This window comes from Arachis hypogaea, chromosome 2 (genome assembly GCF_003086295.3).
Source record: "Arachis hypogaea cultivar Tifrunner chromosome 2, arahy.Tifrunner.gnm2.J5K5, whole genome shotgun sequence".
Taxonomy (NCBI): domain Eukaryota; kingdom Viridiplantae; phylum Streptophyta; class Magnoliopsida; order Fabales; family Fabaceae; genus Arachis; species Arachis hypogaea.
This window is the reverse complement of record NC_092037.1, coordinates 16,541,757-16,613,845: the sequence shown is the minus strand read 5'-3', so window position 1 is coordinate 16,613,845 and position 72,089 is coordinate 16,541,757. Positions and strand designations below refer to the sequence as shown.

Here is a 72,089-nt window from a genome sequence, read left to right as displayed (position 1 = left end):
TACTTCAATCGAGATAATGAAAAATGATTTCGTCTTTTTAGTTAGAGCAATTACTTAGAAATACATTTTTTGAAATATCCATTCCTATCTAACAGAAAAGGATCCCATGATTTGAACTGATCTTACCTGAGATTGCAAATTCCAAGTTTGTCTATGAAGAGCAGATCTAATTATATTAGTGTCTATAATGAATTGCTTTTGTATAATACTAATCGATAGGGTCTCATTGGTAATTGCTACAAGATCTCGTACATTAGAATCCATAGTTATGGTTATGTATCCGAGTCCATGTATGGAACATTCTCCTTTTCAAGTGAAATCCCCTAGTATATGAAAGAGTGAAAAAGTGCTTTCGTTGTTGTAGAATAAGAAGCCTTCGTATCTTAATGCATGTATTTAATTTATTCGGAGCTATTAGAGCAGGATCTACTTTTTGGGGAATATGAGTTGAAACAATAATAAGAATATTTTTAGTGGAACATCTTTCATAATTGCTGGAGAGATAATTCACTAATAGACCGAGAGATAAGTAATTCGACTCATTCATATCCATTGGATAATGGAGATGGAATAGCCGTCGGTTGGTTAGGACATCCTAACTTTAGAGATAAAGAGGAGCGTAAACTTTTGTACGGCGTATGCTTACTTTAATTTTTTTGATGCATTTTTAGTTGTTTTGATAGACGGAGACAGAATTATTAGAGCCGATATTCCTTTTCGAAGTATAATATCGAACAGTGTAATTGCTTCTGCAGAATAAATGTAAAAATTGAAAAAAATAATCAATTCAATAAAACGTAAATTACAGTATCATAACAATTTCTTTATCCACACTCATAAATTTATTTAATTTCTATTCATATTTTGTGTTGTGAACAGACATTTTTATTTATATAAATTTTATTTTTTATGTTTTTAATATATAAATATTATAATTGATCGAATTTGTTTGACTTAAAAATGATTTTATTTTTTACTTTAAAATTTTTTATGATGTTAAAATTATTATTTATTAGATATTAAATAAGTTCATTAAACAAGTACATTTTACATATTTTATCCAATACTTAATAAAATAAATTAATTAACAAAAAATAAAAAATAGATATTTTTATATCTTATAAGAATAAAGATAACTTCTTTATTTGACAAGAATTTATTAATTTTTTAAATTAAAAAAATTAATCAAATATATAATATTATATTTAATTATAAAAAATTTTAATTTTTGATTTCTTTTTTACTAAAATTCTAGATTCATCCTGTTCAAAATTTTTTTATAGATAAATTGTGATTAGTGACTGGATACTAAATTTATCATAAAGATCCATAAACAGTACCAAAATTTAATAACCCAAATTATGCTAAACAATCACCAAAATTTAGTAAGGAATGACATAGCCACTAAACCATAGTAGTAGATTCTCATTATTTAGTATATTTATGTAAGAAAATAAGTATATATAATGATTCTTACCGAATTAATTAGGGATGTCAAAAATCCCCAGGAAGCAGGGATCCCCGCAGGGACCGTCCCAAATGGGGCTCCGACGGCGAAAAATTTTTCCTGTGGGGACGGAGATGGAGACAAAATTCTCCCGAAGCAGATGCGGGGACCCGAGCGGGAATCCCCGTCCCCGTCTTCGTATTCCCCACAATCCCCGAATATATTAAATTACTTAAATATCCTTATGAATTTAATTTTTATTTTGGTTTTTAAGTAATTTCACTTTGCATATATATATAGAAAATTAACCCTAACTCCTCTTCCTAGTTCCAACTTCCCACTTCCAACATAGAGCACCACATTTGTTGTTCAACAGTGCTCCTCTCCTCACGAAATCCTTCGTCTCTCTCTGCACCCTTCCTCTGCATTCTCTCCGTCTTCCCAGCCAGCAACCTCCGACCACCATCGTCACGGCCTCGTCACTGTCCGTTTCAGCCGGCCCACACTGCATCATCACCGCACCGCCCCGTGCACCCTGTTCCGTTTGCTCTCTTCCCGTCGTTCGCCGCTCTTCTCTTCACCGGCGTTTCTGACCTCTTCAGCCATTTCTCTCTTATCCCTAGTAAGATTCACTACTCTCTCCTTTTCTTCTTGTATTTTGGGATTTTAGTTTAGGTTTTTGCTTTTTTTTTCATGAATTTGATGGTGATTTTGATTTTTTGAAGTTGGTGGCTATTGTTTTTGTTAATGGATGTTTTGTTCTATGAATTTCTGATAATTGGTGGCTGTTTTTTTCATTTTTTTCATACTTTAATTTTTTTTATTTTCCATTAATTCTGAATTCTGATTTTATTAGTTGTTGCTTGTTGATGAGTTTATGCTATGGTATTCTGTATTAATAATTTATATGTTGTAGAATGAAAAATTCTGATTTGCTGCACCATTTATATATTGAATTATAACCCAAAACGGTGATACATGAATCGACTAAACATAAAGCTGATTCACCTTCTTATTGTGCTTAATTTATTGGTTGAGCAACTTTAGTACAAGGATTAAGTCTGTTTCAGGCCTCAAGTTTCAGGTTCTCTGTTTGTTGTAGTAAGTGTTAGTTATGAGTTTTGATTGCAGTTAGGATTCACTAAGTGGAATCTAGGGCCTTTTACAAACGTTTGGAAGGATATAAGGAGTTTGAGGTTGTTGCAGGTTTAGAAGATGAATGGTTCTACTTCAGTTTTGGATTTTCTATTGAAAACTAGCTTAATTTTGCAGACTAGTAATTTTCCTTGCAGTGCAAAATGTGATTGATTGCATGTGGTTGGAAGAAAGTAATACATAAGTTTCAATCCTTGAGAGTGATGTAATTAGTAATTTGAAATTATGTTTTAATCCAAGTTAGAGCACAGATCTTTTTTTTTTTTGGCGTTTGTTCTTTAATTATTTTCTCTATAGGTTTTTTTTCTTGTAATTCTGAAATTGGAATATATTGTTCCCAATGGTTCCTCAAAATTAAGCTATCTTGGCATTTAGAAATCATTAAAGATCATACTATTTTCCTGAAATTTTTTTTCTGAGCCACAAATTAGTAGTATGCTGTTTCCTGGTGCGGGTAATTATATTGAATTAGAAAAGTACAATAACGAAAAAGGCACTTAATAATTTGTTTCCTTAATAATTTGTCGCCGCTGCCTTTCACCCCCTGGTCTCTCAGCGCCGACTCCCACCCCAGACTCAGCAACGTCATCGTCTTTTTCTGGTCGTGGTCGTCATCTTCTCCTGTTCGTGTTGCCGGTCTTCGTTGGACGCTAGTCTTGCTTCCCCTTTTCTCCATCAGGTTCAGGTAAGTCAGTCCTGGTCTTCGCTGGTCTTCTATCCCCTTTTCTGAATTTAGATTTCTAAATTAGGGTAACGAATTTGGGTGTTCTGAATTAATGAGATTCCTATTAATCTGAATTTTTGTGTTTTGATTTTCTGGATTCTTGAGATTTGAGTTGCTGAATTTCTGATTAGGTTACTGAATTTCTAAATTTCTGATTAGGTTAATGAATTTCTGATTTGGTTAACGAATATCTGAAACAAATTTCTGAATTTCTGATTTGGTTAACGAATTTCTGAATTTCTGATTAGGTTAATGATTTTCTGACTATGAATTTCTGGATTCTGGTTGTGTAATTTATATTTCTGAGTTAGGTTGATATGAATTTGATTTCTGATTCTGATTAATATTTCTGAGTTAATATTGAGTTAATCTAAAGTTAGGTTAATCTGATTCCGATTATGAATTTCTGGTTGTGTAATTTATATTCCTAAGTTAATATTCTGAATTGGACTAATTTTTTGGGTCGTCCTAATTTTCAAAACTATGCCTTTATCGGTGCCTGTGTTTGTTTCTGGATAAATGTTTATTATGCTAAGTCCAAATGGTTTCATTCTTTTTAAAAGTCATTGCAAAACAATTTGATAAACAATATTTGCATTTTTATTCTAGTGAAGAGTTGTTCCTATTTAAATATTTGATTACATTAGATATGATATTGAGTGGTGATTACTGTCTTGGCAGTTAAGTCTGAATGAATTAGGCCAAATAAATATATAAGAGCGAGGCACATAATACAATTATATATATATAGCTTAGAAGAAGGATAAAAACAGAATATAACCGAATCGGTTAATGATTTAGACTCTAATTTACTACCCTGCTTCCAGTTCCTTTATTCTTTGATCTGTTTCACTAGACCAAACAGTTTTAACTAATATCATATTCATATCTAAGTAGTGTTATTTGAATAGTTTGGAGAGCTCAATTTTAATTTATAATTTATGCTTACGAGGAGGAAGAAGAGGGCATTGGTGTCATTTCACAACAAAACTAGGGTTTAGAGAAACAGAAACGGATCCCCTTAAAATACCCTTCATTCCAAATAACTAGTTCGTTTGATACTGCAGCTGCTATGAGTTGGAGCTTCCATTGTCTCCAAATCTCTCAAGAGCGCAAATCTGCACCGCAACCATGGCCACTTCCGCCGCCACCGCCACAACTGACACAATGCCACGCCAGCTGTCACAGAAGGAGCAGGACATCCAGATGATGCTTGCTGCTGAGGTCCACCTCGGAACCAAAAATTGTGACTTCCAGATGGAATGCTACGTCTTCAAACGCCGAAATGATGGTCAGTCTTCGTGATCTTTTTCGTTTTTTCTTTTGGATTTTGAGTCTGAATATTATTGAAGAGTGTGTCGATTATGGCGAGTTTGAAAGGTATTTTGCAAAATGTTATATCTTTTCAATCTCAAATTGTTTATTCTGATATGGATTTTTTCATATTTACTCAAACTGTAGTGAGTAGTTCAGTTCTTGAAATCTAATGGAAACAACACAGATGTGCGTAGTTTTTTTTGTAATATATTCCTTGCTCTTTTGTGAATTTTGTATTCGGTTTTTTTACATTTATCTTTTCCTGTATCTAGGGTTCCTTTTTTGATATATACTTTTTATAAATTTGTTATAATCTAGTGGTTTGTCAATTTTTCTTTATTTGTTTCGTGTTTTCTATTCAAAGAGTCAATTTAATTATCAGGATTTTGATACGGGTAAGTGTATTTTGTATTACCACCTTTGTGTTCAAAACAGCTTATTATCATAATTTTATGATAGAGCTTATGAAAGCATTTTTATGTTTGGTTGATTTTTCGTATTCCTTGTTCCCAGTTATTTACATAATTAACCTTGGTAAGACATGGGAGAAGCTCCAACTTGTTGCTAGGATTATTGTTGCTATCGAGAACCCGCAGGACATCATTGTTCAGTCTGCTAGGCCATATGGTCAGAGAATTGTCCTTAAGTTTGCACAATACACTGGTGCGAATGCAATTGCTGGAAGGCACACTCCTGGAACATTCACTAATCAAAAGCAAACATCCTATAACGAGCCTCGTCTACTCATTCTGACTGATCCAAGGACTGATCATCAGGTGCAACTTATGTTATTCACTTGTTTCACTATTAACTGTCAATATATTTTTTGTGGGAGTTTGAAATTCTGTTATTAATTGATCTCATCTTGGGTTTGTTTTTCTATTTTTTCAAAAAAATATGTGTAGCCCATTAAGGAAGGTGCTCTTGGAAATATTCCGACCATTGCCTTCTGTGATACCGATTCTCCGATGTGCTATGTTGATGTTGGCATTCCTGCCAATAACAAGGGGAAGCACAGTATTGGTTGTCTGTTTTGGTTATTAGCAAGGATGGTTCTGCAGATGAAGGGTACTATTCGTCCGGGCTTAAGTGGGACGTGATGGTAAACTAATTTTTGCTCTTAACGGATTGAACTATTATTATTTTGTAGCACTTTTAGATTTATTGTGTTTTCCAATGTCTGCATTGTAAGTGTCTGATCTCGTATGCACTTATTTAGAACAATCTTTCTTGCTATACATACAGGTGTAAAAAATTTCATATTTTAACAAAAGATAGTAGTCTTATTATGTGGTTTCCTTTGAACCTTAGCTAAATTTGTCAACTTTTCATGTGTAGATGGATTTATTCTTCTATAGAGAACCTGAAGAGGCCAAGCAACAAGAGGAGGAGGAATTACCAGCTACCCCAAAATATGCCATTCAAGATTTTGGTGCTGCTGCTTCCCCGCAGCTGATGGGGAATGGGGGCTGTTACAGCTGAACAATCCTGAACTGAACCAGTTCTTCAGCAACCCATTGCAGCTGCTCCTACTAACTGGGCCCCAGACGCCGGTAAGAATAATTATTTCCACTCTGGATCTGTTAAATTTGATGCAACATAATTGTCGTATTTGCTTCTAATATGTTCTAGTCAAATAATTCTGGGTTGTTGTGTTGAATCATTCTCCCTCGATATGCAAGAAAATCTGTGCGCCTTAACATAGTTCTGTCGAAAACTGTGATGGCAGTTTATTTGACCCAAGTTCTTTTGTATCCGCAGCTGCAGGTGATTGGGAGCCAGTTCCAGCCCCACAGGCATCCGTTCATGAACCTGGAGGTGTTGCTCCCACTGGCTGGGACTAGGCATCGAGTTTAGAATTTTGTTTCTATGTTTTCTTTGCTTCCTGAGCAATTTTTCTTCTGGGATTATTTCTTTGGGAAACATACATATTTAGTATTTTGTAGTCTTGGTATTGAGTTTTAAAATTTTGTTGACGTATCGATGGAAGCTTGTTTAGTTTCAACAATTTAAGAGGATTCGTAATGGAAGTTTGAGCAGTTAATTGACAACGACATGCTACTTTTTGCATGGCAAATTTGTTCTTGGTGATTGTTCTTCAGTTTGATTAGTATTGAAAAATATAGATAACCTCAGTATATATGCAAAAGTACAATAAAATAAACTTAGGTATTTTCTTAAAATATATGAAGATCTGCCATTATAACCAAGGCAATACCTTTCACTTGTTTCTTTGGTTCACCAAGAATATCTTGATCATATTCGGTTGAGGGCTTATCCTTGTATTGTGATTTACCCTTTGATATTGAAATCCGTATCCTTTCGAGTAGATCCATTATCTCTTCATGATGTGGTGACTCTATTTTCTCAGCCTTGAATGATTTAGATCTATTGTCTTCAATTTTTCTACTTGTTTGAATTTTCTCGATGTCTCCTTTAGATCTTATAATCTTTGAATTGGTAAATGGAGAGACAGCCATTTTGAACGCAAAGGGTGAAGGTTGAACTTGAACCTCTGCCACATTTTAACAAGGTGCATCATAGTATTATCCTCAGAACTTAGTCCGCACAATATCAGGGAATATTATCAATATATCACTACCCCAAATTGCATCAAGTTATGTATTGAAGAACAAATAAGATGAAAATTTTGCTCATTATGTCGCAGAAAGCCATACGAAATTATTCTTCCCAAAAATTTGTTGTGAAGTGAACTCTTCTACCAATTTATAAGTGCCATTTAAGAATGAAGTTAAGCTACCAAGAGGTTGATGATTTGTTGGACTAATATTAAAAGCATAAGAAATCAGAAAAGGTGAATGAATGAAATGAATCCAAGAAAAACAGCAATCAAATAAGATTTTTAGAAATCTTTATTACCTCACTCTCTCAGAACAGAACAAGAAAAGGAAGTTGAAGTACCAGCTAAATAGCAGTGTTTGCTCAAAGAGAAACTCGTGAAGAAAGAGAAGCCAAGAACGCTATAGAAATGAAAAGCAACCACATCCATCTTCCCCAGAAAAAGAAAAAAATAATTGGAAAAAATCAATTCTCAAACACATCTGGTATTAAATCACAGTTCACAGACCCCCACTCCATTTCTTAAATGAACATACATATATTATACTTTATACTCTTTTTATTTATTTATTTACTTATTCTTTCCCACGGGTAAAATAGCTGGTCCACAATTTTCTGTGATCTGTAACGCGTGCAAGCAAGCGCAGACTCTGTGGCTAAAAATCGCAACACCTTTCTTCTTATAGGCTTTGCAACTTGCAAGAGGGTATTATCTGTTCATAACAAGCGAATGCACCATTGAGAGTTTGAGACCAAATAAGATCATTCTACATGGCTAAACTATTTCAAAAGTAAAATAAAAATGGACCCAACAATCATAATCATGGAATAAACACATAGGAAAGTGCAAAGTTCTAACAAAGCTGCGTGCAGATCACGTGCAGTGACCAATCCACTCCACTGACTATTCCTCCTTCCTTGCAAATCAAGCACCTTAATTGGACAAAGCCGCATTTATAACTAACAGCAGTCAATAGGAATATCTTGGCCGTGTCTTTTCCATCACTATTTCATCAAATTATTCTTTATGCTCTCTCTCTCTCCCATGCATAAAGATCACACTATACACATTGTATTCTTTTGCTATCTATCTTGATCACTATGTTAAGCAACTTGCAGTGTTGGATAGTTATTACATTATACTATTTGAAACCTTAAGATATTAAGCTTGACTAATAATATTATTTTATCAGAATTCCAATCTAATTTGGAACAAGAATCGATGTTCAAGTTCATTTAAATGAAAGTAGGAGAGACAGCTTATATCCAACCGTCCAAGACAGTATAGCACAGAACATGAAATTGGACCAAAGCCAGATATTATGGTTCTCCACTCAACAAATTATGTACACCAACCATCATCAACATGGGGCTGCTGTCCCTTTCTGCAAGTCTAGATAAAGAATGTTTTTCCTCAAGTTGTGTGTGCCCACAAATAATAGCACCACTATTTTGCCCAATTGTTGCAGAACCTGAAATCAATGTCACAACTGCCAGAGCTATCTTGCTCCAAAAATGAACAATAGCGATATGTCAAACAAAAGCCATAGAAGAGAGTTTCAAGACAACTGAAACTATATTCTATCATGGCCTCAAATTCAAATACAAGGTATCTTAAAAGTACACAAACATATGAGGGATTCCGGAAAACTCTGTTTGAGCTAATTGGGATGCAAATAAACACAATATGTAGCAAATAAAAAGGTATAAATCTACTGCAATAATAATACAAAGACCAAACAAATTAAACCATCAATTACGAAATTAAGCAGAAGCTGCTGGTATAGATAACAAGTGTGAAAAATAAATGCTTGATATTGTACAAGTAAAAGAGAAAGCTTTAAGAATTAAGATGCCACATGCACCACCTACAATCTTTTACAGCATAAATAGCTAAATATATGAAAATAATTTTTAGTTGTGGTGTTATGCTAATGTTATGTTATTTTGCTTCAGGTATGATCCTTCTACTGGGATCTACGGCATGGATTTCTTTGTCGCCTTAGAGCGTGCTGGATACCGTGTGGGTAGGCGGAGGAGACGAAAGTCCCATGTTGGAATTCAACACAGGGTCACCAAAGAAGATGCAATGAAGTGGTTTCAAGTTAAGTACGAAAGAGTTATTCTTAACAAGTCCCAACAAATTGTATCCTAGACAGCACTATTTTAGTTTTTTTTTTGGAATGGTAGTCAGCAACATGCAACTATTTCATTTGGTTTTCTTCAAGTTTTGATGGGATTTTGCCCAATTTTATGAAGCAAGATATTTGTTTCATTTTGAGTTAATACAATGTCGGTATTGTTTTTATTTAATTTAGGGTGTCATTTTCGGAAGGGACTTAATTTTGTTAATGTTGTTATATCTGTTACCGCTTGTTATAGCTACAAAAGCATTGTGTTTGAACCGTTCTATGACTTCTAGCGGTTCAGCATACCATGTTGATTTGCATAAAATCTATGAAATCTGAGTTTCATATAATCCATAGTTCCATACATTTGTACAATTTGATGGTAGTTAGAGTCATCACAAGGAAAACTAGGATTAGGTCTAGGATCCAAGTACTTTGATAAGTTCGATCTTCTTAAGCTTAGAGGAACCTTTTATTCCCCTTGACTTGGCCAGTTTTTTCAACTCGGCAAGTTTCATTTCTTCCAGGGTTTCTTGCGCTGGTTGAACCGTTGTTTCCAACGAAATGTTTGATGATTCATAGTTAGTGTGCTCAATAGTGTTGCTTCTTGGGGTTGATAGAGGAGATGGAATAGGGGATTTCTTTGCAAAGTTTTAAGGTAGCCTAGTCAACTTAAACCCTGATACATGTGGGTTCCCCTCTGCTCCTTTCTCATTCCTTGCCGCCGATATTTTCTCCGACAAATCCTTCTGTTTTGCCTTGTTTGAGATATTACCTGCTATAAATAGAATCAAATGAGAATTAGAAATGAAAAATCATAACATGTATCTAAAGTTAATTATTAATTTATTATAAGTCATTTTGTAAACAAGAAATTTTCATAATGTTTACGGGCATAGTTTTGACATGGGTTTTTTTAATTAAATAAAATAATCATAATTCACAAGTCATACTAAATATTTATTATTCTAAGGATAAATTTAAATTGGTGTTCAAAAAATTTTAGGTTGAGTACTTTGATCTCAAGTGAATTCGTCTTTAGAGATTCTCGAAATTTAATTATAGAGTAATTATCCAAATTAGTTCCCAAGAATTTTAAAATTGGACATTTTAGCCCCCAAAAAAATTAATATACAGAATTAATTCTCAAGGTTTGTAAATTTTAAAAACAGACATTTTAGTCTCCAAAAATAAATAATGTACAAGTCAATTCTCAACGTTTCTCTTCGACATAACAGTCTTTTTCCAAAAATAAAATAAAATAAAATAATTATTATTATTAATTACATAATAATACTGTACTACATTTTTTTTGTAAAAATAATAATAAATTTATTCATTAGATTTATATATATATATATTGAGTTCTACCCAACCCCCTCTAAATCAACATGTAAATTAACCCGTGACGTGGCACATTTTAATTGGATGTTTAGTTTTAGTTTGAATTAATTTAACTCAATAAGAGTTAATATCTTAACTAAAGTAGGATAATTTTATAATTAAAGCCCCACAGATAAACTCGCCTTGATGAATTCTTAACCGTCACTAATGGCTGTACTCCGTCATCTTCTTTCTAATGCTCAAACGATGCTGAAATTTCCTTCTTAAGGATCAACATTTGCAAGAAGTCTTCACGATCTTGGGATTCATCAATTGAAAAGCAAGGATTCATTTTTTGGGAGCATGATTTCAAGAAGAAACAAAAATTGGGTTTTTAATATTTTAGTAAATTATACAATTACCTACTTTGGACTATAATTTAATTACCAATAGTTTAACCATAATTAACATAACCACCAATTATAGAATGACATGTTACAGAGAATAATATACATGTTATTATAGGAAGGATAGAGTAGAATTTACCTATATATATATATATATATATATATATATATATATATATATAGTCACTCAATAATAATAATAATAATAATAATAATAATAATAATAATAATAATAATCAATAAAATTATTAGAGATTATTTTACAAAAAAATTCAAGGTTAAAATCATTTGATATTTTTGTATTTAATATAATCAAAAGATATTCTATGTAAAAAAAATATGTATTAAAAGAAAATATTTTAATTTGAATTTATATTAAATACATATTTTTTTAATACAAACATATTTTTTAAAATAGTATATTTTTTTATTATATTAAATACAAAAATATTAAATAGTTTTAAATTTAAATTTTTTGTAGAATAATCTCTAATAATTTTATTGATTATTATTATTATTATTATTATTATTATTATTATTATTATTATTATTATTATTATTATTATTATTATTATTATTATTATTTAACTGCTTTTTTATTTTAAGTTGGTTTGCGTTAAGAAGTTTCGCTATTTTGTTGAAGAAGACACCATAACTTGGCTATCTTTTAATGAAAATTTATTTTTATTTTCAGTTGTATTGACTACCGAACTTTTAAACTTCTTTAATTGTCGTATTTGAATTCCTTTTATCGTTAAATTTCATTGGATCAAGACTTTGTTAGCTATTGTGTATTTGTGCTTGCCGATTTCAATGTTATGACTTTGTGAAATAGTATGGTAGTATATTTTTTGAATCGATTGAAAAAACCGAACAAATCGAACCAAACCAAATCGATTTTAATTAGTTTGGTTTGATTCGGATGACCTCGATAAAAAACCGAACCAAACCGAACCGCAAACACCCCTAGCGCCCAACTCCACTAAAATTCCAAGTAATGGGCGCTAAAACTCCAATTGCACTTTTCACTCCCAACAATCCAAAGAGTTTCAAAGCCCATCGCTAAGTACACCAAGCCCACCGCCAAATGCCTAACCAACTCCTAGGAAGTTTCAATTTAAGTCAAGATTCAAGATTTAAATGATTAGTTAGCAACAACCTCTTCTAGAAAGATACGATTTGGTTGTTAGGATTTAGATTAGATTAAATTTAAATTTAAATAAGTTATATTTCTCTTTAAAAGATAATATTAGTTTTTAAATTTCAGTTAGGTAGGAAGTTAGATATAAATAAATAAACAAGGTTCACAAAATAGAGATCATCTTTGACCAAATATCTCCTTCTTTAATTTTAGTTATTTTCTTTTCTATCATGAGTAACTAAACCTCTCTTGTTAAATGTTAGGAGCTCTATTTTATTTTCATAGATTAGTAATTCAAGTGTCTTCTTTATTTTGATTCATGTTTTTCTACTTTTTCAGGATTAAGTTTTGTTCTTCATATTTAATTGTTAGAAGTATTAGAAAATATTCTAATTTTGTCTTGGATTCCATTATTACTTTAGAAAATTTAATATTGAAATTAGCTCTAAACTCTTTGTCATGATTTTTAACTTGACTAGGAATAGTATTTTGAAAATTGTGTGGCTTTAAATAAAAAACGTTCTTCATCTTTTCTCTTAATTAATTGACCAAGAAGTTGGCGATTAATTAAGTTAAGAAAAATTAAATTGTCAAGGAATTAGAATTTGATTATAAATAATTTGTTGTGAAAAGATTTTTATTTGAGTCAAAATAAGGAAACACAAGCATCGGGCAGGTCGGCCAGGTCTTTCCTTGTTGTTCTGTTTCCGCCACGAGAAAGACGCACAGAAGAGGTATGCCCAGCATGCGAAGGATCCATAGTGTGTCTGTTGTCTTGGTAAGGAACTTTATGAGATTTCCCCTATTGTATTGAATCAACAAAAAAAACTGGTAAGTATTTTCTAAGAATATAACATCTCCGAAACCTTTAACATTCCCTATCCTTAATTACTTCCTAATTCTCTAAGGTAGTATTTGGTAGAGAGATAGAGATTGAAAAACTGAGATTGAGAGACTGAAATAAATCTCAGTATTCTATTTGGTACAAAGTGGGAGATAGAAATTGAAACAAGAATGAAACTCTAATTTAATTTGTACAAAGGGTAAAATTGAAATTAATTAATTGAAATGAGGATATTTTAGGTATAAAATGTTATTAAAATTTTAGTCTCCGTCTCTAAAAATTCCAGTCTCCTGTGTCCCCACTTTTTAGAGGTACTGAAATTTTGAGGACAGAGACAGAAATTTCAGTACTAGTCTCTGAGTCAAGAAACATGATACAGGGTCTCCGTCTCTCAGTCTCTATTCCAGTACCTCAAAACAAATGCTACCTAAGCCTTCTCTCGTTCTCTCAATTCTCCTCTTCACTGTTCTTGCTTCTAATTCAAGATCCACAACCCTCTTGCCAATGTTTGATTGACCTAATTAGAGATTTAATTAGATATTGCTTGCTTTAATCCGTTAATCATCGTTAGGGGTGGCAAAACGGGATGAACCCATCGGGCTAGGATTTGGAGCCCGCCAAATTAAAAAAATTCGCCAAACCCGCACCGCCAAATTGGCGCGTTTTAGCGGGACGGGGCAGGCCGGTCCGCCGGTCCGAATATTTTTATTTTTCTTTTTTTTATTAAATAAAAAGTGATTACTATTATAAAATTAATAATTATACAATTTTCAAACACTTTTTTTTGTTTTTGTTTTTATTCTTCTTTTAGTTATTAACTTTATTTATCTTATTTTACAATTTTGCATATTTGTTCAAATTATGTGACTTATTTTTCAAAATAAAGATAGTTCTATTGACAAATATTATTTTGAACAATTTTATTGAAGTTAAAAATTAAAAAAAAAAGATAGTGAAAAAAATTATATTATAATTTGACTATTTTTTATTTTTATTTGATTTTTTAATTACTATATTTTAGTTCATTTTAATGAGTGTTATTTAAAAAAAAAAGTCAAGCGGGCTAACTCACCGACCCACCAATCCGCCATAAAGTGGGGGCAGGCTAGCATTTTGAACCCATTTTAGTTGGCGGGACGGGTCGGCCCGCCCCGTTTATGGAACGGCCTAGGCGGGGCGAGGCGAGTTGGGGCAAACTTGCCACCCGTAATCATCGTGAGAACGACATTCACTCACCGTAGTATTACTTGATGTAATTTGGTCAACTTGTCAATAATACAAGCATATCAATTTTGGTTCAATAGTGTACTTTACATAAAAGTGTATTTGAAACTATTTTTAAAATCAATTTCATTTCGTTCGAAATGAAATGAACTAAAATGAAGTATATTTAAATTTATGTAAAATAAAAAATAAGTTGATTTAAATATTTATATAATAATTTAATTTTTATTTATCCCATAGTTTTTCATCACCACTAATAAACACCCCAAAACTGCTACCTCAAACTTGATCTTAATTGTAAATTTCATATATTTAAAAATCAAATCAATTCTTAAATTTTATCTATTCCAAATATAAGATTTGATTTACAAATTAAATTATTTCCAGTTATTTGAATTTTCAAAGACACCTTAAAGAAATACAAGAAATACTTTAGTAAAGAAAATTGATCATCAATGTAATATCAGAGAGAGCTGATGTAAACAGTATGTTCAATTATGTCCATGCTACTTTAAAGGTTATGTTGATTAGAACGAAGAATGTCGGATATTGATCACTAATTTTCTCAATATATTGAGTATCTATGAAGGATTAAACAAATAAGAATATAAAACAAAATGTACTCTCTAAAATAACAGTTTTGTTAAAAATCGTGTCAATATACATCACTAAAGGAAGAGAAAATTCTTCAGAACAGTTTTGATGAGTTGTGCTTAAATCTTAAGAGTGCTTATTCCCAGCTAGTGGGGGCAACACCTATGGATGCAGGAACGGAAGCCTGTGGAGCTGGAACTGGCTTCCAATCACCTGCAGCTGCGGATACAAAAGAACTTAGGTCAAATATATTGCCATCACAGCTTCCGACAGAACTATGGTAAGGCATACCGATTTTCTTGCATATTGAGGGAGAACGATTCAACACAACAACAATCCAGAATTATTTGACTAGAACATATTAGAAGTAAATGTGACAATTATGTTGCATCAAATATAACAGACTAATGGGAGAACAAATACAAAGACTTGATAGATAGAAAATTTCAATAGATAAAATTGAACTTAAATCACGCATGTGACTAACAGATCCAGAGTGGAAACAATTATTCTTACCGGCGTCTGGGGCCAAGTTAGCAGGTGCAGCTGCAATGGGTTGTTGAGGAACTGGTTCAGTCCAGGATTGTTCAGCTGTAACAGCCCCCCATTCCCCATCAGCTGCAGGGAAGCCGACAATGCCAGTAGCACCAAAATCTTGAATGGCATATACTGGGGCAGCTGGTAATTCCTCCTCCTCTTGTTGCTTGGCCTCTTCAGATTCTCTATTGAAGAATAAATCCACCTACACATGAAAAGTCGACATAATTTAGCTAAAGTTCAAAGGAAACAACATAATAAGACTACTATCTTTTGATAAAATATGAATTTTTTTGGGTAATTCAGATGAATAAATAGTTTGGGGTTCAAATTATGCAGATGTTCTAAACTAATTTTTGCTACACGCCTGTCCTAAACACCTTTTAGATTGTTTAGGACAAGCGTGTAACAAAATTGGTTTAGAATATCTGTATAATTTTGAATCCCAAACTATTTTATCATGTGAATTACCCAAATTTTTTACACCTGTATGTACTGCGAGAAAGATTGTTCTAAAAAAGTGCATACCAGATGAGACATTTGCAATGCAGACATTGAGAAGCACACAATAAATCTAAAAGAGCTACAAAATAATAATAGTTCAACCCGTTAAGAGCAAAATTAGTTTACCATCACATCCCACTTAAGCCCTGGATGAATAGTACCCCTCATCTGCAGAACCATCCTTGCTAATAACCAAAACAGACAACCAATACTGTGCTTCTCCTTGTTATTGGCAGGAATGCCAACATCAACATAGCGCATCGGAGAATCAGTGTCGCAGAAGGCAATCGTTGGAATATTTCCAAGAGCACCTTCCTTAATGGGCTGCACATATTTTAAAAAATAAAAAAATAGAAAAGCAAACTCAAAATGAGATAAACTAATAACAGAATTTCAAACTCCCATAAAAACATATTGACAGTTAATTGTGAAACAACATACACCACTACACTCAACACAAGTGAAAAAAATAAGTTTCAAACATCTAAAAAAAGTGGCACCTGATGATCAGTCATTGGATCAGTCAGAATAAGTAGGCGAGACTCGTTATAGGATGTCTGCATCTGATTAGTGAATGTTCCAGGAGTGTGCCTTCCAGCAATTGCATTCGCACCCGTGTATTGGGCAAACTTCAAGACTGCCCTCTGACCATATGGCCTAGCAGACTGAACAATGATGTCGTGAGGGTTCTCGATGGCAACAATAATCCTAGTAGCAAGTTGGAGGTTCTCCCATGTCTTGCCAAGGTTAATTATGTAAATACCTGTGGACAAGGAATACGAAAAATCAACCAAGCCATAAAAATATTTTCCTATTGCAAAGGGAAGCATCGGAAAGATTAAAGGCGTGTATATGTTTCATAAATTTTGGGACAGAAGTTGCTTTTTCATCAGAAACTCATTGGTAAAATTATGATAATAAGCTGTTTTGAAAACAATGTGATAATGCAAGTACACATATTCATGTCAAAATCCTTATTAATAATTAAATTGACCCTTTCAATCAATAGCACAAACTAAATCGAGAACAGTTGACAAACACTAGTCTATAACAAACTAATAAAAATGTCTCCCAAAAAAAGAACCCTACACACGAAAAGATAAATAGAAGAAAAAATGATAAACCCATTGAAGAGCAAGGAGTATCTAGACCCCAAAGAAACTACACAAATATGTGTTCTTCATTAGATTTCAAGAACTAAACTAGTAGTATAACCCCAAAGAAAATATCAAAAGAAGCGTGGGTTACAATCATTGCAGCGCTTGAAAACGTAGCGTTCCATCTGGAAGTCACAGTTTTTGCCTTCGAGATGAACCTCAGCTACGAGCATCATTTGGATGTCTTGCTCCTTCCGCGAGAGCTGGTGCGACACTTCAGCGGTTGTGGCGGCGGAAATGGCCATCGTTGGGGAGGAAAGTTGGTCTCTTGAGAGATTCGTAGCAATACCCTAGAACCCTAAACCCTAGAACCCAAAGACTCTAGAACCCTAAGACCCTAGAATCCCTAAGACCCTAGAACCCCTAAGACCCTAGAACCTTAAACCCTAAACCCTAAACCCTAACCCCTAAACCATAACCCCTAACCCCAAACCCCTAAACCCTAAACTCTAAACCCCTAAACCCTAACCCCTAAACATAACCCCTAAACCCCAAACCATAACCCCCAAATCCCTAAACCCTAAACCCTAAACCCCAAACCCCTAACCCCTAAACCCTAACCCCTAAGCCCTAAACCCTAACCCCTAACCCCTAAACCCTAAGCTATAAGCCCTAAGCTCTAAGCCCTACACCCTACACCCTACACCCCAAACCCCAAATCCCAAACCCCCAACCCCCAACCCCTAACCCCAAGCCCCAAGCCCCAAGCCCCAACCCCCAACCTCTAAGCCCTAATCCCTAAGCTCTAAGCCCTAAACCTTACACCCTACACCCTACACCTTACACCCTACACCCTAAATCATAACCCCTAACCCCTAAACCCTAACCCCTAAACCCCTAACCCTTAACCCCTAACCCCTAACCCCTAACCCCTAAGCCGTAAGCCCTAACCCTTAACCCTTAACCCCTAAGCCCAAAGCCCAAAGCCCTAAGCCCTACACCCTAACCCTACACCCCAAACTCCAAACTCCAAATCCCAAACCCTCAACCCTCAACCCCCAACCCTTAACCCCCAACCCCCAACCCCAAGCCCCAAGCCCCAAGCCCCAAGCCCCAACCCCAAGCCCCAAATCTGAACCTCCAACCCCCAACCCCTAAGCCCTAAGCCCTACACCCTACACACTACACCCTACACCCTAACCCATAAACCCCTAACCCCTAACCCCTAAACCCCTAACCCCTCACCCCTAACCCCTAACCCCTAACCCCTCACCCCTAACCCCTAACCACTAAGCCATAAGCCCTAAGCCCTACGCCCTACACCATACACCCTAAACCCTACACCTCAAACCCCAAACCCCAAACCTCAAACCCTCAACCCCCAAACCCCAACCCCAAGCCCCAACCCCCAAGCCCCAAACCCCAACCCCCAACCCTTAACCTCCAAGCCCAAGCCCCGAGCCCCAACCCCAACCCCTAACCCCTAAGTCCTAAGCCCTACACCCTACACCCTAACCCCTAACCCCTAAGCCCTACGCCCTACACCCTACCCCCTACACCTCAAACCCCAAACCCTAAACCCCAAACCCTTAACCCCCGACCCCCAACCCCAACCCCAAGCCCTAACCCCCAAGCCCCAACACCCATCCCTTAAGCCCTAAGCCCTAAGCCCTACACACTACACCCTACACCCCAAACCATAAATCCCGAACCTCAACCCTCAACCCTAACCCCGAAACCCCAACCCCCAACCCCTAAGCCCTAAGCCCTAAGCCCTAAGCCCTAAGCCCTAAGCCCTACACCCTACACCCTAAACCCTAACCCCTAACCCCTAAGTCCTAAGCCCTAAACCCTAACCCCTAAGCCCTAAACCCTAAGTCCTAAGCCCTAAGCCCTACACCCTACACCCTACACCCTACACCCCAAACAACAAACCCCAAATCCCAAACCCTCAACCCTTAACCCCCAACCCCAAGCCCCAACCCCCAACTCCCAACCTCCAACCCCTAAGCCCTAACCCCTAAGCCCTAAGCCCAACACCCTACATCCTACACCCTAAACCTTAACCCCTAACCCGTAACCCCTAAACCCATAAATCCCTAAACCCTAAACCCCAAACCCCTCACCCCTAAGTCCTAACCCCTAACCCTTAAACCCTAAGCCCTAAACCCTAAGCCCTAACCCCTAACCCTTAAACCCTAAGTCCTTTAACAACAATTTATAAAAAAAAATATTTATGATACACTTATTTATAAAAAAAATTTATTATTAAAAAGTTGATATCCATATTTGAAATTAAATTTATGCATAAATTTTAATTTGATGCTTTTTTTATCTATTTTTTAATTCAACAAGTGATTAAAAATAAAACAATAAACTTATAATTATTATAACATAATATTAAAATTAATTTAAAACATATATATCTTTTTTAGTTCTCTTAGGATACAGATGGATCAAGTGAAGCCGAATTCTCCTTGACTTGGACCTAGTCTGAAATAATGACCGGGTCTATTTTTGAGATCTTTATCCGATTTTAAACCCAGTAAAATCACAATAAATTAGTCCCTAAAATATTCAAGATCGGATCAGGTCTTTGGATTGGACCGGACTATGTACATCCCTATTTCTCACAATCAATCAGTTGAGATTTGAAAAGTATAGATGTTATTCCAAAATGGTTAAAAATCTTAAAGAGAATAAAACCACTAAAATTACTTAAAATTATCAAATATTTTAAACAAAATTACCTTTGAAATTTGTTAATGATAAGGATATTTTTAATTATTCTAAAATATGATAGAAATAATAAAATATAAAATGCTATTTTTTATAAGTGACAAATAATATTTATATTTGATTAAGTTACTTGTATATTTAATTTGAAATTCTGCGAGAATATTTAAATAATTAATTAAAAAATATATTTACTAACCAAAATTCGATCTCTAGAGTTTTTGGATTTTAAAAAAAAAATTAGCATTGACAAAAGAATAAAAAAGATATTCACTTATCATAAAATTATCAAATTTTAAAGATAAAAATATCTTATTTTTTAATTGTTTCGCATTATGTTTTGTTTGACCTCGATACAAGATATCGATCAAACTTGTATCAATAATCTCAATTCGAAAAGCAGATAAGATTCCTCTAAAAAGAGTTCAACCCAAAATTTATCGACTAAGTGTCGAAATTAACTTTGCAAGTAGTCGAATGAAAATTATAACCAATGTATTATTAATTAATAATATAGTATAAACAGATATTTAACACGAATAAAATAAAAATAGAATTAAACATAAATTTAAAATTAAAATAATAAGAAAAAAGAGAAGAAAATATTGGAATACTAACTAAAACTGAAAACTAAAGAACAAAGCTTGAAATTGAACAAACAGAAGTGAACTAAAGTAAAATTGGAAATAAAATACATAAATCAAATAAATTGACTCACATATACTTGCATTCCATAATTTTTCACATATACTTGCATTCCATAATTTTTCATAGTATTAATGTGATTGAGAATTTATAGAGCTTTTAGTGTGATTTTGTGTTGTTTAATAGAAATCCCCCTAAGAACCTTAGACTTCTATACACTCATTTCTTAGTCATTAAGTAGTTATCCCACACCTATCTTTGTATCTTGTCTTTCAAAAATTTCAACCAGGTTCTACTCCTATCTGGTGTAAATCATTACAAGTTCATGGAAGTTATTAAATAAGATCAAATTTACTATTTAAACATGTTTTAATTGTGACCCTCAGATTAAATTTTTGACCGTCTTCACTTTTACTCTATTTCTAAAAAATTGTGTGTAACTAATTTGAGCATTACTTTTATGACGTAAAATTTCAAACCAAATCTTATTATTTCTATTATTATTAGCTAGTATCATTTAAGCCTTTTAACTCTTAACTTTCTCATATTTAAATTCAAAAATAATCACTATCATTTTTATTATATTATCTTAAATCATATTATATCAATTTAGCTAATATACGATGATTACTAATACATAAATGATAATATTAAAAATGTATAATTAATATTAAATAAATTCTACTCTATTCTTTCTATAATAACATATATATTACTCTATGAGACATGTCATGTTTTAATTGGTTATTATGTTAACTATAGTTAAATTATTGATAAATTAAATTATAACCCAAAATAAATAATTATATAATTTACTCAAATATTAAAAATTCAGTCTTTGAGTATTCTCCAAATCATGCTCCCACAAAATTAACCCTAATCTTCTTTATTTCCTCCTCCGTTCTGGCACCGTCGCCGCCACCGAGCATAACCGCCTAATTGGGTGCCCCCATTCTCTCCGTCTGTCGTGCCATCTCCGTGCTCGAAAGCATCGCCGCCGCCGTCGTCACAAGCAGCGCCGCCTTCCTCACGGTATCCTTCCCTCTCACAGTCTCATGAAATTGCGTTGCAGAATCCCTTATCCACTCTGCAATAACCACCAAGTGTGATGAACATGAATCAAATTGCTTTTTTTAGTTGTTCATCATCTTCATCATTCTCAACAAAGCTTCCTCTTCATTCCTCAACACCTCTAAAAAGATCAAGAAGAAGAAGCAACCACGATTTTCTAAGAATGGTGACTCGTTCCTGTCTCGATGACAGTTCCGCACTTCTCCGAGCAGCTCAATACACTGTATGCCTATGAAACTCGAATTCCCAGTTCTGCATTTTTCAAAGTTTGCAACTTTGCAATTTACTATGTGTGATCAATGTATGGTTTTTCATCCATGCCAATTCAGAATTCACTAGCTTTGTTATCATAATCCCTAGTTTCATGTTTTACTTAGCAATGTTTGTCAAAAATCCTTTCTCTTTTTGTTGGGTTGCTTTCTGTGAATTAGTTGATACAGTATTGCATTCTTGTTGTTGATGCCTAGTGTTGTAATGTATGCAGCTTTTTGTTGTCCAGATTTTAGGGTTACTAGGCTTATGTTGGGATTAAAACTCCTTTTTTATGCATAGTGATTTTCCATATTGTTGGAAGATGAATGATTTTGTAGATATGCTGTTTGATAGGTAGACACATATGTGAAAAGTGGAATGGTTGTAGGATTGGGGTCTGGTCATGCTTCTGGTATGGCAATCCAGCATTTGGGTCGCCAGCTTCGTACCGGTAATTTGAAGGACATAGTAGGGATTCCCATGTGAGTTCTTCCTCTTTGGCACTTTACATTTCTTCTTCCCTTCCTTTTTTATATTATCAGTCATTACTATGCTGTTTTAATGATGTTAGCTATTTGAATTAGCCATATTCTGAATTTTGGTCACTTTCTGCAATGGAAATATCTTTATACAATGGGAATTTCAATCAAACCAATGAACCGTTGAACCTTAATGCATCGGTTGTTCCAAGTCTGTTGCAAGTGCAAGCGAGGCAGCAAAGTTTGGGATACCATTGGATACCTACCAAAACAGTAGTCAAGTGTGCATAAAAATAATTAGCTTCTACATTTTCCTTTAATGTTGAGTGTTTCTTGTTTTAGAGGATCTTGGTTGCTTGAAACTTAAATTTAAGTAAAAGGTGGAAATGTGTAAAGTAAAGTGGATTTTTTTTTCTTCTTTTCATTCTATTGCTCTAATACTTGAAATCTTAGTTCATAATCATTAGCAACTGCTCCATTGTAGATTCATTTTTGCCATTGATGATGCTGATGCTATAGAAGAAGGGACACGTGTTGCTATCATTGGGCGGCGTCGTCACAAGCAGTGCCGCCTTCCTCACGGTATCCTTCCCTCTCACCCAATATTATTATTATCAAGATCGGTATATGGAAGGATAGACTATAAGCATAATTCCTTTGTATTTTTGGGGTACAAATTCTTTTATAGATTCCAATTCAGATGACGTAAATGCTTTGATCTCATTAGTTTTTTTGAAGGACTTGCAAGTTGTCCACCAACAAGTACGAGATTCTGGATATGGAGATTTATTGCCGATGAATCTTTAGCTATTGCTGCTTCAAGTATCCTTCCTCGTTGGAATTACTTTCGTTTTCTCAGATTCTTAGGTCTCCCCTCCCCCCCCCCCAAAAAAAAAACACCAAAGAAAAGGGAAAAATCATATATGTTTTGTTAACTATGTTATTCTTTGTAAGCAAGAGTAAGAAACAGAGGTTGGTTCCTTGACTAGTCTTACTTGTTCATTCTTTTATGTTATTAGCTCAGGCAATCACTCTATCAACCTGTATAGTTGCTCACAACAATGCATTGTTCGCTTTGCTGGTGTCAAATAATTTTGCTCAGATAAAAAGCAATGTGTATAAGCAATACAGCAGGGACAATGTATACAGTTTGGTTTACTTTGGTAAGTTATTGTGCTTGCTAGAGTTTATTTTCCTTTGATTTCTGCTTATTTGGTATATTGATGATTAGTTCCTATGCTAAATAGAAAATTATGCAAACCCTTTTACAATATGATGAATAAAAGTCACTTTTTAAGCAAAATGAAAGTTAGATACGGTGTTGAAGTCCATGATTAGTGCATCCCTTTGATTTAAATTCTAATTTTGTTAGGACTTAATGGGTTGCATTGGTTAAAGACTAATAAATATTTTATGTATGCGTTTTGATCTTTTAAGGAAATATGATATGAATATGATAAGGGTATTATGGGCAATTAGGAGGTACATTGTTAGTGAGTGAGAATTATGGGAATATGTATGCAAACTGATAATTGATATCATCAAGCATTCATTCATTGCTAAATTCAATGACATGAAACCCATTACATACTCTGAGTTCCTTGAAGACCTCTGTAAACCGGTGATCCTTTCATCTGATTTTATGTGCATTTCATCCATGCACTATTATTGGTTGTTTATTCTGATTAAAAAGGCATTAAACAGCTGGTTGTGCATGGTTAATTTGCATATGTTTCAAATCCTCACGGGGTATCTTGAATTTGAGTGGCTTTATGAGCAATAATACATTGAAAATACCACAGCCTTCCATAATTCAATTTCCAAATTCCTTTTGTGATTATCTGTTGTAAACTTGTAATATGTTTTTCTTTACTGCGATATTGAATCCAATATGGTTTTATATGCCTTTTGTATTCCTTTATAGCAATATGGTTCAATATCTCTAAATAACTTGGTCATTTTTCTTCTCAATTGATTGTGTCCCTTTGATTTATAGTTTAATTCCAGTGAGTTTAGTTTATAAGTGAAGACTTTTACCATATTTCACCAAAAAGCAAGAAAAGAAAAAGAGAACGAGAATACTTTTACCATATGAAAGGGGTTTTTTAATATAAATAGGCATTTGCACATGGTGTATCCTGTTGGAAAGCAAGAATATGCTATTTAGTTGACACTTGAAAAAGCCAACTATTACTGCATAAAGAATGATGTATAATTATGCAACTTTAAATAAAATTCCAAGAGCTGCCGAAATTAGGAGAATTGTAATGTTTTAGTGATATTCCAAGAAATGAATATGCAAAACTAGTTCTTTTTTTTTTCCTTAAGAGAGATATATTAGAGCTATGGGGTGCTGACGTGCTGTAGGGCATGGCAATTTAAGGTTTCTGCATATTTCAGTGGCAAATTAAATTATTGAAGGACAAGTCATGTGTGTCTGATCGAGCATGCTATTGACTTGGTTTTCTTTCTTATTCAGAAAAATGTCAGGTGTATATCATTGACTTTGGTATTGCTAAGAAATACAGGGACATTTCTACACATCAGCATATTCCTTACAGGTCTCCTTTTTTTACAATCATTCTTACTTTTTATTTATTTTATTTGATTTTATGCACCATGGTTAGAAGGTTCAACATGAAATTATTTTGGATTTTTGGAATTCTAGAATGATCTTTTACTATGGGAAAACCGATATCTGAAATGTTAAGATATTGCTGCTCGTGATAGACTGACTATTTAATTGTTGAGATTTATGGTAAAAGAGTAGCACATAAATCTATAAATAAATTTGTGGCTGTTTGCTGTCAACATTCTTGTGTGGTTTCTATGAATTTGACTTGCTTATTTGCTCTGCAGAGAGAATGAGAATTTGACAAGAACGGCTAGGTATGCTACAATGGTCAATGGTGCCTCTCATGGCTGGTTCTTTGGATGCTGCAATCAACACCTTCGAGCAAGAAGGCCAAGTTGGTATGGTATTCGAAATGTATAAAAACTCTGCTGGCCTCTTCTAGCAGTTAGAAACCTCCATTGAATTAACTTTGGAAGAAAGTGATATGGAGAAAAGAGAAAACGGGAAGATCCTTGAAATGAAGGTGGCAATGAAATTGGGAAGAAGCATATCACAGCTGAGGGAATCACAGTTGATGAATTTGCCAGCAAGTTATGAGAGGCTAACATATATAATGAGCTCTATATTTTGTATTATATACACATCTATACATATATAATTATTTTAATACAAGAGAAGAAAAGCTCGAGCCAACTTTTGAGCTTTTAGTAAGTCGAAGTTAAATTTGGTTTGATGTGATCAAGATCTAGAATACAAGCAAATACAATTTGTGAGGAATTACTTAGTTTTGGTGAATGTCATTATAACTTTCCAGTTACTTATGTTTGAACTTGCACCAATACAAGAAACTCCCGAAAAATACTTAATAACTATGATTCAGAATATACAAAGTACAAACCATTATGTTAATATTTGACAAGCTTCCATCGGGAAGTGGCTCAAGCTAATTCTTCAACAAAATTAGTACTCCATGGTCCAAAAACTCTAATTGGAGCTGTTTCGAGCTGTTTCCTGCAAAATAGACAAATAGTTGGTGAAAATTACCAAAGAAAATATGCACAAGTAAGATAGAGTATTAAGGAAAACACCAGAGCACACTTGATATGACAGAAAATCAACAGCTTACTTCGAGAGGATTTCTGTTGTTAGCATACTCATACAAACGGCCAAGGCTGGAGAAGACAACAAGAGCGACTTCAGCATCACAAAGCACAGACAGTTCATATTAGAATTATCTTTATAATTTTTTATTTTATCTAAATTTAATTTTTTACATTTTTAGATTTAATTTAAAAAATTTGTGTTAATGTTAGAATAAAAATGGAAGGCAACAAGAAATGGTGTTGGAAAGTCCAAGTAAAAGTAGAGGCTCAACAAAATCAGACAGCGGAATAGAAATAGAAGTTAAACATATTCAAGGAAGGAAGAAGAAAAAACCGAAATAGTGATGAGCAAGAGCAACAATGAATCAACAAACAAGAATACCAACAATAAAGTAAACAATACCAACAAACAGCAACAATGAATCAATGATTATTGAACAAAAATGAGTGAAATTACATAGTAACTCATCAGTATTACTAACAAAATTTCAAAACAAGCAAAATAAGTGCAGCAAACCAAAAATCAATTCAGAATCACATAATCACAGAATCAGAATCACAGAATCAGAGAATCATAGAATTTGAACCCAGCAACTCAGAAGTACAGAATCAAAGTTATTAACAAGAAAGTAACAAAACCCTAAACAAATCCAGCAACTCATAAACACAGAAATAATAATTAACAAAATCAAGCCCTAACTATTTCATAATTATAAACCCAAGTTATCAACAATAAACTGAACAATAAATTGAGGTGGAGGTGGCGACCTGCTGTGTTGATCGTGGGTGGCCAGAACCCAGAAACGCTGCTGAGTGGAGGTGGCGAGGTGCTTTGTTGATCGTGGCCTCGTGGGTGCTGTCTGCTGTGCTGCCCTGTTGGGTCAGTTGGTGGTGGCGAGGTGCTGTGTTGATCTGGGTCTTCGCGTTCGTGGTGCAGCGGCGGTGGGGAATCTCTGCTCTGTTCTGCGGTGGGGAATCGCTGCTCTGTTCGGGGAATACGTATGCATTATTGGCCTGTCATCAAAGAAAACATCTGAATCAGACTGTGTTCTACCAAAGAGTTAAATGAATAGATTAGAAAACAAATCACATAATGAAACATCATAACTAAAGTCAATCTGACCTTGAAACAGACCACATAGGTTTCCAACTTTCAGGATGAACTGCAGGAGCAGGAGCAGCAAAACACAGAAATATTAAATAAAAATCAGTATCTCATAATATTGACTGACTTGTGCTATACCAGATAAAAGAAATTAGAATCACTGAACCAGCAATAAAACAACAACCAGCAACAATGAAATCAATGATCAGTGACAAGTAAAATAATAAAACAAATATAACAAGTTAACAAAAACCAGCAACAATGAATCAATGACAGTAAACCAGCAATCAGAAGAAATTTCAAGCAAATTCAAGCAAGCTCGTATAAAACTAAACTAGAATAAACAAAACTAATCAAATCAGGAAGCTAATACTATTTAAAAGGTAAAAAAAAAAAAATAGCCAAACAAAACAAGGCATGTCACAGCATCACAAATTCACAATCCAAGAGAGACACAAACAAAGACAACCATAGCTAAAACCAGAATAAAAAAACATAATTATACAATTAACAGATTCACAAATTACACAGAACTTCCTGGAAATTTTGTTATACAATCTAAACAAAATATAGTGATTAAACATGGCATAATCCCACGTATAATTAGCATCGATATATAATAAACAACCAATTGAACAATTATTTTATCAGAAAAAAATTATTGAAAGCCAAATTACATTATTTCTTCAACGCAACATGAATCAAATCGTCCAATTCTATGTGTGATAAACCCTAGGATTTGATATTAGAAGAGAATGCTGAAAGGGACAAAGAAAGAAAACTAGGTGGAACGTTACCTGGTTGAAGATTAGGGTTTATGAAGGGTGAATTGAATGGAATCAAATGTTGGTGACTCCTCTCAAGTTCTGGAAGAAACGAAGAATGCTGTTCGTAGAGGACGACGCAGCTCCTGGTGCGTGGAGGAGACGGCGGCTGCAGCGCGTGGATGACGACGAGGAAGGGAGGGAGAGACAGAGCCCCGCCGAGGAGAGGGAAGCACGATGAGGAAGGTCGAAAGAGAAAGGACCGCGCCGAGAAACGAGAAGAGGGAAGCGTGACGACTGACGAGGAAGGGCTGCCAAGAGGGTGCCATTTGACGATGTCAGTGGCTGAGAGGTCGACGGCTCTATGGAGGATGGAAGGAGGAGTTTTTGGTGCTGTGGAGTGGTTGAGGACTCAAGGGGAGATAGAGAGTGGAGAGAGTTGGGGAGTGGGGACTAGGGTTGCTGAATGCTGAGTGTGGGAGTGGCGACTACTTGGGTAAGTTGGGGGTTGGGGGGTTTGAATTTTAGGGTTTTTTTAAGTAACCGGTTCGGTTCGGTTCGGTTAGGATTTTACAATTAAAATCGAAAACCGAACCGAACCGCAAAAAATCAAAATATCATTTTTCGGTTTTTTCGGTTTTCGATTTATTCGATTTTCGGTTTGTTTGGTTCGATTGGTCAGTTTTGTCGGTTTAAATCGGTTTTGAACACCCCTATCAGCAACGCAACCATTAGTAGAAGCAGCCAAGGAACAGAGTTCCTGACGAGAAGATGGGTTTAGATAAGGATATACGATGGGTTTAGGGAACAAAAGCTCAGCAAAACAGAGATTTTGGTGTGAAGCATAGACGATGGAATTAGGAAAGGATTGAGAAGAATGTTTTGGTTTGAGCGGGTTTAGGTTTTTCTTTTGCGCCAAAATTGGGGAAAAATTGAAAGAGGCGACTATTTACCCAAGATTAAAAATTTTTAAAGGGGGTTTATAAAACTCCTGTAAACTAAAAATAAAAAATCATGTAAATTGAATTCCGAAAAATGAACAGGAAAAAAAGGAAGTCTTTTATCAATATTGCATGAATTTATAAAAACTCATGGTAAATAATATTGGTAAAATAAAATATTTTTTGTAAAGCACAATAATTTTAAATTGGATGGAACACTACTTAACTCTAGGGTACTAACCTACTTAATTATTATATTAGCAGTTTAATATATTTAGTAACTCTTTATAAGACTAACTTTTCTAATTTTAATTTTAACCTTATTAATTGGATATAATAATTTAAACATTAAAGATAAAAACATTAAAAAAACCTATCCAAGTTTTTTCAATTTATATTATATAAAATTTATAAATTTAAATTAAATAAGATATTAAACAAATTTATTATGTTGTTATTATGTATAACAAAATTCAATTAAAGATTTATAAACATTATAAATAATTAACTATTTATAAACGTTATTAACTTTACTTATCTATTTTTAATAGTATCTAATTTGAAGTAGAGATAAAAATTCATATTCTAAATACCCTTTATATTCATATATATTATCAATTGGTAAAAAATATTTTTAAATTTTATATTTAATTTTTTAAATTATCTTTATTTTTTATTTTTATAAAACATTAATATACATTTTTGTAATATCCCTTCATCATATTAAACAATATTCTTTCTCTTACTGTATACTGATCTCTGTACACATACATATTATTGACTATTAAATTACATTGGCCATCTTTCTTATTTTTTTCTTATCCTGCTACCTTCTCTTCGCACGATCGTTATGAATTATCACCAGGTATTATCATCGCAACTTTTACCATTGTCTATCACTATAATCTAAAACCATATATGCTATAAACTTTTATGAGTTGTTGAAGGTTTGTTGAAAAAATTAAGACACAAAGCATTTATAATTTTTGGCCAAATTATCAAAATTTGATGTCAGTAACCCTATAAAATGATATCAAAATTTATTATTTCGAACTAAGTTAGTAAAAAACAGCACATAAATGTAAGTTTTTTAATTAAAGACTTGTATATTTAAATCGCAGTGTAATATAGTACATTGAGACAAAATACAGCCATTGCAATTCCACGTGTGGCTGCTACTATATACAATTAACATTTATTTCAACATACACATTAAGTAAACTATACATTATTGCTTGGTTTTACATTTTTAGAAAAAATGATATCATATCTTCAGGATGAGATTGATTTTCATAATCGAATGTGAATCTTCTTATTAGTATTATCGTCATTTGATTACTATCCAGAAACAACAGTTATTTTAAGTTGAGAATGTTATTAGATAACTATATAATAAGTAACTTTTAAATTATATAATGCATAAAAGTTATATCTTTGGATTTATCTTGAAATCAAAAGATTAAAGTTAAATGATATTAGCTCTCTTATTAAGCATAGAAATAAACATCAAATGACTCAACAATAGATTCGATAAGAGAACAAAATATCCTATAACCAAAGAATCACTTAAACTAAAAAATGCATAATAAAATATGATGTGTCTCGGAAAAAATAAAATGCGATGGAAAAAAAAACTACATATCCTTTTGTAGTCGTGACTATTTTTGTAGTATATTTTTCATATATGCATGTGCCTTATCCATAACTTCTGACTTCTGACTTCTTCATATTGAATTCCTTGCTAACCAAGTCGATTGCTAGCATCATCCTATCACTGTCAGAGACCTAATAATTTTAAAAAGTACGGAACAATTAGAATAATATATATATATATATATATATATATATATATATATATACACTTAGATACATATTACATTTTTTTCTAATAATAATAAAAAATTTATTAATTGAATAAATTTGATTACCGTGATGCCAAAATCATCAGTCCACCCGCACTCTTTCATCCATTGAGCAACCCAGATACCGCAATCATTACTGAAAAGTTAAATGTGTGATTTGTACTACTTAATCAGTTTAACCGAACACATGATTCGTACATAACAAACTCGATAGACATGAAAGTAAAAAAAAATTTAAAATAATATTACTTACGAGCCTTTCCTCTGTTGTGGCAGGTCAGACGGTTCCACGATACGAAACTTAGAAATCCGAGGTACAGTAATTTCATTAGAATTGTAGAAAGATTTGTGTTTTAACATTCGTTCGATGAATATAGCCTGTGTGACATAAAATATAATGTGATACTGTGTAGTGCAAGCAATGTAACGGGTTAATTTTTATTACCTGTCTAAAATGGATAGATTATAAAAAATTTAAAAATTATTAATTCGATATTAGTGTTAACAAATGAACCTTAATTTCAAATTAAACAAACTATTAAATCACTTACAAACCGAATATAGCAATGATCTTAAAATACAAATTTCAATTGTAATTTCAAACGATGTCGTGTTTTTTTTATTATATACAAAACATTCATAATAGTAAAGAGAATAAAAGTTGAAAAACTAAATTTACTTTCAAACAAAATCAAACTGGACCACTTACCATGGTTTTAACTGATAATAGCCTACCATAATTTCTGTCTGGTATTTTACAAGAATCAAGCACAACGATCTTTTCTTTTTTTATGTCTAAGATTATCAGGAACCAATGCTCATTGAGGTCGTTGATGGGGACAAAAATATACTTATTTACAAAATAAGGAGGATTGTGAGTCTATGCTATTAAGATAACCATACAATTTGTATGAAATAAATCATATTTTATTTACTAAAAATTAAAGGACTTACCTTTGATAAGTACTCAATCTTATACATATAGTTATCTGCATATTGTTCCCTTAGTTGATTGGGTGGTCTGAACCATGTAAGTGCTAATTGCTGATTATATTGTCATAAAAAAATATGACATCAAATTATTCATATGCTGCTTGAAACTTAATCCAAACAAAATATTAAATACAAATTTATCCACAGTATTTTTGTACTAAAACTTACCGAAAAAGTTGTTGGCAGAAACCATACGGAGGGCAACTTGTTAAGCTTTTTATGCTATTGTGTGAGAATGCAAGCAAGGAAATCTATAACCTACAAATAAATACATTTGTATATTTTTAATTTTACGATACATAACATTAACATTTTATACTTTTTTAATGTTAAATAATAAAAAATAAATATTTACATCTTGGATGACTTGTTCTCCTGGAATTAACGTGGCTAAACTTTCTCTATTTGCATATGCGGTACGAGTTGACACCAATACTTCATCCCTTTACGAATGCACATGCAAATATTCAATTCAGAAAATTGTTGTTACGAAAGTATAAAGTAGACTTGCATCAAATCGAATAGTCTTATAAGGTGTTACCGATTAACTTGAAACTTTAAATCCGGACCAAAAATATATACGGCACAAGCAAGTTCATCCGTCGTTAGAATCATATCCTCCGGTGGTCTAAAACTAATGGGCATCCACTGCAAACACGCAGCCATAATCATGTGTAATTAAACAATAAAATTAAAAACATTAATACTAAACAAAGTCATCACAATACAATTTCATGTTTTTATACACATACCTGTGGAATTTTCGGGCCACATGAACGCCGTGGCAGCACAAACGATGAGGTACCCTTTTATCAATATATATTCCCGTATTTGAATTCCAATCTAATTCAGAAGATCTTCGTGGGGAGACATTTGGTTTGAAGAGCTCCTTGAGAGTAACGTCGTTTGCGTGGTTATCAGAATTATTGCTAGGGGAGAATTTGTGTAGGATGGGTTGTACAACTGTTTTTAGACATTCTTGGGATCGAATGAATTTGCTCATTATTTTATCTATGTCAACTTTGTTATCAGTTTTTGAATTATTAATATTCGTCGTATTATTAATAGCTAAATTTTCTATGTACGGATTGTCCGATCTAGATCTATTAACGACGTACAATGGATAAGCCACTTGGTTTTGTTTTTCGAGGATTTTCGTCAAAGAGGTTATGGCTGTTGTCATCTTATCAACTGCATTAGTAAAAATAATTTTACGCTGGTGGTGGTACTGGTTGTAGTTGGGTGGTGAGTGAGCTTCAACGTGTTGAGAATGGTTCCTGTTAAGGGGTGAGTTCACCTCCTTCTGTTTCTTGTTACCCGTATTTAAACTTCCATAAAAACTATATTTTAAATGTTGCACATAACACACAAATTACGAACACATATTTAAAGCATCTACAGATACTAAATAATTAATAAAAGTTAATATTGTATTATAAATATTACATAAAATTTAATAAAAAATTAATTCCTATGAAAAAATTATCACAAAGAATGTAGCTTTTTGAAGTTGAAAAAATGATTACATCGTTGTTCACTATATATACGCTGTATGGTTACTATGGTAAATTATATATTATTTCGAAGCCCCGGATGTTAGCTTTCCAACGCAACTAGAACTGCCTCATTTGGACCCATGTAGCTCAAGTTATGATTGTTTTAGTGTGAGAAGGTCAGGCTGTACAGCTCAACAATTCCTTCAATTTCTTGAATTCCTTCCACTTTTGCATGCTTCCTTTCCGTTCTCCAATCCATTCCTGCTCTGTAATCCCTGTAATCACTTAACGCACATATCACGGCATCTAATGATAATAAGAGAGGATTAATATTAGCAAATATAAGGTCAAAGAAGCATGTTTTCAATTATAGCACAAAATTAGGAAGGAGAATGTAAAGCCATGCATTTTGTATGAACAAGTGTATGAAAAATTGATAAAATCCACTTAATTGAGCATAAGATAAACCGTAAAATAGCGGTTTATCACTTACCTAAAGCTTTTATTTAGACTTGTTAATTTTGTATTAATTATAATTTTAATCCAGTTTTTTCATATAATTATAACTTTATCTCTAAGACCACAGTTATTAACCTAGCTTGTGTTAGTTATATTTTTAACCCCTTTTTTATACAAGTGGCCTAAATACCCCTAGTGATGCACCATGCATTTTTCAGAGGACTTTAAAGTAGATTTTTTTACACCCTTTTGTGGATGATTTTCTTAGGGTTTTTTTTTATGATTTCCACCACTTTTTAGTGACTTTTGAGGTTTGAAACTTAAACGTCAAGTGCTGCAAATTTTCGGCTCTTAAATATAAGAAACATGGTCATAAAAAAATTATATTTCACATATATATCAAGTCAAAATAACTGTGCATCATACAATTTTCAGAATTAGGTTTTATGCACAAAATTATCATAAAATAGTTCTCATATGAACACCAATTAAGTATGAGGATAATCTAACTAATCCTAATCCTTACCTCTTGTTCAAATAAGTTCTTACACATTTTACACACCAAAAATTACCTAAACAAAAGTAAGAAGACAATTAATAAAAATTGAGTCCTCTTGGTTGAATTATGGTGCTGGAAAAAGGAATGAATTTCATCCACTTTGAACTTGAATTTTTTAGTTCTTTTGGCATGCTCCTTTAAGGCCTTCAATAATAATTTTCTAGACATAGAAGAGAGAAACATGACCCTTAGTTTTAGGTTGAAAACCAAAAAAGAAAAGGTGAATAATGATGGTTATCTTTGCTAGAATTTGTATGATGAAACAAGAAAAGCAAGGGAGAACAAGAATTTGGACTTAGAATGCTTGAATCCTTGAAAAACCATCCAAGAACAATAGATGAACACTATGAATATGTGTTGGAAAAATGTTCAACTTAGCTGAAGATGTGCTCTTCTCTCTCTCTCTCTTTAAAGCTCGGTTCTCTTTCTTTTTATTTTCACTTATTTTTTTTAGCTTTAACTTAGTGTTTTTTGTTTCTACTTAAATAAAGGCTGAAGTAAAACATGTATTAATAGTGATAAAAAGTGCTAAAATCCAGTGGTCAAGGGGATAAAGAATGAAAAAGGAAGGGGTGTGAAAATTATGAAGCTTGGTCAACGCTTTTGTATCGAATTTATTCGCAGTTTGTTGCTCGAGTTAAAAACACTACGAAAAAGATAAAAGAGAGAGAGAATTTGGCCACTCTAGGGATAGAGGGGACCGTGTTACTTGAGAGAGAAGAAAGAGAATTCAGTGTCTCTAGGAGATGTACGCTGAGTATTAGGCTGAGGTCTGTCTCGGATTAAGTTTTACCTTGTGGTAAAACAATGAACAGCTGATGTTTATTCTTAAAAGAATAACAACAAGAATGAGTAGCTGAGATTAATCCTAAAAGGATAATTACAAAGGTGATAATTATATTATTACTGATTTTACAGTCTTTGGTATGTTGCTATTTTTTCAACTAGAGCAAAATCATCATAAAAAGCAAATCTCAACTCAAAAAATTTCTAGTGAGAAAAAGCAGACCAAAACCAAGTATAAACAGGTCTCTACATAATCAAGAGAATATTTACCTTTATAAAGGTAGAATTTTTTTACTTATTTATTAATATTTTTCTTTAATTTTCTTTTTTTTTTAAATCTGGATCGCCTCACTGATTCATGATGAGCCATGGTTATAAATTTTACGAAATAAATCGTTGAATTGTCGAAAATTCGGTTTACTAAAAATCGGGTCCTTACAAAAACTCTTGTAATTATCGACAAATTTCACAATTAACATTTAATACTTCTATAATATAGTGATAACACTTCCATCATCTTTAGGACGTTTAAGTAACACTCTCTTCCTTTAACTTATAAAACATACACTCCATTCCCTTAGTAAAAAAAACACTCTTTAGTCTATTTGATCAAATTATCTTTTAATAATTATTATAATTATATATAAATTAGTGATAATATAATTTTGTGTAAATAATCTCATTATAGACATGATTTATAGACATGATTTATGATAGATTTCAATGACATCAACTAATCCATATAGTCGATCTAACCTAAAGGGTTAAAGTTTTGTTGTTGTTTGTTGTTGTAGTGATAAAATAATTATTTGGTTTATTCAATATTATTATTGTAATAAAATTTATTTTTTTATATTTTATCACATAATATAAAATATTTTAACATCTTACAAAATATTTAATCTCAATATTTTTTCATATTTGATGATTAATGATAAAATATTAAAATTACATAATTTTTTATTAAAAATATTTATTTTATATTGTTATTATTATTATAAACCAAACAATTATTATTAATTTTTATATATAATTATAATAATTATTAAAAAATATTTTAGTTAAATAAACTAAAAAATGTGTTTTGTTTTTGGTGTAAAAAAAAAGTAAACATATATTTTATAAATAAAAGAGAAAATAGTTTTATTTAGACAGAAGAAAAAAATTGTCATTTTCTCAAACAATAAATAGCATGAATATGTGTAACACCCTAACTTTCAGCACGTCATGATCGTACCAAAAGCAAGGCGTTACTGACCTGTTTTCCATACTTACTATTTAATATTGAGCCTTTAATTCGATACCGCGTTTCAATTTTTAAGAAAATGCAGGAAAATATTATTTCTCATTAATCAAAATCATTCATAAAAAAACACACAGGTAATAATAATCACTTAATTACTAATAATGATAAATATTATACAAAAGAATTCAAAAGAAACTCATAATCGCTCGCAGCTTCACACTCAGTCCTAGAACCTGTGTCACTGAAAGGGGTGGAAGATTTTGGGGTGAGAACAAAGCCACACGTTCTCAGTAGGGAACGTGAACGCCATAAAAAAAAAAAACAGAGTAAATACAAATAGCTAGTTCATATCACAAAAACAATTTCACTTAAAACTGTTTTAAATTCCTTTCTTTAAATCACGTTACTTAAACAAAATCCCAGTCACATTAACAATTCCTTATCCATAAACAACATTCCTAAATACATTATCAAGACTACAACACAAGTAAAATATCCATAAAGCACACCAGTACATCACCAAAACAACCGCACAATCACAAATAAATAAAAATAAAGCAAACACAATCAAATATAAATGTGCAAACAAGATGATGCATACCTGTTCCTAGCGCAGGCCATGAGCTCATGCGTCGGTTGTCTACCCGCAACCCGACGTTACTCGGAGTGAACCCCGAATATGGTCCCTTTACTATGTCAATTAGACACCTTGGCATCACGGTTACCCGTGTCAATTAGACCTCATATAATAACATTTCAATGTGTATCACAGTAAGGAACAGTGCTATCAATTAGGCAAACATTCCCGCATTAGCAATCTCAGGCTATCCATTAGGCAGGCACTTTCGCATTAGCAGTTCGGCACAAAGGCCCATTTAAACATACAATATGATATCAGTTAGGCGGACACTTCCGCATTAGCACTCGGTCTCAACTTTTATTTCATTCCTTATTCCTCTTTTTTCTTTCTTCACTATATCTCTCACTATCATTGTCCTTAACTTTAACCTTTCTTAGGGACAACTTACATTCCTTTTCATTTCCTAAGTTTGTCTAATTCAAAACAATGTTGGTAAGGTAACTCTAGAGATCTTAATCTTTAATTTAAGTTAGGTTTTACTGAATTTGGATTAGAATTGAATTTTGTACAAGCTTTAAAATTCTGCTATTGCATTTACAAAAATTCAAAAAATAGACAGCAGCCATGTTTTTTATAAATTCCATAATAATTTCAATTCTAATTCGTTACTTCTAAATTTTGGTGAGATTACAGTCAACATCCCTAAGTTTTAGAATCCACAAATTTCAGGTTCATATCATTTCATTTGATTAATTAATTATCAATTGGAAGTGGAGCTTTGTTTTCATAAACCAGTTCAGAGTTTCCAGCAAACAACCGACCTTCCAAGTGACTTATCTAAGTCTACAAAATAGATATGAACATGAAACTTGTACTCACTTAAAATAGACTGATAAATCTTTAAAATCCTTTTAAAATCAACTCAAAATTCTGTTTAAATTAAAAGTTATAGCGTCTGGAAGTTGGTACTGCAGAACCAGAAAACCAGAAAAATCTGCAGCAACCACTAAATTTCAAAAAATCGTATCTTCCAAACCACTTCGCCAAACTCCATGAATTTTATTATGGAATATTCAAGACACACTAAAGTTTTACAGAAAAATAATTTCATCTAAAAATTAAGTCTGGACCCCTCCTAAAAAGTCTTTGTTCTGCTGCCAATTATGCAGATTTCTGCAGAAATTCTGTACAAAGTATTTCCAACAACCTCACATACCAAATCCTATATTCAAGCCTAGGATTCATCTAAAACCACATTTCTAACTTTTTTTTGACTAACCAAAGTTGCCCAAGAACTCTTAATTCAATATATCACAATTTCATATCATAAGTGCAACGTAACAATATTATCACAGTATCCATTCTTCAGCACCTCATCTATAACAACATATCTCAAGTTCTGATTCATCAAATCAATTTCCAGCAGCCACAGCAACATTCCATACACAAGATCAACATCAACAAGTACTAGCAGCAAGTATAACTTCAAAATACACAACATCGTCATTAATTACAACATTAAATCATTAACCAATCACCAACTACAACCATGATTCAACTCAATTCCAACAATTATTCACACAAAGCAACCATAAACCATTTGCAGTTACTCATTTAATTTTATTGGCATTCATAACTTAAAACATTTATTGTAAAACAAATCCCCTACCTCAATGTCGCAATAGCAGGTTTTGACGCAGGTATCCCCTTTATCCCCAATTCGTGGCAGCAGCAGCGATTCTAGTATTATTCTCGCAGCAGAAACATTCAATAGCTCTAGACAAGGGTGGCAACGCCGAATAATGACAATAATGACTCTGAAAAACTAAATGAATCAGAAACAATTGCGGAGCAAGGTGATACAGGGCAGAGACAGAGCAATTTCTTCATAAGCTTACCAAAACGGAAGGTAAGAGAAACAATGTCTCCAATTTAGTCATAGCTTGGTGGCTGGCGGGCGATGGAGGAATGCCTCCTTCCGCCTCTGGTTCGTGATTCCAGTGACGATGAGGGACATGGGCAGAATCCAAATCAGCAATGTCATCTCCTCCTCTCACATGCAACGGCGACGATAGGGGCTCCGGTGACTAGGGCTCCAGTCGGAGGCAGCAGTGGTGGCCGGACACCGCGGTGGTGAAACCCTTTTCCCTTCCCTTCGTCGATCGTGTCTTCCCTCTCTCACGCGCCTCTGGTTCTCGCGGCTGAGTCTTTCTCAGCTTCTCTCTCTCACCCACACGACGGCAGCGGCGGTGGCTGAACGGAACGGACGCGGTCTGGGGGCGATGGCGCGGCGTAGGATGCGATGGAGCTAGCAGCGGCCGAGCACGATGGCTCCTCTCCTTCCTCGCGTCGTCCCTGGCTCGCAGCACTCTCTCTTCTCTTCTCTCCGTGTATATGTCTGTGTATGCGCTTGTTTATTTGTTTTGTGTGTGGTGTGTGTTCTGTTTATGAGTGAATGAGTGGTGAGGGAGGGTTAGCGTGGCTCACTGAGAAACAAACGGGTGGAGAGGGGCACGTGTATGTGAATTGAATGAGAGAGGTTAGGGTTAGTGAAATTAGGGTTTGAAATTGAAAATTTTGGATATTTTAGTAATTTTAATAAAATTAAAGGTAATAGAGTAATAATTTGAAATCAAATTTAATCAAATAATAATATCTATGAAAATATTATTTAATTATCAACTTATAATTTATTTTTTAAATAAAGACTCTAATTCAATAATTAGAGATATTTAAATTAATTTTCTTTAAAATTATAAAATAAAGTTCAAAATCTAGTTATTCAAATTAACGCATATAAATTCTCATTGTTTTTAAATCACTAAAGTTTTAAATCAATAATTAAAAGTACTCAATTAATACAAAAATTTCTGAAAATATGCTTTTGAATAAATAAAATAAATTATAAATAATTTATTATTTAATTTTCAAAATTTGGGGTCTTACAATATGCATTAACCCGTTATTATTGTACGCACAAACTAATTAAATCCCTGTTATACTATTGGTGCTCTGATCTGTTCCTTACGACATAGATTTAAGGTATTAGCAAATTTTGTTGTATTATTATTCTGAGAATTGGATTGATCAGATTAATTAGGAATTATTTATCAAACAAGTTCAATTCAAGATAAAAATTGATTAGTAATGAATTAATTAAAAATAAAAAAATAATTAAATAATAGTTAATTAGTTGAACCAATTTAATTTTTTAATAGTAAACTAATTTAAAATAATAAAATATAAAAAATTATTTATTTTAAAAAAATATATATTATACATAAATATATTATTTTATTATATTTAATTTAATTTAATTTAATTTCAGTTAAATTTTTAGTTCTACTGGTTCAATTACGGATTTAGTTTTTATTAGGCATGGCAAAAATTTCCGACGGAACGGATACTCGCATGAATTTACCCGTTGAGAAACAGGTATGGGAGATAATTTTTACCCACAAAAACGAGAGACGAGCTCCGTAGAACAAAAATCTGCTCTTCCATGTACTGTCCATTTTCAAGTTAATCATTTGTTTTTTTACTGTGCATAAAAATTACCAAAGAATCCCTAAAATGATCCTTAAAATGACAAAAAAGGCTAATCTAATAAGCAGCTTTCATGCTACGTTGAATTGAGACTACGGCGAAATGATCCAAACCATTGTTCCAATGGCTTAAAGATATTGGATAGCATTTCGGACTTGTAGAGCTGGACAAATCCTGAAAAAATTATTGCAAATTATTTGGCTATAATTTTACCATTTTTTTTCACTTGTGCCCGATCATAATTTTTCTACAATACAATTATCCTCCAAATAAAATTTAAAAGAAATACTAAAAAATTATTAAAATTTATTATTTTTATTATTAATTAATAGAATAAAATATGTTGTTGAATTATTAAACTAAAATAACTGCATCAATAGCTAAAAATAATGGTAAAAAAAATTTTAATTAAGAGTGCTAGAGAGTCAGTAAATTTTATAATTTGTAATCATTAATTAGTTATTATTAGTATTTTTAATGGTATGAGATTACATCTAATGGTGTAAGATTACTTACTTTTTTTTATTAGTTTAAGTGCTGACCAAATTTTAATAAAAGTACTAGCCCCTAGACTTTCTCAATTACCCTCTAACAGTCTAACAATTTTCAAAATTTAATACACATTTATTAATACAGTACTTTTATCATCCAGAATAATTAAAATAAGGATTTAATTAACTTATGTTCTAAAAATAAAGACACATTTTAAAAAAATAACAATAGAAATTTTTTAATACTTTTAATGTATTTAATGCATTAAAAATATAAAAATAAATAATTTTTGTAATAACATTTATAAAATATATATTTTTTAATTTTTATGGTATGTTTAATTTATATTCTTAATGCACAAGTTAGCAAAATTTTTAAAATAATACTACACAAATAAAATAATAAAATTTATATATTTAAGGTAATTCACGTAAACAATTCAAATGTACTTCAATATTACACCAATATTCTAAAATAAAAAAAAGGTAATTTTGTATATCCGATTTACTTGTAAGTTTTACTGAATATGCTTTATATATTATTTTTGGGCAACTCTCTCAATAACTAAGAGAGCTATTCGAAAAATACAGAGACTAGTTGAAGTAATGAACTCCTAATATACCAATATTAGGGCTCATTACTTCAATTGAGATAATGAAAAATGATTTCGTCTTTTTAGTTAGAGCAATTACTTAGAAATACATTTTTTGAAATATCCATTCCTATCTAATAGAAAAGGATCCCATGATTTTGAACTGATCTTACCTGAGATTGCAAATTCCAAGTTTGTCTATGAAGAGCAGACCTAATTATATTAGTGTCTATAATGAATTGCTTTTGTATAATACTAATCGATAGGGTCTCATTGGTAATTGCTACAAGATCTCGTACATTAGAATCCATAGTTATGGTTATGTATCCGAGTCCATGTATGGAACATTCTCCTTTTCAAGTGAAATCCCCTAGTATATGAAAGAGTGAAAAAGTGCTTTCGTTGTTGTAGAATAAGAAGCCTTCGTATCTTAATGCATGTATTTAATTTATTCGGAGCTATTAGAGCAGGATCTACTTTTTGGGGAATATGAGTTGAAACAATAATAAGAATATTTTTAGTGGAACATCTTTCATAATTACTGGAGAGATAATTCACTAATAGACCGAGAGATAAGTAATTCGACTCATTCATATCCATTGGATAATGGAGATGGAATAGCCGTCGGTTGGTTAGGACATCCTAACTTTAGAGATAAAGAGGAGCGTAAACTTTTTGTACGGCGTATGCTTACTTTAATTTTTTTGATGCATTTTTAGTTGTTTTGATAGACGGAGACAGAATTATTAGAGTCGATATTCCTTTTCGAAGTATAATATTGAACAGTGTAATTGCTTCTGCAGAATAAATGTAAAAATTGAAAAAATAATCAATTTAATAAAACGTAAATTACAGTATCATAACAATTTCTTTATCCACACTCATAAATTTATTTAATTTCTATTCATATTTTGTGTTGTGAACAGACATTTTTATTTATATAAATTTTATTTTTTATGTTTTTAATATATAAATATTATAATTGATCGAATTTGTTTGACTTAAAAATGATTTTATTTTTTACTTTAAAATTTTTTATGATGTTAAAATTATTATTTATTAGATATTAAATAAGTTCATTAAACAAGTACATTTTACATATTTTATCCAATATTTAATAAAATAAATTAATTAACAAAAAATAAAAAATAGATATTTTTATATCTTATAAGAATAAAGATAACTTCTTTATTTGACAAGAATTTATTAATATTTTTAAATTAAAAAAATTAATCAAATATATAATATTATATTTAATTATAAAAAATTTTAATTTTTGATTTCTTTTTTACTAAAATTCTAGATTCATCCTGTTCAAAATTTTTTTATAGATAAATTGTGATTAGTGACTGGATACTAAATTTATCATAAAGATCCATAAACAGTACCAAAATTTAATAACCCAAATTATGCTAAACAATCACCAAAATTTAGTAAGGAATGACATAGCCACTAAACCATAGTAGTAGATTCTCATTATTTAGTATATTTATGTAAGAAAATAAGTATATATAATGATTCTTACCGAATTAATTAGGGGTGTCAAAAATCCCCAGGAAGCAGGGATCCCCGCAGGGACCGTCCCAAATGGGGCTCCGACGGCGAAAAATTTTTCCTGTGGGGACGGAGATGGGGACAAAATTCTCCCGAAGCAGATGCGGGGACCCGAGCGGGAATCCCCGTCCCCGTCTTCGTATTCCCCACAATCCCCGAATATATTAAATTACTTAAATATCCTTATGAATTTAATTTTTATTTTGGTTTTTAAGTAATTTCACTTTGCATATATATATAGAAAATTAACCCTAACTCCTCTTCCTAGTTCCCACTTCCCACTTCCAACATAGAGCACCACATTTGTTGTTCAACAGTGCTCCTCTCCTCACGAAATCCTTCGTCTCTCTCTGCACCCTTCCTCTGCATTCTCTCCGTCTTCCCAGCCAGCAACCTCCGACCACCATCGTCACGGCCTCGTCACTGTCCGTTTCAGCCGGCCCACACTGCATCATCACCGCACCGCTCCGTGCACCCTGTTTCATTTGCTCTCTTCCCATCGTTCGCCGCTCTTCTCTTCACCGGCGTTTCTGACCTCTTCAGCCATTTCTCTCTTATCCCTAGTAAGATTCACTACTCTCTCCTTTTCTTCTTGTATTTTGGGATTTTAGTTTAGGTTTTTGCTTTTTTTTTTTTCATGAATTTGATGGTGATTTTGATTTTTTGAAGTTGGTGGCTATTGTTTTTGTTAATGGATGTTTTGTTCTATGAATTTCTGATAATTGGTGGCTTTTTTTTCATTTTTTTCATACTTTAATTTTTTTTATTTTCCATTAATTCTGAATTCTGATTTTATTAGTTGTTGCTTGTTGATGAGTTTATGCTATGGTATTCTGTATTAATAATTTATATGTTGTAGAATGAAAAATTCTGATTTGCTGCACCATTTATATATTGAATTATAACCCAAAACGGTGATACATGAATCGACTAAACATAAAGCTGATTCACCTTCTTATTGTGCTTAATTTATTGGTTGAGCAACTTTAGTACAAGGATTAAGTCTGTTTCAGGCCTCAAGTTTCAGGTTCTCTGTTTGTTGTAGTAAGTGTTAGTTATGAGTTTTGATTGCAGTTAGGATTCACTAAGTGGAATCTAGGGCCTTTTACAAACGTTTGGAAGGATATAAGGAGTTTGAGGTTGTTGCAGGTTTAGAAGATGAATGGTTCTACTTCAGTTTTGGATTTTCTATTGAAAACTAGCTTAATTTTGCAGACTAGTAATTTTCCTTGCAGTGCAAAATGTGATTGATTGCATGTGGTTGGAAGAAAGTAATACATAAGTTTCAATCCTTGAGAGTGATGTAATTAGTAATTTGAAATTATGTTTTAATCCAAGTTAGAGCATAGATCTTTTTTTTTTTTGGGCGTTTGTTCTTTAATTATTTTCTCTATAGGTTTTTTTTCTTGTAATTCTGAAATTGGAATATATTGTTCTCAATGGTTCCTCAAAATTAAGCTATCTTGGCATTTAGAAATCATTAAAGATCATACTATTTTCCTGAAATTTTTTTTCTGAGCCACAAATTAGTAGTATGCTGTTTCCTGGTGCGGGTAATTATATTGAATTAGAAAAGTACAATAACGAAAAAGGCACTTAATAATTTGTTTCCTTAATAATTTGTCGCCGCTGCCTTTCACCCCCTGGTCTCTCAGCGCCGACTCCCACCCCAGACTCAGCAACGTCGTCGTCTTTTCCTGGTCGTGGTTGTTGACGATTGGTTTTTTGACGGTTTAGAATTTCACTAATAAAATCTCGTTGTAAAGTATAGTTTCTAAACCAAACAATAATCCTTTCGTACAAAAAGTTGTTTGTCACAAGTACAAACCCCTAAAATCTATAAACCGAAGTATTTAAACCTCGGGTCGTTCTCCCTAGGATTTACAATAAAGTGTTTTGTTATTGGTTGTGAGTTATATTTGGGGTTTTAGATGAGAAACATGAATAGTAAATGGTAAGAAAACTTTATTAACAAAATGGTCTTGGCAAGATTTGGTTGTCAAGGGTCTTCATCATTATCACTAGCCACAAGTATGGTAGTTGCAAGGATTAATCCCACTTAGTCATCCTTAAATCAATTAACAAAGGAAAGTCAAGTGAGTTATATCAATCCTAGTCCATAAGTCCTAGCTTTCCACTAATTGGATTAATGAAGGCTAGAGTTAATGGCTATCAACTAGCAATCAATTGGACACTAGTGACTCAAGAAATCCTAAGTTACCTTCTCAAGCCAAGAACATAAAATCCTACTCTAACATCCTCTCAAGCATTTCATCAAACACTTGGAGGGTAATGAAAGAAAGCATTTTTATTTGTAAGAATAAAAGGAATCAACAACCAACAATTACAAAGAATTAACAAAACAACAATCAACACATCACATTCACATGAATTATCTCAAATTGCATTATTAAAAGAAAACAAAAGAACAAGAATATCTCAATTACAAAACCTAGAGACAAAATAAGGAAAATTACAACAAGAGGATAGGGATAGAAAGAAGAACCAAAGTGTAGCAATCACCACTTGAAGGTAGAAGTAGAAGGAGACTTGAATTAAACCTAGAATTATGAGATCCTAATCTAACCCTAATTCCTAATCCTAGAGAGAAGTGAGAGCTTCTCTCTTTAAAACTAACTCTAACTCCTAAAACTAAGCTAATGATCAAAAGTATCTAAAGTCCCTTGATTCCCCTTCAATACTTGACTTAAATAGCATCAGAAATGAGTTGGATTGGGCCCACAAGGCTCCTAAAACCGCTGGGGACGATTTCATTAAAGTGGCCATGGACAGAATCGGCGCGCGCGCAAAGTGCGCGTGCGCGCCCCTGAACGCGAAGCAACATATGGCAAAATTTATATCATTTCGAAGCCCCGGATGTTAGCTTTCCAACCCAACTAGAACCGCATCATTTGGACCTCTGTAGCTCAAGTTATGGTCAATTAAGTGCGAAGAGGTCAGGCTTGACAGCTTTTTGGTTCCATCATTTCTTCATGAGTTCTCCAACTTTACATGCTTTTTCTTCATTCCCTTGATCTAATCTTTGCCTCCTAAATCTGAAATCACTTAACAAACATGTCAAGGCATCTAATGGAATCAAGGTAAATTACATTTAGCTATTTTAAGACCTAAAAAGCATGTTTTCACTCTTAAGCACAATTAAAGGAGAATATACAAAACCATGCTAATTCATTGGGTAAATGTGGGTGAAAGGTGATAAAATCCCCTAAAATCAATACAAGATAAACCCTACAAATGGGGTTTGTCAACCTCCCCACACTTAAACCAAGCATGTCCTCATGCTTAAGCCAAGAGAGAGCAAAGGGCATCAACATTTATTCTATGTAAATGAGCTATATGCAACCTAAACTATATGCAACTAAATGCAAAATGGTTTTACCTACTTGGTTAAAAATAAATCAATCCTCCAAGAGCATATATAAACGGGTAGGGCTAAGGTCATATGACGATTCATGAATCCTACCAATTTAAGTATGAAATGAAGTTCAAGTAGACTTGCAAAAAGCACGCTCGTGAAAGCCGGGAATCAAGGAATTGAGCATCGAACCCTCACCGGAAGTGTTTGCACTCTAGTCATTCGGTGTTTGGGGTTGATTCTCTCAATTCTCCCCTAATCATGCTTTCCAAAATTTGTTTTTCATCTAACAATCAACAATTATTTCATGCATGCATATATGTATCATGAGGTCTTTTCTTTAGGTTGTAATGGGGTTAGGGTCAAGGTAGGATCACATATGGCTAGTGGACTTAGGATTTGAATCTTTGATTAACTTAAACTTTCCCACCTAACCTATATAATGACCTATACAATTAAGTACTAATCTAACTACCCATTCCTCACTTTTTCACATACTCATGCATTTTCTTTTTCATTTCACAATACTTATGCATTGACTCTTATTGGACTTCACTTTGGGGCATTTTGTCCCCTTTTTATTTCTTTCTTTTTCTATATACATTTGTTTCTTTTCTTTTCTTTTCTTTTTCACTTTTATTTCTTTTTTCCTTTTCATTTTTTTCTTTTTCTTTCAAACTATACACACGAACATCAATGCATAAGGTCTATGCATTTGATCAATACATGAGTATGTACCCAATTCCCAATAATTTCAATAAAAATACAAAACTACCCTTTTATTCACCCAATGTCCCAAGGTTCCCACACTTGAATGATACTCACACACACTAGCCTAAGCTAATCAAAGATCCAAATAAGGACATTTATTGTTTTTCGCTTTAAGGCTTGTAATGTGCTAAAATTAAGAACAAGTGGGTTAAGCGTAGGCTCAAAATTGGCTAACAAAGGAGAGTAAAAGGTAAGGCCATTTGGGTAAGTGAGCTAATGAAATGATGGCCTCAATCATATAAATGCATGAATACAAGGAATAATAGGACATATAGATTCAAACAAATCAAAGATTACAATCATAGAAAGAGAACAATTACACACGAGAAGGAAAATAAGTGGTTATAAGATGTAACCACACAATTAGGCTCAAAACTCACATGCTTGTGTTCTTAGCTCAAAAACCATGTTCCAAAATAAATTCTTTCAAGCAAGTTCAACAAAGTAAATTTTTCAAATTGGTAGGTTTCCCTAAAACGGTTTCTTGGGAAAGAAATCATCACCCTAACCAAGTAGTCCTAATAAGAAGAGGGTAGTAAAATATCTACAAATTCTAACTAACATGCAACCTATCATGCAATGCAATAACTAATCTAACAAAGAAAACTAAGAATTGGTGTTGAAAAGGAAATTTTTACCCATGGAGATCGGTCGAACGACCTCCCCACACTTGAAGATTGCACCGTCCTCGGTGCATGCAAAGAAGAGCAAGGTGGACGGGTTGCTACAATTGATGAGTTTTTTCGAAGGGTTGTGCGGATGAACTTGTTTGTTGCCCCATTTAGAAGCTTTCTCATTCCTTTCCTTCTTGGTGGCCAACCTAGAAGGAGAGAAAAAGAAAGAAAATTAAGCCTATAACAAAGACATCAAAGCAATTAGAACATAGGCGGGGGCTAATGCCAAATAAAGGTATGGTTCTCTACTACATGGTAGCTACAACATGTAGAGGAAGAAACAATAAGAGAAAATGGCATATCAAAGATACTTGATGCAAGAGTAAGGTCAAAGCATGAAGAGCATGATGAGCATCAAGTTCGAACAAGAGAGAGTGGGCCATGCAAGACAATATAAGGTCATATCAATGCACAAAGAACACAAGTGCATAAAAGATTGAGCATTGATTTAAAGAGGAACATCACCCAACAATATGAAACAAGTCAAGAAGCACCAAAATAATGCAATGAATCCTCAATAATTGAGTAGGAAGATGCAACACCATTATTAAAATGACTAAAAAAAACGAAAACATGCTACAAAAACTAAATGAAAATGGGAAGAGTAGAAGTATGCGAATGTGATAAGCAAAAGAAAATGGAAGGGGAGAAAAAAAAACTCTTTTTTTTTTACCGACGCGTGCGCGTCATGCATGTTTACGCGTCGATGGGTATATTGGTCAAAGGACGCGTACGCGCCAGGTGCGCGCACGCGTGCATCGAGTTAGGCCGGAGGCATAATGTCGGCCCAAGTCTGGCACAACTCTCGGGTAAAAGTACCAGGAGTGTGGATCGTGCAATCGACGCGCGCGCGCACAGTGCGCGTGCGCGTGCATTGCGAATTTAAGATGATGTGCGCGTACGCGCCAGGTGCGCGCACGCGTGCATAGACTTGTGCCTAAGGCCCAATGTTTGCACAGTTCAGGCCTAACTCTCGGGTTTTTTGGCTGGAGGTGAAATTTTGCATCCACGCGTACGCGTACAGTGCGCGTTCGCGTGGACGGTCGAAAAATGCTCAGGTGCGCGTACGCGTTAGGTGCGCGTACGCGTGGATGGTGTTCTGTTTTTCAAAAAATATTTTTCTAAGTTCTTACACCAATCCAAGCCTTTCAATCCTCCAAACAGCTACCAAAACGCCCTAGAACCTTATTCAACATACTATACTACTAACTAAACTTGATAAAACAATAAAAACAAGAAATTAAACTAATTCTACCAATATTTGCAAAAGATAAAAATGAAAATGAGAATCTACCTATAATGGCAACTCAATTCACTTATTAACAAACTAAAAGAGTATGGAAAGAGTTTACCATGGTGGGGTGTCTCCCACCTAGCGCTTTTATTTATTGTCCTTAAGTTGGACATTTGAGGAGCTTATTGTCATGGTGGCTTATGTTTGTACTCATCCTTGAATCTCCAAGGATCCATGCTTCTCAATTGGTTGACAGAATTTCCAACCATCTTCACCAAACTTGGGTGAGGTTCTCCCCAAGATATGAGCTCCCAAAATTGGTCTTCATGTTGTGATCCGGGATCCCATATCTTATTTTCACACCCATCTTCTAGTTGATCATCATGATTCAACTTGGGTGGTAGGCATATAGAATTCTCCTTTATGCACCAAATTCTCCTTCTAGACCCATACAATTTAGCATTCCTCCAACCGTAGTATTTATGCCTTGAGGGTTTAACCTTAATGAGCCTAACATTCTCTTTCCAACCATTACACCACTCCCTCTTACTCTTAACTCCACAAAGAGCTCTAAGTTGACCATCATTTTCAATCAACCCATATTCAAGTGAGAAAGTGAAGCTTAGGGATAGAAATTTTACCCACTTGAATGTTATGTTAGGTGATGGTGGCTTGGGAAGGGGGACCTCCCCACACTTAGCCATTGCGATGTCTATGCTCTTGTGCTCTTTCCTTGTAACTTCCACCTCTTGACAACTTGTATCAACCTCAACCTCTTCCTCTTCGTAGCTTCCTTCCAATTTAATATTTTCTTCGTGGCTTACCAAGGGTATGGGAGGTGAGGTATCTTCTTCCTTACCCTCTATGTCAAGCTCAATGGGAGAGGATTCAATTGTGGATAGGAACTCATCAATAATTGAATCCATCTCTTGATCAACCTCTTCAAAGTCTTCAACCATGATGTGCTTTGGAGGTTGCGCACCCTCCTCAACATCAATGTCAAGCTTCTTGGAAGAGTTTTTCATGATGCTACACTCCCATGGACTCTCAGCGTCTCCTAAATCCTCAACCACTTCTTCCTTTTCTTCAATAACCATAGGCTCCTCCAATTGCTCTAATACAAAATAGCCTCCCTCATTTTCCACCGGGTTTTCCAATCTCTCCTTCATGCTATGATTTTCAATGGATTCTTCACATGTGGCCACGGAAGCACCTTGAGTGTTCAAAAATTTGTAGGCTAAGGTAGACACTACCTCGGTCAAGTTAGTCACAAACTCTAGGGTGTTCCTTTGCATATCCGCTTGTCCTTGAAGTAGCAATGTGAGAGAGTCATCTATTGGGGCTTGGGGTGGATAAGAGGGTTCATTATTTTGGAGAGAGGGTTTATAGTAGGAAGGTGGTTCTTCTTGGAAAGGGTATGGAGATGGTGTGCATTGAGGTGGTTCTTGCGAGTAATTGTGTTGGAATGGTGGTGGTTCCATGTATGGTTCATATGGCTCATAAGGTGGTGGGTATGGTGGATAAGGATTGGGGTCATATGGAGGGTTTTGGTGATATGGGGCTTGTGAGCAAGGTGGTTCAAAATCATGTTGAGTGGGTAGTTCATAGGCATGTGGTAGTGGTTGTTGACAATCACAATAAGGGTTACCACATCCATTAGATTGATATGCATTAGGATAAGAGTTATACCCATAAGGAGTTGGAGGTTGTTGCCAAGAAGGTTGATCAATCCCTTGAGGTTCTTCCCATCTTTGGTTGTGCCCAAATCCTTGATGCATATTACCATTGTAGTTCCCATTTTTTACAACATAATTTGAGCCAAACTCATAGGCAAAGTGAGGATGAGAATTCATAATAGCAAAGAAAACAAAAATTAACAAAGATGAGCAACGAAGTCCTAAACCTAACAAAAACTAACAAACAAGCAAAAGACAAACATATTCACAATATTCACATATGTACAATAACTAATAACATAACACCATTGCAAATCCCCGGCAACGGCGCCATTTTGACGATTGATTTTTTGACGGTTTAGAATTTCACTAATAAAATCTCGTTGTAAAGTATAGTTTCTAAACCAAACAATAATCCTTTCGTACAAAAAGTTGTTTGTCACAAGTACAAACCCCTAAAATCTATAAACCGAAGTATTTAAACCTCGGGTCGTTCTCCCTAGGATTTACAATAAAGTGTTTTGTTATTGGTTGTGAGTTATATTTGGGGTTTTGGATGAGAAACATGAATAGTAAATGGTAAGAAAACTTTATTAACAAAATGGTCTTGGCAAGATTTGGTTGTCAAGGGTCTTCATCATTATCACTAGCCACAAGTATGGTAGTTGCAAGGATTAATCCCACTTAGTCATCCTTAAATCAATTAACAAAGGAAAGTCAAGTGAGTTATATCAATCCTAGTCCATAAGTCCTAGCTTTCCACTAATTGGATTAATGAAGGCTAGAGTTAATGGCTATCAACTAGCAATCAATTGGATACTAGTGACTCAAGAAATCCTAAGTTACCTTCTCAAGTCAAGAACATAAAATCCTACTCTAACATCCTCTCAAGCATTTCATCAAACACTTGGAGGGTAATGAAAGAAAGCATTTTTATTTGTAAGAATAAAAGGAATCAACAACCAACAATTACAAAGAATTAACAAAACAACAATCAACACATCACATTCACATGAATTATCTCAAATTGCATTATTAAAAGAAAACAAAAGAACAAGAATATCTCAATTACAAAACCTAGAGACAAAATAAGGGAAATTACAACAAGAGGATAGGGATAGAAAGAAGAACCAAAGTGTAGCAATCACCACTTGAAGGTAGAAGTAGAAGGAGACTTGAATTAAACCTAGAATTATGAGATCCTAATCTAACCCTAATTCCTAATCCTAGAGAGAAGTGAGAGCTTCTCTCTCTAAAACTAACTCTAACTCCTAAAACTAAGCTAATGATCAAAAGTATCTAAAGTCCCTTGATTCCCCTTCAATACTTGACTTAAATAGCATCAGAAATGAGTTGGATTGGGCCCACAAGGCTCCTAAAACCGCTGGGGACGATTTCATTAAAGTGGCCATGGACAGAATCGGCGCGCGCGTGCAAAGTGCGCGTGCGCGCCCCTGAACGCGAAGCAACATATGGCAAAATTTATATCATTTCGAAGCCCCCGGATGTTAGCTTTCCAACCCAACTGGAACTACATCATTCGGACCTCTGTAGCTCAAGTTATGGTCAATTAAGTGCGAAGAGGTCAGGCTTGACAACTTTTTGGTTCCATCATTTCTTCATGAGTTCTCCAACTTTACATGCTTTTTCTTCATTTCCTTGATCTAATCTTTGCCTCCTAAATCTGAAATCACTTAACAAACATGTCAAGGCATCTAATGGAATCAAGGTAAATTACATTTAGCTATTTTAAGACCTAAAAATCATGTTTTCACTCTTAAGCACAATTAAAGGAGAATATACAAAACCATGCTAATTCATTGGGTAAATGTGGGTGAAAGGTGATAAAATCCCCTAAAATCAATACAAGATAAACCCTACAAATGGGGTTTGTCAGTTGTCATCTTCTCCTGTTCGTGTTGCCGGTCTTCGTTGGACGCTAGTCTTGCTTCCCCTTTTCTCCATCAGGTTCAGGTAAGTCAGTCCTGGTCTTCGCTGGTCTTCTATCCCCTTTTCTGAATTTAGATTTCTGAATTAGGGTAACGAATTTGGGTGTTCTGAATTAATGAGATTCCTGTTAATCTGAATTTTTGTGTTTTGATTTTCTGGATTCTTGAGATTTGAGTTGCTGAATTTCTGATTAGGTTACTGAATTTCTAAATTTCTGATTAGGTTAATGAATTTCTGATTTGGTTAACGAATTTCTGAAACAAATTTCTGAATTTCTGATTTGGTTAACGAATTTCTGAATTTCTGATTTGGTTAACGAATTTCTGAATTTCTGATTAGGTTAATGATTTTCTGACTATGAATTTCTGGATTCTGGTTGTGTAATTTATATTTCTGAGTTAGGTTGATATGAATTTGATTTCTGATTCTGATTAATATTTCTGAGTTAATATTGAGTTAATCTAAAGTTAGGTTAATCTGATTCCGATTATGAATTTCTGGTTGTGTAATTTATATTCCTGAGTTAATATTCTGAATTGGACTAATTTTTTGGGTCGTCCTAATTTTCAAAACTATGCCTTTATCGGTGCCTGTGTTTGTTTCTGGATAAATGTTTATTATGCTAAGTCCAAATGGTTTCATTCTTTTTAAAAGTCATTGCAAAACAATTTGATAAACAATATTTGCATTTTTATTCTAGTGAAGAGTTGTTCCTATTTAAATATTTGATTACATTAGATATGATATTGAGTGGTGATTACTGTCTTGGCAGTTAAGTCTGAATGAATTAGGCCAAATAAATATATAAGAGCGAGGCACATAATACAATTATATATATATAGCTTAGAAGAAGGATAAAAACAGAATATAACCGAATCGGTTAATGATTTAGACTCTAATTTACTACCCTGCTTCCAGTTCCTTTATTCTTTGATCTGTTTCACTAGACCAAACAGTTTTAACTAATATCATATTCATATCTAAGTAGTGTTATTTGAATAGTTTGGAGAGCTCAATTTTAATTTATAATTTATGCTTACGAGGAGGAAGAAGAGGGCATTGGTGTCATTTCACAACAAAACTAGGGTTTAGAGAAACAGAAACGGATCCCCTTAAAATACCCTTCATTCCAAATAACTAGTTCGTTTGATACTGCAGCTGCTATGAGTTGGAGCTTCCATTGTCTCCAAATCTCTCAAGAGCGCAAATCTGCACCGCAACCATGGCCACTTCCGCCGCCACCGCCACAACTGACGCAGTGCCATGCCAGCTGTCACAGAAGGAGCAGGACATCCAGATGATGCTTGCTGCTGAGGTCCACCTCGGAACCAAAAATTGTGACTTCCAGATGGAATGCTACGTCTTCAAACGCCGAAATGATGGTCAGTCTTCGTGATCTTTTTCGTTTTTCCTTTTGGATTTTGAGTCTGAATATTATTGAAGAGTGTGTCGATTATGGCGAGTTTGAAGGGTATTTTGCAAAATGTTATATCTTTTCAATCTCAAATTGTTTATTCTGATATGGATTTTTTCATATTTACTCAAACTGTAGTGAGTAGTTCAGTTCTTGAAATCTAATGCAAACAACACAGATGTGCGTAGTTTTTTTTGTAATATATTCCTTGCTCTTTTGTGAATTTTGTATTCGGTTTTTTTACATTTATCTTTTCCTGTATCTAGGGTTCCTTTTTTGATATATACTTTTTATAAATTTGTTATAATCTAGTGGTTTGTCAATTTTTCTTTATTTGTTTCGTGTTTTCTATTCAAAGAGTCAATTTAATTATCAGGATTTTGATACGGGTAAGTGTATTTTGTATTACCACCTTTGTGTTCAAAACAGCTTATTATCATAATTTTATGATAGAGCTTATGAAAGCATTTTTATGTTTGGTTGATTTTTCGTATTCCTTGTTCCCAGTTATTTACATAATTAACCTTGGTAAGACATGGGAGAAGCTCCAACTTGTTGCTAGGATTATTGTTGCTATCGAGAACCCGCAGGACATCATTGTTCAGTCTGCTAGGCCATATGGTCAGAGAATTGTCCTTAAGTTTGCACAATACACTGGTGCGAATGCAATTGCTGGAAGGCACACTCCTGGAACATTCACTAATCAAAAGCAAACATCCTATAACGAGCCTCGTCTACTCATTCTGACTGATCCAAGGACTGATCATCAGGTGCAACTTATGTTATTCACTTGTTTCACTATTAACTGTCAATATATTTTTTGTGGGAGTTTGAAATTCTGTTATTAATTGATCTCATCTTGGGTTTGTTTTTCTATTTTTTTTCAAAAAAATATGTGTAGCCCATTAAGGAAGGTGCTCTTGGAAATATTCCGACCATTGCCTTCTGTGACACCGATTCTCCGATGCGCTATGTTGATGTTGGCATTCCTGCCAATAACAAGGGGAAGCACAGTATTGGTTGTCTGTTTTGGTTATTAGCAAGGATGGTTCTGCAGATGAGGGGTACTATTCGTCCGGGGCTTAAGTGGGACGTGATGGTAAACTAATTTTTGCTCTTAACGGATTGAACTATTATTATTTTGTAGCACTTTTAGATTTATTGTGTTTTCCAATGTCTGCATTGTAAGTGTCTGATCTCGTATGCACTTATTTAGAACAATCTTTCTTGCTATACATACAGGTGTAAAAAATTTCATATTTTAACAAAAGATAGCAGTCTTATTATGTGGTTTCCTTTGAACCTTAGCTAAATTTGTCAACTTTTCATGTGTAGATGGATTTATTCTTCTATAGAGAACCTGAAGAGGCCAAGCAACAAGAGGAGGAGGAATTACCAGCTGCCCCAAAATATGCCATTCAAGATTTTGGTGCTGCTGCTTTCCCGCAGCTGATGGGGAATGGGGGCTGTTACAGCTGAACAATCCTGAACTGAACCAGTTCTTCAACAACCCATTGCAGCTGCTCCTACTAACTGGGCCCCAGACGCCGGTAAGAATAATTATTTCCACTCTGGATCTGTTAAATTTGATGCAACATAATTGTCGTATTTGCTTCTAATATGTTCTAGTCAAATAATTCTGGGTTGTTGTGTTGAATCATTCTCCCTCGATATGCAAGAAAATCCGTGCGCCTTAACATAGTTCTATCGAAAACTGTGATGGCAGTTTATTTGACCCAAGTTCTTTTGTATCCGCAGCTGCAGGTGATTGGGAGCCAGTTCCAGCCCCACAGGCATCCGTTCATGAACCTGGAGGTGTTGCTCCCACTGGCTGGGACTAGGCATCGAGTTTGGAATTTTGTTTCTATGTTTTCTTTGCTTCCTGAGCAATTTTTCTTCTGGGATTATTTCTTTAGGAAACATACATATTTAGTATTTTGTAGTCTTGGTATTGAGTTTTAAAATTTTGTTGACGTATCGATGGAAGCTTGTTTAGTTTCAACAATTTAAGAAGATTCGTAATGGAAGTTTGAACAGTTAATTGACAACGACATGCTACTTTTTGCATGGCAAATTTGTTCTTGGTGATTGTTCTTCAGTTTGATTAGTATTGAAAAATATAGATAACCTCAGTATATATGCAAAAGTACAATAAAATAAACTTAGGTATTTTCTTAAAATATATGAAGATCTGCCATTATAACCAAGGCAATACCTTTCACTTGTTTCTTTGGTTCACCAAGAATATCTTGATCATATTCGGCTGAGGGCTTATCCTTGTATTGTGATTTACCCTTTGATATTGAAATCCGTATCCTTTCGAGTAGATCCATTATCTCTTCATGATGAGGTGACTCTATTTTCTCAGCCTTGAATGATTTAGATCTCTTGTCTTCAATTTTTCTACTTGTTTGAATTTCCTCGATGTCTCCTTTAGATCTTATAATCTTTGAATTGGTAAATGGAGAGACAGCCATTTTGAACGCAAAGGGTGAAGGTTGAACTTGAACCTCTGCCACATTTTAACAAGCTGCATCATAGTATTATCCTCAGAACTTAGTCCGCACAATATCAGGGAACATTATCAATATATCACTACCCCAAATTGCATCAAGTTATGTATTGAAGAACAAATAAGATGAAAATTTTGCTCATTATGTCGCAGAAAGCCATACGAAATTATTCTTCCCAAAAATTTGTTGTGAAGTGAACTCTTCTACCAATTTATAAGTGCCATTTAAGAATGAAGTTAAGCTACCAAGAGGTTGATGATTTGTTGGACTAATATTAAAAGCATAAGAAATCAGAAAAGGTGAATGAATGAAATGAATCCAAGAAAAACAGCAATCAAATAAGATTTTTAGAAATCTTTATTACCTCACTCTCTCAGAACAGAACAAGAAAAGGAAGTTGAAGTACCAGCTAAATAGCAGTGTTTGCTCAAAGAGAAACTCGTGAAGAAAGAGAAGCCAAGAACGCTATAGAAATGAAAAGCAACCACATCCATCTTCCCCAGAAAAAGAAAAAAATAATTGGAAAAAACCAATTCTCAAACACATCTGGTATTAAATCACAGTTCACAGACCCCCACTCCATTTCTTAAATGAACATACATATATTATACTTTATACTCTTTTTATTTATTTATTTACTTATTCTTTCCCACGGGTAAAATAGCTGGTCCACAATTTTCTGTGATCTGTTACGCGTGCAAGCAAGCGCAGACTCTGTGGCTAAAAATCGCAACACCTTTCTTCTTATAGGCTTTGCAACTTGCAAGAGGGTATTATCTGTTCATAACAAGAGAATGCACCATTGAGAGTTTGAGACCAAATAAGATCATTCTACATGGCTAAACTATTTCAAAAGTAAAATAAAAATGGACCCAACAATCATAATCATGGAATAAACACATAGGAAAGTGCAAAGTTCTAACAAAGCTGCGTGCAGATCACGTGCAGTGACCAATCCACTCCACCGACTATTCCTCCTTCCTTGCAAATCAGGCACCTTAATTGGACAAAGCCGCATTTATAACTAACAGCAGTCAATAGGAATATCTTGGCTGTGTCTTTTCCATCACTATTTCATCAAATTATTCTTTATGCTCTCTCTCTCTCTCTCCCATGCATAAAGATCACACTATACACATTGTATTCTTTTGCTATCTATCTTGATCACTATGTTAAGCAACTTGCAGTGTTGGATAGTTATTACATTATACTATTTGAAACCTTAAGATATTAAGCTTGACTAATAATATTATTTTATCAGAATTCCAATCTAATTTAGAACAAGAATCGATGTTCAAGTTCATTTAAATGAAAGTAGGAGAGACAGCTTATATCCAACCGTCCAAGACAGTATAGCACAGAACATGAAATTGGACCAAAGCCAGATATTATGGTTCTCCACTCAACAAATTATGTACACCAACCATCATCAACATGGGGCTGCTGTCCCATTCTGCAAGTCTAGATAAAGAATGTTTTTCCTCAAGTTGTGTGTGCCCACAAATAATAGCACCACTATTTTGCCCAATTGCTGCAGAATCTGAAATCAATGTCACAACTGCCAGAGCTATCTTGCTCCAAAAATGAACAACAGCGATATGTCAAACAAAAGCCATAGAAGAGAGTTTCAGGACAACTGAAACTATATTCTATCATGGCCTCAAATTCAAATACAAGGTATCTTAAAAGTACACAAACATATGAGGGATTCCGGAAAACTCTGCTTGAGCTAATTGGGATGCAAATAAACACAATATGTAGCAAATAAAAAGGTACAAATCTACTGCAATAATAATACAAAGACCAAACAAATTAAACCATCAATTACGAAATTAAGCAGAAGCTGCTGGTATAGATAACAAGTGTGAAAAATAAATGCTTGATATTGCACAAGTAAAAGAGGGTGGATGAGATGGAAGATGGACAAAGGACGAAAGGCAGAGGAAGACCTAAGAAGACCATCCATGAGGTGATCAAGCGAGATCTACATGTAAACGGTCTCTCTGTAGACATGATACATGACAGAGCACAATGACGTCGTTTGATTCATGTAGCCGACCCCACTTAGTGGGACAAGGCTTTGTTGTTGTTTTGTTTTTTTTATTGCACAAGTAAAAGAGAAAGCTTTAAGAATTAAGATGCCACATGCACCACCTACAATCTTTTACAGCATAAATAGCTAAATATATGAAAATAATTTTTAGTTGTGGTGTTATGCTAATGTTATGTTATTTTGCTTCAGGTATGATCCTTCTACTGGGATCTACGGCATGGATTTCTTTGTCGCCTTAGAGCGTGCTGGATACCGTGTGGGTAGGCGGAGGAGACGAAAGTCCCATGTTGAAATTCAACACAGGGTCACCAAAGAAGATGCAATGAAGTGGTTTCAAGTTAAGTACGAAAGAGTTATTCTTAACAAGTCCCAACAAATTGTATCCTAGACAGCACTATTTTAGTTTTTTTTTGGAATGGTAGTCAGCAACATGCAACTATTTCATTTGGTTTTCTTCAAGTTTTGATGGGATTTTGCCCAATTTTATGAAGCAAGATATTTGTTTCATTTTGAGTTCAATACAATGTCGGTATTGTTTTTATTTAATTTAGGGTGTCATTTTCGGAAGGGACTTAATTTTGTTAATATTGTTATATCTGTTACCGCTTGTTATAGCTACAAAAGTATTGTGTTTGAACCGTTCTATGACTTCTAGCGGTTCAGCATACCATGTTGATTTGCATAAAATCTATGAAATCTGAGTTTCATATAATCCATAGTTCCATACATTTGTACAATTTGATGGTAGTTAGAGTCATCACAAGGAAAACTAGGATTAGGTCTAGGATCCAAGTACTTTGATAAGTTCGATCTTCTTAAGCTTAGAGGAACCTTTTATTCCCCTTGACTTGGCCAGTTTTTTCAACTCGGCAAGTTTCATTTCTTCCAGGGTTTCTTGCGCTGGTTGAACCGTTGTTTCCAACGAAATGTTTGATGATTCATAGTTAGTGTGCTCAATAGTGTTGCTTCTTGGGGTTGATAGAGGAGATGGAATAGGGGATTTCTTTGCAAAGTTTTAAGGTAGCCTAGTCAACTTAAACCCTGATACATGTGGGTTCCCCTCTGCTCCTTTCTCATTCCTTGCCGCCGATATTTTCTCCGACAAATCCTTCTGTTTTGCCTTGTTTGAGATATTACCTGCTGTAAATAGAATCAAATGAGAATTAGAAATGAAAAATCATAACATGTATCTAAAGTTAATTATTAATTTATTATAGGTCATTTTGTAAACAAGAAATTTTCATAATGTTTACGGGCATAGTTTTGACATGGGTTTTTTTAATTAAATAAAATAATCATAATTCACAAGTCATACTAAATATTTATTATTCTAAGGATAAATTTAAATTGGTGTTCAAAAAATTTTAGGTTGAGTACTTTGATCTCAAATGAATTCGTCTTTAGAGATTCTCCAAATTTAATTATAGAGTAATTATCCAAATTAGTTCCCAAGAATTTTAAAATTGGACATTTTAGCCCCCAAAAAAATTAATATACAGAATTAATTCTCAAGGTTTGTAAATTTTAAAAACAGATATTTTAGTCTCCAAAAACAAATAATGTACAAGTCAATTCTCAACGTTTCTCTTCGACATAACAGTCTTTTTCCAAAAATAAAATAAAATAAAATAATTGTTATTATTAATTACATAATAATACTGTACTACATTTTTTTTGTAAAAATAATAATAAATTTATTCATTAGATTTATATATATATATATATATATATATATATATATATATATATATATATATATATATATATATATATTGAGTTCTACCCAACCCCCTCTAAATCAACATGTAAATTAACCCGTGACGTGGCACATTTTAATTGGATGTTTAGTTTTAGTTTGAATTAATTTAACTCAATAAGAGTTAATATCTTAACTAAAGTAGGATAATTTTATAATTAAAGCCCCACAGATAAACTCGCCTTGATGAATTCTTAACCGTTGCAGATCACTAATGGTTGTACTCCGTCATCTTCTTTCTAATGCTCAAACGATGCTGAAATTTCCTTCTTAAGGATCAACATTTGCAAGAAGTCTTCACGATCTTGGGATTCATCAATTGAAAAGCAAGGATTCATTTTTTGGGAGCATGATTTCAAGAAGAAACAAAAATTGGGTTTTTAATATTTTAGTAAATTATACAATTACCTACTTTGGACTATAATTTAATTACCAATAGTTTAACCATAATTAACATAACCACCAATTATAGAATGACATGTTACAGAGAATAATATACATGTTATTATAGGAAGGATAGAGTAGAATTTACCTATATATATATATAGTCACTCAATAATAATAATAATAATAATAATAATAATAATAATAATAATAATAATAATAATAATAATAATAATAATAATAATAATAAATAAAATTATTAGAGATTATTTTACAAAAAAATTCAAGGTTAAAATCATTTGATATTTTTGTATTTAATATAATCAAAAGATATTCTATGTAAAAAAAATATGTATTAAAAGAAAATATTTTAATTTGAATTTATATTAAATACATATTTTTTTAATACAAACATATTTTTTAAAATAGTATATTTTTTATTATATTAAATACAAAAATATTAAATAGTTTTAAATTTAAATTTTTTGTAGAATAATCTCTAATAATTTTATTGATTATTATTATTATTATTATTATTATTATTATTATTATTATTATTATTATTATTATTATTATTATTATTATTATTATTATTATTTAACTGCTTTTTTATTTTAAGTTGGTTTGCGTTAAGAAGTTTCGCTATTTTGTTGGAGAAGACACCATAACTTGGCTATCTTTTAATGAAAATTTATTTTTATTTTCAGTTGTATTGACTACCGAACTTTTAAACTTCTTTAATTGTCGTATTTGAATTTCTTTTATCGTTAAATTTCATTGGATCAAGACTTTGTTAGCTATTGTGTATTTGTGCTTGCCGATTTCAATGTTATGACTTTGTGAAATAGTATGGTAGTATATTTTTTGAATCGATTGAAAAAACCGAACAAATCGAACCAAACCAAATCGATTTTAATTAGTTTGGTTTGGTTCGGATGACCTCGATAAAAAACCGAACCAAACCGAACCGCAAACACCCCTAGCGCCCAACTCCACCAAAATTCCAAGTAATGGGCGCTAAAACTCCAATTGCACTTTTCACTCCCAACAATCCAAAGAGTTTAAAAGCCCATCGCTAAGTACACCAAGCCCACCGCCAAATGCCTAACCAACTCCTAGGAAGTTTCAATTCAAGTCAAGATTCAAGATTTAAATGATTAGTTAGCAACAACCTCTTCTAGAAAGATACGATTTGGTTGTTAGGATTTAGATTAGATTAAATTTAAATTTAAATAAGTTATATTTCTCTTTAAAAGATAATATTAGTTTTTAAATTTCAGTTAGGTAGGAAGTTAGATATAAATAAATAAACAAGGTTCACAAAATAGAGATCATCTTTGACCAAATATCTCCTTCTTTAATTTTAGTTATTTTCTTTTCTATCATGAGTAACTAAACCTCTCTTGTTAAATGTTAGGAGCTCTATTTTATTTTCATAGATTAGTAATTCAAGTGTCTTCTTTATTTTGATTCATGTTTTTCTACTTTTTCAGGATTAAGTTTCGTTCTTCATATTTAATGGTTAGAAGTATTAGAAAATATTCTAATTTTGTCTTGGATTCCATTATTACTTTAGAAAATTTAATATTGAAATTAGCTCTAAACTCTTTGTCATGATTTTTAACTTGACTAGGAATAGTATTTTGAAAATTGTGTGGCTTTAAATAAAAAACGTTCTTCATCTTTTCTCTTAATTAATTGACCAAGAAATTGGCGATTAATTAAGTTAAGAAAAATTAAATTGTCAAGGAATTAGAATTTGATTATAAATAATTTGTTGTGAAAAGATTTTTATTTGAGTCAAAGTAAGGAAACACAAGCATCGGGCAGGTCGGCCAGGTCTTTCCTTGTTGTTCTGTTTCCGCCACGAGAAAGATGCACATAAGAGGTATGCCCAGCATGCGAAGGATCCATAGTGTGTCTGTTGTCTCGGTAAGGAACTTTATGAGATTTTCCCTATTGTATTGAATCAACAAAAAAAACTGGTAAGTGTTTTCTAAGAATATAACATCTCCGAAACCTTTAACATTCCCTATCCTTAATTACTTCCTAATTCTCTAAGGTAGTATTTGGTAGAGAGATAGAGATTGAAAAACTGAGATTGAGAGACTGAAATAAATCTCAGTATTCTATTTGGTACAAAGTGGGAGATAGAAATTGAAACAAGAATGAAACTCTAATTTAATTTGTACAAAGGGTAAAATTGAAATTAATTAATTGAAATGAGGATATTTTAGGTATAAAATATTATTAAAATTTTAGTCTCCGTCTCTAAAAATTCCAGTCTCCTGTGTCCCCACTTTTTAGAGGTACTGAAATTTTGAGGACAGAGACAGAAATTTCAGTACTAGTCTCTAAGTCAAGAAACATGATACAGGGTCTCCGTCTCTCAGTCTCTATTCCAGTACCTCAAAACAAATGCTATCTAAGCCTTCTCTCGTTCTCTCAATTCTCCTCTTCACTGTTCTTGCTTCTAATTCAAGATCCACAACCCTCTTGCCAATGTTTGATTGACCTAATTAGAGATTTAATTAGATATTGCTTGCTTTAATCCGTTAATCATCGTTAGGGGTGGCAAAACGGGATGAACCCATCGGGTTAGGATTTGGAGCCCGTCAAATTAAAAAAACTCGCCAAACCCGCACCGCCAAATTGGCGCGTTTTGGCGGGGCGGGGCAGGCCGGTCCGCCGGTCCGAATATTTTTATTTTTCTTTTTTTTATTAAATAAAAAAGTGATTACTATTATAAAATTAATAATTATACAATTTTCAAACACTTTTTTTTGTTTTTGTTTTTATTCTTCTTTTAGTTATTAATTTTATTTATCTTATTTTACAATTTTGCATATTTGTTCAAATTATGTGACTTATTTTTCAAAATAAAGATAGTTCTATTGACAAATATTATTTTGAACAATTTTATTGAAGTTAAAAATTAAAAAAAAAGATAGTGAAAAAAATTATATTATAATTTGACTATTTTTTATTTTTATTTGATTTTTTAATTACTATATTTTAGTTCATTTTAATGAGTGTTATTTAAAAAAAAAAGTCAAGCGGGCTAACTCACCGACCCACCAATCCGCCATAAAGTGGGGGCAGGCTAGCATTTTGAACCCATTTTAGTAGGCGGGACGGGTCGGCCTGCCCCGTTTATGGAACGGCCTAGGCGGGGCGAGGCGAGTTGGGGCAAACTTGCCACCCGTAATCATCGTGAGAACGACATTCACTCACCATAGTATTACTTGATGTAATTTGGTCAACTTGTCAATAATACAAGCATATCAATTTTGGTTCAATAGTGTACTTTACATAAAAGTGTATTTGAAACTATTTTTAAAATCAATTTCATTTCGTTCGAAATGAAATGAACTAAAATGAAGTATATTTAAATTTATGTAAAATAAAAAATAAGTTGATTTAAATATTTATATAATAATTTAATTTTTATTTATCCCATAGTTTTTCATCACCACTAATAAACACCCCAAAACTGCTACCTCAAACTTGATCTTAATTGTAAATTTCATATATTTAAAAATCAAATCAATTCTTAAATTTTATCTATTCCAAATATAAGATTTGATTTACAAATTAAATTATTTCCAGTTATTTGAATTTTCAAAGACACCCTAAAGAAATACAAGAAATACTTTAGTAAAGAAAATTGATCATCAATGTAATATCAGAGAGAGCTGATGTAAACAGTATGTTCAATTATGTCCATGCTACTTTAAAGGTTATGTTGATTAGAACGAAGAATGTCGGATATTGATCACTAATTTTCTCAATATATTGAGTATCTATGAAGGATTAAACAAATAAGAATATAAAACAAAATGTACTCTCTAAAATAACAGTTTTGTTAAAAATCGTGTCAATATACATCACTAAAGGAAGAGAAAATTCTTCAGAACAGTTTTGATGAGTTGTGCTTAAATCTTAAGAGTGCTTATTCCCAGCCAGTGGGGGCAACACCTATGGATGCAGGAACGGAAGCCTGAATGCTTGAACAATGCATATGTCTTTTGAATTTGTTGTTTTAAGAATGTTAAAATTGTTGGCTCTTGAAAGAATGAAGGAAAAGGAGAACTGTTATTGAGGATCTGAAAAATCATCAAATTGATTCTTGAAGCAAGAAAAAGCAGTGAATCAAAAAAAAAAGAAAGAAAAGAAAGAGAAAAAGAAAAAGAAAGAAATAAAGTTGTGATCCAAGGCAAAAAGAGTGTGCTTAAGAACCCTGGACACCTCTAATTGGGGACTCTAGCAAAGCTGAGTCACAATTTGAAAAGGTTCACCCAATTATGTGTCTGTGGCATGTATGTATCCGGTGGTAATACTGGAAGACAGAGTGCTTTGGGCCACAGCCAAGACTCAGAAAGTAGCTATGTTCAAGAATCATCATACTTAACTAGGAGAATCAATAACACTATCTGAGTTCTGAGTTCCTATGGATGCCAACCATTCTAAACCTCAAAGGATAGAGTGAGATGCCAAGACTGTTCAGAAGCAAAAAGCTACTAGTCCCGCTCATCTAATTGGAGCTAAGTTTCTTTGATATTTTGGAGTCTATAGTATATTCTCTTCTTTTTATTCTACTTTGATTTTCAGTTGCTTGGGGACAAGCAACAATTTAAGTTTGGTGTTGTGATGAGCGGATAATTTATACGCTTTTTGGCATTGTTTTCAGTATGTTTTTAGTATACTTTTATTAGTTTTTAGTTAGTTTTTAGTATACTTTATTAGTTTTTAGTTAGTTTTTAGTATACTTTTATTAGTTTTTAGTTAAAATTCACTTTTCTGGACTTTACTATGAGTTTGTGTGTTTTTCTGTGATTTCAGGTATTTTCTGGCTGAAATTGAGGGTCCTGAGCAAAAATCTGATTTAGAGGCTGAAAAGGACTGCAAATGCTATTGGATTCTGACCTCCCTGCACTCGAAGTAGATTTTCTAGAGCTACAAAAGCCCAATTGGCGCGCTCTCAACGGCGTTGGAAAGTAGACATCCTGGGCTTTCCAGCAATATATAATAGTCCATACTTTGTCCGAGGTTTGATGGCCCAAACCGGTGTTGTAAATCAGCCTCAGAATTCCCAGCGTTTAACGCTGGAACTGGCATAAAAATTGGAGTTAAACGCCCAAACTGGCATGAAAGCTGGCGTTTAACTCCAGAAAAAGTCTCTACACATGAAAGCTTCAATGCTCAGCCCAAGCACACACTAAGTGGACCCAGAAGTGGATTTTTACGTCATTTACTCATTTCTGTATATCCTAGGTTACTAGCTTACTATTAATAGGATCTTTTGACATTGTATCTGTATCTCATGACACTTTACACATTTCTTTGTGTACTTCCTACGACATGAGTCTCTAAACCCCATGGTTGGGGGTGAGGAGCTCTGCTGTGTCTTGATGGATTAATGCAATTACTACTGTTTCTCATTCAATCATGCTTGCTTCCATTCTAAGATATCACTTGTTCCTAAACCTGATGAATGTGATGATCCGTGACACTCATCATCATTATCAACTATGAACGTGTGCCTGACAACCACCTCCGTTCTACCTTAGATTGAGTAGATATCTCTTGGATTCCTTAATCCGAATCTTCGTGGTATAAGCTAGAACTGATGGCGGCATTCAAGAGAATCCGGAAGGTCTAAACCTTGTCTGTGGTATTCTGAGTAGGATTCAATGATTGAATGACTGTGACGAGCTTCAAACTCGCGATTATGGGGTGTTAGTGACAGACGCAAAAGAATCACTGGATTTTATTCCGAAATGATCGAGAACCGACAGCTGGATAGCCGTGCCGTGACAGGGTGCGTTGAACATTTCCATTGAGAGGATGGGAGGTAGCCACTGACAACGGTGAAACCCTTGCATACAGCTTGCCATGGAAGGAGCCTTGCGTGCTTGAAGAAGAAGACAGTAGGAAAGCAGAGATTCAGAAGATAGAGCATCTCCAAAACCTCAACCTGTTCTCCATTACTGCAAAACAAGTACTTATTTCATGTTCTTTTACTTTTCACAATCAACCCTGATAATTATTGATATCCTGACTAAGAGTTACAAGATACCCATAGCTTGCTTCAAGCCGACAATCTCCGTGGGATCGACCCTTACTCACGTAAGGTATTACTTGGACGACCCAGTGCACTTGCTGGTTAGTTGTGTGGAATTGCAAAAGTGTGATTGCAATTTCGTGCACCAAGCATCAAGGCAATTGGGATAAGTATTTGCTATTGGTTAAGTTTGCTTACAACAACAGTTATCAACAAAGTATTAGAATGACACCATATGAAGCTCTTTACGGAAGAGATGTCAGTCACTGCTGTGTTGGTATGATGGAGGGGACATTAATTTCTTAGGTCTAGACCTAGTGCAGAAAATTACTAGTCAGATAAAGGGAATCCGTGAAAATATACAAACAGCGCAAATCCGTCAAATGCCAATAATAGATTAGGCCCTTAGAGTTTAGTGAGGGTGACCACGTTTTTTTAAAGGAACCCCCACTATTGAAGTAGGAAGAGCCCTCAGGGCTAAGAAACTTAATCCGTGGTATATAGCCCCCTTCCAAATACTTAAAAGAGTCGATCTAGTGGCATATCAAATAGCCCTTCCTCCTTACTTGTCAAATCTTCTCGACGTTTTTCATATTTTGCAACTTAAGAAATATAATCCTAACAAAAGTCATATCTTGCAACTGGAGACCATGCAGTTATGAAACAATTTGACATATCAAGCATCACCGGTCAAGAAAATGGAAAAGAGCTACAAGCAGCTGAAAGGCAAGATGATTCTTCTGGTTAAGGTGGCATGGGGATGAAATAGAGAAGAAGAACACAGGTGGGAACTGGAGGACAAGATGAAAGTAGAGTACATGCGAAAAATTTTCTTTAAGGAGGGTAGAATGTAACGACCTAGTTCTCGGAAAAACGGAACTTTTTCTTAAAGAAACAGATTTTTTTTGAAAATTCAGTGAAGCAGGAACCTCCACTGCATTATCTAGGTAAGCAAGTACCTCTACTACATCATCATTACATCATCATGAAGAACACACCTCTACTGATGTTAAGCAAGCATGTCGACTAAGTCGCGAAAAACTCGATTTTCGAGGCACTTTGGCTAGAAATTTCAAAATATTGATTTTCGTTGTTAGACTTAGTTCGAAGAGCCAGACTCGAATCTCGAGAGAAAAAATAATAATATAATATTATTATTATATTATTATTTTATCCACTTTAGTTAAATCTGAGATAAGTTTAATAACATTATAACCGGGTGATGAGAGGATTTTTGCGTGGTCTAGAATTCAGAATAAATTCCCGTTGCAAGTATAGCTTCTAAACCAACAAAAGTCCTTTCATACAAATGTTTTGGTTGTCACAAGTAACAAACCCCTTAAAATTGATAACCGAGTATTTAAACCTCGGGTCGTCTTCTCAAGGAATTGCAGGGAGGTATGTTCGTATTATTGGTTATGAAAAAGTGTGTTTTGGAGTTTTGGATTAAGGTAAAAGGTTAGTTGAATGACAGGTAAAATAAAATAATAATAACTGTAAAATAAACCTTTGGCAAGGTACAAGAAATTGGAAGTCCAGACTTAGTTATTCTTATCAATAATAATGAATGTTGAATCTTAATTCCACTCAGTTAACCTTTGCTAAAGCAAAGGAAAGTCAAGGGACTAATTAGTTTGACCTTCGAATCCTATTTATTTCCTAAGAAAAGGTTGGGATTATTGAAGTTCAGTTCAATTAGCAAAGATAACAGTTATCAATTATGTTAAGCTAAGATAACTCCTGAGTTACTGATTTCTTAACCAAGACCAAAAGGATAAGAAATTGAAATCATAAATCTAAAAACATCTCAATAATATATAATCCTAACATGAAAAGTTCATAAGCCAATTGGGCAACATAAATCAAATACCAATAAAAGCATAGTATCTAAAATAAGAGATAAATGTAAAGTAAAGGAAATATTGAACCTGATGAAGAGTCGAATTAAATCCTAATTTCTAAAAATTCTACCTAAATCCTAAGAGAGAAGAGAGAGCCTCTCTCTCTAAAAACTACATCTAAAACTAAAATTGTGAATTATGAAAAGCATGATGAGTCTCTGCAAGTTCTCTGACTTTAATCTGTGTTTTTGGGCCGAAAACTGGGTTGAAATGCAGCCCAGAATCTCTGCCAGCGACTTTTGTAATTCTACAGATTGCATACGTCACGCGATCGCGTCATCCATGCGGACGCGTCATTCGCGTTTTTCCTGCCACGCGTTCGCGTCGTCCACGCTTCCACGTCGTTCGTGCAGCTTCCAATCCATGCGGTCGCGTCAGGCATGCGATCGCGTCACTCTGATTTCTTCCATTTCACGCGGTCGCGTGAGCCATGCGACCGCGTGACTTCTCACTGGTCATCTCCTCAATTCCTTGTGTTCCTTCCATTTTTGCACGCTTCCTCTTTATTCTCTAAGCCATTCTTGCCCTATGAAGCCTGAAACACTTAACACACAGATCAAGGCATCGAATGGTAATAGAAGAGGATTAAGATCAGCTAAATTAAGACCAAAGAAGCATGTTTTCAATCATAGAACTAAACTAGGAAGGAATTGTAAAATCATGCAAATCATATGAATAAGTGGGTGAAAAGCTTGATAAAACCACTCAATTAAATACAATATAAACCATAAAATAGTGGTTTATCAACCTCCCCACACTTAATCATTAGCATGTCCTCATGCTAAACTCAAGAAGATCAAATAAATGAATAGGAAAAGGCAAGACTCACGCAATGCAACCTATGAATGTGAATGCAACTACATGCTAAAATGATTCTACCTACTTGATGAAAAAGTAAATAAATCTTTCAAGAATATAATAAATATGAACTGGATTTCACTAATTCAAATCACAAAATACAATACAAATAACTTGCAAGAAGAAGATAGCTCATGAAAGCAGGGAACATAGAATTGAGCGCTGAACCCTTACTGGTAGTGTATATCACTCTAACTCTCAAGTGTCTAGGGTCAATTCTCTCAATTCTCTACTAATCTTGCTTTCTATAGGTTGCTCTTCATCTAACAATCAACAAAAATTTAATGCACCAATACACAAATCAAGAGGTCTTTTAAGGGTTGTAATGGGGTTAGGGTCAAGGTAGGATTGTATTTGGCCAAGTGGACTAAAATTTGAATCCTTAATTAACATAAACTTTCCACCTAACTTAATGCTTCCTCTCCATGGTTATAGAGGGATATCCTTGAGCCTTAAACACAAGGGATTCTTTATTCACTTGAATGATTAATTCTCCTCTGTCAACATCAATCACAGCCTTTGCTGTGGCTAGGAAGGGTCTGCCAAGGATGATGGATTCATCCGTGCACTTCCTAGTCTCTAGGACTATGAAATCAGCAGGGATGTAATGGTCTTCAATCTTTACCAGAACATCCTCTACAAGTCCATAAGCTTGTTTTCTTGAATTGTCTACCATCTCTAGTGAGATTCTTGCAGCTTGTACCTCAAAGATCCCTAGCTTCTCCATTACAGAGAGAGGCATGAGGTTTATGCTTGACCCTAGGTCACACAAAGCCTTCTCAAAGGTCATGGTGCCTATGGTACAAGGTATTGAGAACTTCCCAGGATCCTGTCTCTTTTGAGGTAATCTTTGCCTAGTCAAGTCATCCAGTTCTTTGGTGAGTAAGGAATGTTCATCTTCCCAAGTCTCATTACCAAATAACTTGTCATTTAGCTTCATGATTGCTCCAAGGTACTTAGCAACTTGCTCTTCAGTGACATCTTCGTCCTCTTCAGAGGAAGAATACTCATCAGAGCTCATGAATGGCAGAAGTAAATCCAATAGAATCTCTATGGTCTTAGTGTGAGCCTTAGATTCCCATGGTTCCTTATTAGGGAACTCATTGGAGGCCAGTGGACGTCCATTGAGGTCTTCCTCAGTGGCGCTCACTGCCTCTTCCTCCTCTCCAAATTCGGCCATGTTGATGGCCTTACACTCTCCTTTTGGATTCTCTTCTATATTGCTTGGAAGAGTACTAGGAGGGAGTTCAGTAACTTTCTTACTCAGCTGACCCACTTGTGCTTCCAAGTTTCTAATGGAGGACCTTGTTTCTGTCATGAAACTTTGAGTGGTTTTGATTAGATCAGAGACCATGGTTGCTAAGTCAGAGTGGCTCTGCTTAGAATTCTCTGTCTGTTGCTGAGAAGATGATGGAAAAGGCTTGCCATCGCTAAACCTGTTTCTTCCACCATTATTGTTGTTGAAACCCTGTTGAGGTCTCTGTTGATCCTTCCATGAGAGATTTAGATGATTTCTCCATGAAGGATTATAGGTGTTTCCATAGGGTTCTCCCATGTAATTCACCTCTTCCATTGATGGGTTCTCAGGATCATAAGCTTCTTCTTTAAATGAAGCGTCCTTAGTACTGCCTGGTGTAGCTTGCATTTCAGACAGACTTTGAGAAATCATATTGACTTGCTGAGTCAATATTTTGTTCTGAGCCAATATGGCATTCAGAGTATCAATCTCAAGAACTTCTTTCTTCTGATTCGTCCCATTGTTCACAGGATTCCTTTCAGAAGTGTACATGAATTGGTTATTTGCAACCATTTCAATGAGTTCTTGAGCTTCTGCAGGCGTCTTCTTCAGATGAAGAGATCCTCCAGCAGAGCTGTCCAATGACATCTTGGACAGTTCAGACAGACCATCATAGAAGATTCCTATGATGCTCCATTCAAAAAGCATGTTAGAGGGACACTTTCTAATCAATTGTTTGTATCTTTCCCAAGCTTCATAGAGGGATTCACCTTCCTTCTGTCTGAAAGTTTGGACTTCCACTCTAAGCTTACTTAATTTTTGAGGTGGAAAGAACTTTGCCAAGAAGGCATTGACTAGCTTTTTCCAAGAGTTCAGGCTTTCTTTAGGTTGTGAGTCCAACCATATCCTAGCTCTGTCTCTTACAGCAAAAGGGAATAGCATAAGTCTGTAGACTTCAGAGTCAACCCCATTGGTCTTGACAGTGTCACAGATTTGCAAGAATTCAGCTAAAAACTGATGAGGATCTTCCAATGGAAGTCCATGGAACTTGCAATTCTGTTGCATTAGAGAAACTAATTGAGGCTTAAGCTCAAAGTTATTTGCTCCAATGGCAGGGATAGAGATGCTTCTCCCATAGAAGTCGGGAGTAGGTGCAGTAAAGTCACCCAGCACCTTCCTTGCATTGTTGGCATTGTTGTTATTTTCGGCTGCCATGTCTTCTTCTTGTTTGAAGATTTCTGTTAGGTCCTCTACAGAGAGTTGTACTTTAGCTTCTCTTAGCTTTTGCTTCAAGGTCCTTTCAGGTTCAGGGTCAGCCTCAACAAGAATGCTGTTGTCTTTGCTCCTACTCATATGAAAGAGAAGAGAA

The 72,089-nt window shown here is 33.9% G+C and overlaps 3 protein-coding genes, 1 long non-coding RNA gene and 1 other non-coding gene across 8 annotated transcripts; 3 read left to right on the top strand and 2 right to left on the bottom strand.

Annotated features, from left to right (window-relative positions):
* Positions 1–4,457: 4,457 nt before the first annotated feature.
* LOC112718467 (small ribosomal subunit protein uS2-like) lies at positions 4,458–5,743 on the top strand. The gene is made up of 3 exons (XM_072208102.1): positions 4,458–4,617; positions 5,157–5,419; positions 5,549–5,743. The coding sequence occupies exons 1-3, from the start codon at positions 4,458–4,460 to the stop codon at positions 5,741–5,743; spliced, it is 618 nt and encodes a 205-aa protein (XP_072064203.1).
* Positions 5,744–10,005: 4,262 nt separating this feature from the next.
* LOC112722334 (small ribosomal subunit protein uS2-like) lies at positions 10,006–17,328 on the bottom strand. Its single transcript, XM_025773324.1, has 6 exons — positions 17,175–17,328; positions 16,427–16,689; positions 16,053–16,250; positions 15,402–15,627; positions 15,048–15,104; positions 10,006–10,127 (listed from the first exon to the last, which is right to left on the bottom strand). Exons 1-6 carry the CDS (start codon positions 17,326–17,328, stop codon positions 10,006–10,008), a joined length of 1,020 nt encoding a protein of 339 aa, XP_025629109.1.
* Positions 17,329–32,934: 15,606 nt separating this feature from the next.
* On the bottom strand, positions 32,935–39,232 carry LOC112739638 (uncharacterized). 4 transcript variants are annotated; one of them, XR_003170579.3, is made up of 4 exons: positions 38,574–39,189; positions 38,345–38,492; positions 36,697–36,803; positions 32,935–33,320 (listed from the first exon to the last, which is right to left on the bottom strand). It is a non-coding gene; the product is annotated as an uncharacterized lncRNA (long non-coding RNA). The 4 variants fall into 4 exon arrangements; XR_003170585.3 differs by lacking the exon at positions 32,935–33,320 and adding an exon at positions 36,176–36,336 and having other exon boundaries at positions 38,574–39,232; XR_003170591.3 differs by lacking the exons at positions 32,935–33,320; positions 36,697–36,803 and adding an exon at positions 36,176–36,336 and having other exon boundaries at positions 38,574–39,198.
* A 14,530-nt stretch (positions 39,233–53,762) lies between these two features.
* Positions 53,763–55,433, top strand: LOC112722320 (small ribosomal subunit protein uS2-like). The gene is made up of 4 exons (XM_029294139.2): positions 53,763–53,922; positions 54,462–54,724; positions 54,856–55,053; positions 55,290–55,433. Exons 1-4 carry the CDS (start codon positions 53,763–53,765, stop codon positions 55,431–55,433), a joined length of 765 nt encoding a protein of 254 aa, XP_029149972.2.
* A 15,989-nt stretch (positions 55,434–71,422) lies between these two features.
* On the top strand, positions 71,423–71,530 carry LOC112768261 (small nucleolar RNA R71). The gene has a single exon (XR_003185703.1). It is a non-coding gene; the product is annotated as a small nucleolar RNA R71 (small nucleolar RNA).
* Positions 71,531–72,089: the final 559 nt, after the last annotated feature.

What these genes read in the sequence shown, in the direction of transcription:
- LOC112718467 (XM_072208102.1), top strand. Translation starts at nt 4,458, where the DNA reads ATGGCCACTTCCGCCGCCACCGCCACAACTGACACAATGCCACGCCAG. An exon ending in CTTCAAACGCCGAAATGATG is followed by an intron (nt 4,618 to 5,156) that starts GTCAGTCTTCGT and finishes CCTTGTTCCCAG; the next exon opens with TTATTTACATAATTAACCTT. An exon ending in ATCCAAGGACTGATCATCAG is followed by an intron (nt 5,420 to 5,548) that starts GTGCAACTTATG and finishes AAATATGTGTAG; the next exon opens with CCCATTAAGGAAGGTGCTCT.
- LOC112722334 (XM_025773324.1), bottom strand. Translation starts at nt 17,328, where the DNA reads ATGGCCATTTCCGCCGCCACAACCGCTGAAGTGTCGCACCAGCTCTCG. An exon ending in ATCCAATGACTGATCATCAG is followed by an intron (nt 16,251 to 16,426) that starts GTGCCACTTTTT and finishes AAATATGTGCAG; the next exon opens with CCCATTAAGGAAGGTGCTCT. An exon ending in GGCTTAAGTGGGATGTGATG is followed by an intron (nt 15,628 to 16,052) that starts GTAAACTAATTT and finishes TTTCATGTGTAG; the next exon opens with GTGGATTTATTCTTCAATAG.
- LOC112722320 (XM_029294139.2), top strand. Translation starts at nt 53,763, where the DNA reads ATGGCCACTTCCGCCGCCACCGCCACAACTGACGCAGTGCCATGCCAG. An exon ending in CTTCAAACGCCGAAATGATG is followed by an intron (nt 53,923 to 54,461) that starts GTCAGTCTTCGT and finishes CCTTGTTCCCAG; the next exon opens with TTATTTACATAATTAACCTT. An exon ending in GGCTTAAGTGGGACGTGATG is followed by an intron (nt 55,054 to 55,289) that starts GTAAACTAATTT and finishes TTTCATGTGTAG; the next exon opens with ATGGATTTATTCTTCTATAG.